Source organism: Chelon labrosus, assembly GCF_963514085.1.
Source record: "Chelon labrosus genome assembly, chromosome: 10".
NCBI classification, from domain to species: Eukaryota; Metazoa; Chordata; class Actinopteri; order Mugiliformes; family Mugilidae; genus Chelon; species Chelon labrosus.
In genome coordinates, this window is record NC_140360.1 from 25,890,780 (window position 1) to 25,960,479 (window position 69,700).

The following is a 69,700-nucleotide window of genomic DNA, read 5'->3' on the forward strand; positions in this document are numbered from 1 at the left end:
AACCACCACCGGGGATGTCTATCCCACCAATGCACCAGCTCCTGTCCTGGAAAAGAAAAAAACAAAATTACAATACTGCTTGTGGAGGGACACTCAGGCTGATAGGTTGTACATTTAAGAAATGTCCAGCTGGCGGCACACGTCACCGGGCTGCGCAGTAAAACCTCACACAGAGCGCAGGAGGAGGAGAAAGGACACGAGCTGTTGCATCAACAGCTACAGCAGGCTACACATAAGGCTAATGAATCTAGCAGAAGTTAATAATAAAAGAGCAAGCCTACCCGAGCGAAGAGAGCTCAACACACAGCCCAAAACAGTCACCGTCTCACGGTGAGGGCAGAGATCAGACGCCACTCCTCAAAATCTCCACAAAGCTGCACACAAACAGCACAGCCAACCCCGCTTACAGGTCACAGTACAATCGGAGAATGTCGGACAGAGCCCTCGCCAGGTGAACGCCAGGCAAAAGTGTGCACACCAGTGAAAGTATGACCAGTTAAGCAGGTGGCACCACTGAGCTATCAGGCCCAGGTGATACTAATGGAGGGTGGAGGTGGATCAGCACTCAACCTGCCACATTCGTTTTTCTCCATTTCACAACAAACTTACTACTACACAGTCCAACAGGAGACAGAGGCAGCAGCTTCATTTATAATTCACCATAATTCACCATTAGCTGACAATATTTTACATCAACTTTTTTTTTTACACATGATTGACGCAATAAACTATTTTTATAACTGCATTGATTCAATTCTTGAAGCACGAGTGAAATTATCTGATTTCTGCTTTGCAGCTGTGAATATCTGACAGTTTCCTTTGTCACATACACCGATCATCCACAACATTATGACCACTGACAGGAGAAAGAAATAACATTGATCATCTTGTGACAATTCAATGTTCTGCTGGGAAGCTTTTGGACCTGGCATTCATGTAGATGTTACTTAGACATGTACCAGCCACCTAGACCATTATAAATAAATTATAACACAGAGGTCTGTGAGATTTGACTTGAACATTTGAGAAATTGTTTTTGGCACTTCTGCATTGTTGCTGCTTGGTCTAAAATAGCCAACACAGCTAAACCTCCCACCAACAAAAACACATACTTTATTAGACCATCTCGACAGGAACATACAGACTGGCGTGGTGTGAAAAGTGACACATTTGAACACTCATTGTTTTTTATGAAAGTCAACATCTTAAGGAGTTAACACTTGTCTGTTGCTGCAGAAGCTCATTAGGTTTGAAAAGGGAGATAAATACCCTGCAGTATTAATATTTACAGCTAATAAAGAAGGTTTTCTGGTATAAACCTAAGAGCTATTATTTCAAGCTGCTTCTTCAGCTACAGCATGTTAGTTTCGAATGAACCCTTACATAGTGAGCAGGCCCTGTTCCACAGAGTCTGTCATGTTGCTCCGTCAGTAGCTCAGAGGAGATAACTCAAACATCGAGAGATGGTTTCATGTTTTTATGCTGGAGGGTCAAGTGCTGCAGGTCCTCCCATAGGCTTGGAAAGAGAGGCTGAGGTATTCACTTGGTTCTGATTGCATCAGTCTTAGGTATTTGTCAATCCTACACACTGAACCTTTTTTTGTGGCTCCATCAGACTCGTCTTCTTTCCAGCATAGACTGTGACAGCATGTTCTCAAACGCAAGCTCTGGCTACCAGTGCTACGTGTCAATCCAGGTTGAACTAAGTGGTCAGCCTCCTCTTCTCACACTCTGCTGCCTCCATCCTCTGAGGCTTTTCAAATTCAAGTATGTAGTTACCTTCATAAACACGCCCCACTTCCCATATTCAGATGATGCTTTCGAACATATTGCCCATACTGACTCAGACTTTTACTGCAAGATAGCAGTGATGCTGCAATGAACTACCCACAGGGACTGAACACACAATTTCCTAAAGCAAATAAAGTGAGTTTATTATTAAGTTAAGGAGTGTACAGTGTTGTTGTTTACTGACACTGGGTCCGTCATGTTCCTTTATTTATTTATTTTTTAAGTGCAATATGCTCATTTAGTAAGTGGAACACTGTTTCTTAAGTGAGTAGTTTAAGGTAAAGTACAGAAACAGGACAGATGCTTGTAGAAACACACAGATATAGAATATATTTCTCATATGTCACATGCAAATGTTTCTGTTTTCGATGTCAGCATGTGAGAGTGGTCAAAGACGAACCGAGCTCTTTCAGTGTCTCACTTTAACTTTCTGGTTGAACTGTATAATTGAATTACAAGTGGACAATGCACTTCATCATATATTGCTGCTTTTGTTAATGATTTGACATCATTTCCAGATATATTTCTTACTGAATAAAATGATCTTCAACATATTGTGGTTTTAGCTGGGCAGCACACATTCACACAGTATTTAGAGAAAGGGGAAGATAAGAAGGTTGAAGCAGGAAATGTTAAACTGAAACAACACCCTCTCTATCTGACCAGAACCAGTGAAGCGGACAGTTGATTGACTCTCCATCTGGATCAAATACAGAATGAATATCCACCATGTTCTGCTCTTCTGCTTGCTATCAGGTGAGGATATTTCCTGACTGTTTAATCCTGCAGCTCATATTGCTTTCAGAGTTCCACTGTGTGTATTTACTGATATGTTTGAGATCTCAGTTGATCACTTACAGTCAAGTCTATATCATCTTGGACAATTGTACGCTAGCAAATGAGGAGCTGGAGTGGTTCACTTAATTTGTGGCTTGCCACAAAACAGCATTTATCACTGTTTATCTCTTCAGCAGCACCCTGGGATGGAGACACCTGGCTCGTCAGTGCAAACATAAACATGTTTTCTTGGGCTGAAGGAAAAACTGCTTCAGTTATATGCTACATGTCCCCCTCTGGAAACAGGAAATTCTTCTGTAGGAATGAATGTAAAGAAGGAGACATTCTGATTGAAACAAATGAGAACAGCAGTGTGAGCGACAGATCCAGCCTCAAATATGAACATGGAACATCAGGAAGGGTGTTTCTGACTGTGAGCATCACACACCTGACCAAGTCTGACTCAGGGCGGTACAGGTGTGGTTTGGGCAGTCCTTTGAGTCCAGCTACATATGTGGACTTTGATGTCAGAGTCACTGATGGTGAGTTTATTCATAAAAGCTGATATATATGTCTATTGGAATGTATTTTCATTGTGCTCTTTCTGTGGTACAAAACCATGGTCCCACCCAAAACATTAAAAAAAAATTTAATCATAGGAGCCATTACTACTGACTTTTGACTTTTTGCATTTCTATGAAGAATAATTCTTGACTTGACTGAAAATGTTTCTTATTAATTTCAACAGCACTACAGAATGAAAACTCTGGCCATGTCAATGAAGAAATTCACATCCACAGAGGAGCTGAAGGAAAAGATCTGATAGTGTTTTGTCACTTTAGTATGTCTAAAAGTACAAAGTTCTTCTGTAAGAGAAAGTGTGAAGAAGGAAACCTTCTCATTGAGACAACCGATGTCAGAGCTCAGAACGGGAGATATATCAGTGAATATGAAAAAGGATCTGCGCAAGATTCCACAGCTCTGTTTGTGACCATCACACAGCTGACCAAGTCCGACGCAGGAAGGTATAGGTGTGGTTTAGGCACACCTTTGTCTCCAGATTCCTTCCAGGATTTTGAGGTCAGCGTCATAGATGGTGAGTGTCACAAGTCGAGACATCCATCTGTGTGTGTATGCATCTGTGTGCAAGAGACATACTTAAAGGGGAACTACTGTTCTACTACTACTGTTAACCACTCGGGACTCAACGGGGAATAGCACTAGCGTACGATAACAAAATATTGGTGAAATGAACGCGGCAGATAATGCGTTATTTAGAGGCTGTGTTTCGGTGCCCCAGTCACTCCGACTATATGGATATACGCTGATCTAATTACCTCCCGAACGACTGCAAATTACACAAAAGTTAGTGGCCCTGCTGTAGTGTTCATCTTGCATGGAATAAAGATCTCTCTGCTAACCTCACCCTTAAGAAAATGAGTTGAAGGTTTAGGACTAATAAATAAAACAGAGTAGAAGTTGCTACCACTCCTCTTTGGCCTGCACTTCAAGTATGACTGAATAGTGTTGACTTATTTGAACAGACATATTCATCATCAGCCATGTTTAGGTAAAAAAAACTAGATGAATCTGAAGATCAGTTATCAATCCATTTATTAAAAGAAATTCAAACGAGAGAGATCTAATATTTAATAATCCACATTTAATATTTATTTTCTTTAACTCTCCTAAGAAATTTGAATTGATTTGTATTAGGTTCTTATGAACAATTTGTTTGTTGTTTTTTCATGTATAGAATATGGGAGCAGACAGAGCCTTTATAGATCAGTTTACGGACTACGCACAGTCACAGTACTTAGCTGGAGGCAAAAACCACAGCGGCTACCGTTGTCAAAATGCTGTTTTGCAGGGTGCCAGAATCTGAGGAGCAGATAACAAGCTTAATTTACTTCATAGCCTGGGTAACAGCTGGGATAGGCTCCCATTAATTCTTTGTAGGTTAAGTCTTGTTCATGACCACTCAGGTCATTATATTATAGGCATGTAAGGATTTATATATCCTCCTTTTCTCTTTAGTCTACACGTTTGGTTTCTCTATCAAGTGTCTGACCATTGCACAGAAGGTGATCCTGTCAGGTCCTCCGTCCATTGTGTTATTGCGTACGGGTCGGTCAATCTCGCCCCTTCCATGTCAGTGTTAACTTTGTCAAATAACACTCTCAGTCCTCGGGACTGAATGACATATTCAGCTAAAGAACTCCCGTTTTCTTGCACCACTGTCAAAAACAAGCCAGCAGAAGTTGCTAGTCAGTGTTACCTAACGTATTCCTGTGAGTTGTTTTGCCTCCAGCTAAGCCCCTTAGACAAACAAAATGGGGTTCAAGCCTTCAAAAATGTTCACATTCAGTACAATATGTATATTAAAAATGTAAATAAATAAAATGAGTTATATAAATTCCATGGATGTCATGACTTTATAAACTGTCATAAAATGTATTTTGTAATTTTCTGGTAATAATGTGTTGGGATATCTACTGCAGAAGCTCATTTCTCTCATCAGCTTTCCAAATTTCAGTATGGAATTAATGTGTTTTCACAGTTTCCACCACTTCCAAACCAAGCTGGACCCACCAACCTTTTACAACATCACCCACAGTTTTCCTTAAAACCACGGACCAGCTTTCAGGTACAGGTCCTGATGTAGTGTTTGTCTTGCAGCTCATCAACATCTTTCTGCTTTAACAAAAACAAATGTTCTTAATTGTGTTTTCCAGTGTGGACATGAGAAACTAAGAGCAAGGCTCTTGAATGAGTTAAAGCTTTGTTTAGGTTTAGGATTAATAAATAAATCAGAATGGAAGATTACTACCACCCCTCTTCATCTACTGTTCTTTTAGGAATGTGATAGTTAGCATGACTGAATGGCACTGACTCATTTGAACTGACATATTCATGCTGCAGCCACGTTTAAGTCAAAGAAAATAGATTTATCTGATGATCTGTTATCAAACCATTTACTCAAAGACACGTATCCAGTATTTAATAGTCCACATTTAATATTTCTTTGTTTTTCTCAAATGTATTTATTAGTTTTTTGTTTGCAAATTACAGCAAATAAAACAGTAGGTCGCTATTACATGCAACAAAGCAAACTTTTTCTCCCTATTCTCCCTCCCTCCCCCTCTTCCCCACATTTAATATTTCTGTTGTACAAAGGAACTGTGAAGTGATTTGTATTAGGTTCTTATGAACAACTTCTCTTTTGCTGTTTTTTGATTTGTGAAATGTGAGAGAGCCTCTATGGACACCTTCAAAAATGTTCACATCCAATACAATATACATAATACAAAACATGAATGATAAAAATAATATAGAGTATTTCAATTCAATGCATACCATGACTTTTTATACATCTTAAAAAAATGTATTTGTAAAGTCAACAAAAGGGAATTTACTATTTTAATGAATGCTTGGCAGTAAAGAAGAATGCTTGGCAAGTCCTGCTGTAGTTCTTGTCTTGCAGCTAATCAACATCTTTCTGCTCAGCATCATCTTTAACAAAAACAAAGGTTTTTGTGTTTTCCTATTTGATTTAAGAGACTAAAAGTAATGTTCTTAGGACTGTAAAATTACACATAGCAACACAGCCCTAAAAAAAAGAAAAAAGTTCTGTTTCCACTTGAATGAATACAGTTGGAGAGTAATAAATTCAGAATGTATTTTGAGAATATGTTTTGTTTTCCAATGTTTGACAATGTTTCTACTGTGTGTGTACACTTGAATAACCCTCTCTCTCACTTTTTCTTCATTTCCAGCACCCAGTTATGATCTTCACCATCCTGTTTACATCCTGCCTGTGGTTATATGTCTGACTTCTGCCTTCTTGGTGGCTGCTGTTTTTTTGCCTCTCCTTTACATTTGGAAAAGAAGGAGGAACTCTAGTTTGAGCAGTAGAGTAAATCAAGACAACATATGTGTGACGGTGAGTCTCCACACTCGTAGCTTTCAGTGATGGCTGCGTGGTGTCCAAACCTTTACGTTCAGTATTTAGTCTGTGACTCTATGTATGGCAATGTCAGTCTGTCAGTCCACTACTTGGGTCCCTGAGAATATATCTCAATGACTACAGGGTGGATTGAGCTGAGATCATTGACTGTACTCTTTATACAGTCTATGGCTGAGATCCAGTTCAGCCACAGAAACAGTTACAGATAGCAAAATTGTGTATAATGATGTCATTTAAAATAAATTCAAAACACCAAAATAATGCGCAACTATCTGATAGCAGTTTTAATCTTGTCTCCCGATGGTGCAATATGCACATCTGTTGATTTACTGTGAAGAGAATATGTTATGAAGGTGTTATTTTGGAATATCCCGTGTCATTCTGGCTTCTGTTGTAAATAGGCTGTTACTGCAAATAAAATGTGGTTGAAGTTATGCTGCCTTCAACTGGAACTCCCAGACTTGTGGTCACAACATGGGAAATCATGTAGACAAAATGCTCAAGTGGTAACATCAGCTGTAATTTGACATTACTATGTGCTCCTCTGTTGAGTAACTGTGAATTAAATCAGTTGGTCTTCCTCTGGTGTTTATCTTGTGGCATCTCCCTATTTTTTGCAAAGAAGAGATCCTTGATAAAAAATTATCTTCTGAATAAAATGTGTTTCTTTTTCTGAGAATATCTGTTGTGTCACTTTTGCTTCTGTTGTATTCGAGCATTGATATTGTTCATGTCTTATTTTCAGGTATCTGACACTTATGAGACCTTAAACCCAGCCAACAAACAAGAAGACTCCATCTACCAGAGCCTCAATTCAGCCTCTACCAGGGACTAGGACCAAATCTACTCACTGATCATAAAGACAGGAAACTAAAAGTAATACTTAATTGCACATATGTAACGCTTCTCATTTTGCCTTTTACCTGTAGATATCATCTCATAGCCCCAAACAAGATTGTTTCTTATTGCTCATAGCCGAAAACACATACTGCTTTGTGGGTCTTCTTGAGTGTGCAGTAGAAGTGAATGGGCGTCTTTCTTCTGCAACCTGCTGGGTGGTCACTTACCAAACACACAATCATTCATTCACCTTGAACTTGTTATTTTGTATGAAACTGGTATTTTGCTCTTATTTTTCCCTTACAAGTTTGTGCATGTGTGTGCTTGTGTGAGAAACTTCTCTGGAGAGTCCATTAGCAACCATGTGTCACAAGCTGCAAAGAGCGCATAAAGTAGTCCACGAAGCAGATATGAACTGCCTTTGTTCTCGTTCACTTTGATAATAGTTTGTTGTTAGAAATCATTTAGATTTCACGCTGACGTTATCATGTCCATCACCTCATGGTTCTGGGTAATTTGATTCCTGTGTTCATGTTTTGAGTTTTGTTCATGTTTCATGTTTTTCAGTTTCCTGTTTTATTTTGTTAAGTTCCTGATTTCCTGTTATGTGTTAATCCCTTTGTTTTTTTCTTTTGAGTGGGTCATTGGTTTCTCCTTGTGTTATGTCTTGATTTGTTTCACCTGTGTCTCGTCACCCCTCTCTTCCCCCTGTATCAGAGGTTGCGCTAGACTTTTTCGTTGTCGGTCATTTTGACTGACAAGGTCATAAAAATTCCGTCATAATCTATTTTTACCCGTCACTTTAATTTTTAATTTTTAAAAATGATAAGACATATTCAATAGCATTTCCTTTTCATTAAAGTTTCATTAACTTTAAGTACTTTTTTCAGAACAGTATTTACTTTAAATGGTAACCAAAAAAAAAAAAAAAAAGTTTCGGCTGCCCACACGTCTTGTCCGTATGGGACTGCTAGCGTAAACAGCTCTTAGACGGTACCGGGTAGGGTTGAAGTGCTTCGGTGGTATGCAAATTCCATTTTGGTAGCTGTTAGCTGCATAGACATAGACATAGGCTATACTGTACATATATATTGTATATGGTCTATGGCAGCAGTTCCCAAACTTTTTTGGCCACCTCCTTCTATATCCCAACATATCCTAATATACTTACATTTATAAACTTCGGTTGTCGTAGCTGTAGCTGTCACAACGGTCTCAGCCATTTTGTCTGATTTGATTTTCCCGGCGGCTCGTCTTCTTCTACGCTTAGCGGGCTCCCACTGAATTGTGGGATAGCGTAGTGAGCTACCGTTGTATACTGTGGAGGTAGTAGGCCAGCCGGGTATTTTTCGCCTACTAGTCGATGTCTACTAAGAATTCGGACGTACTACTACTGTGACGTACTGCGTCTCGCCTACTGAACAGTACGTTTGCATGGGTATTCGGATGCACCCCTGGTCTATGGTTAGCCGAGCTCTGACGTGTGCATCAGTGTAATCGGTGTACCAAGAAATCGTGCACCGACCAAAGTTCCGCGATGTTTGGAACGCAAACTTCGATGAGAGACAAGAGACAATTAATAAGGCCACTCGCCACCAAGTGGTCAGGGGTGTGAATTGCAATCTGTCAAAATGACGGACAGCCTTCAGATTTTTCCGTCATATTTAAAAAAAAAAAACGGTCAATGACGGAAAATATTCGGTTAACGCGACCCCTGCCCTGTGTGTGTATATATATATATATATATATATATATATATATATAGCCCTGCCTTCCTCTTGGTTTCTTGTTGCGTCATACTGTTTTCCACTGTTTCTCTGTGTTCCCAGTGTTTTCTGTCTCTAGTCCTGTGATGTTACGTTTATGTCTTTTAGAAAGTTTTGATTTTTGTTTTTGGCTCTCCTGCCATCTTAGCAGTGCTTTGTGTTTCCTTTTTGTTTAATTAAATTCAGTTTTTGCCTACTCCTGCCTCTTCGCCTATTGTCCAGCATTTCGGTCCAACCCCACCTTGAAAATCCATGACACATCACCCTATTTGGATCTATGTGAGGCTAAATCAGATCCTATAAATAATGTCCACAACAGGCTGGAACATGGCATGGATACATAGACCAAGAAGAAAGAGAAAACAAAAGACTGAAACATTGTTCACTTTCATCTTTTTATTAAGGTTGTATTATTATAAAAGAAGCTAACTTTTGTTTGTGCAGTCAAAAAACAAAGAAAACATTGTCTTGGGATTTTTTTACAATAAGCATGGTACTATGAAACATGCACTAAATGAAAGTTCTAAATGAATGAACTTACCACCTGTATCAAAGGTTTATGATAGAAAGTACACTTAGCAGACATATATATATAGCAGACATTTTTCTTTTCTTTTTTTTTTAAATATATATATATATATTTTATTCTTCTGCTGTTTCTTCTTTATGAATGTATGTACGGTGTATGAATGTATGGATGGATAGTCTTACCCGAACCCAAATTCAACGCCATGGCACTCAGATGACATGTACAACTATGCCACTGCTACTTTTCTGCTCATTACCACATAAAGCCCACCAAAGCGGTTTGACTGCCCCAGGAGATCTTTGCAGAATCATAATCAGTTCCCAACAGAGGGGTTCCAGACCAACTTTCCGCCATGAAATAAATCATGGGTAGGGAAGCTGTTCTGGCTTCCAGGCTAAGTTTTCACATTATTTCTTTATATCCCATGAATTTCTTGAATCAAAGACAGTTATCATGAAGAAAATAAAGATATTTGGATGATGTACAAAAGTGCTCCAGAGCAGAAGATTTTATAAAATGGTTTTAGTGCTTCCCATGATTGGCGATATGATAGCAAATGGTTATAGTGTTGAGACAGATTAAGACGTGTGCACCTACAGTACATCTCTCATGACATTCTTTCATACAGCTGTTGGGCCTGGGTACTAAGGCACTCAGTATTGGGGTTTGGCTATCATGAATAATTAATAATTATCAAAAATAATTATTTATTATTAAATAATTGGATCTGAATTACTAGATCACCTCGGGGCACCACCCTTCTAGGAAGGGAAAAGATAGCCAATTAATCAAAACAGTCTCATAAATTATACTAAATTGTCAATTTGGAGTTCGGATTAATAATTAACTTAATAACTATAACCAAAATTACCATGTTAACAACTAGTTAAGGTTGAAGGAATTTGGAGTATGTGTTGCATAATCTAAACTAACATCAAGTCACTATTATAGACCCACCTCCTTCTGGGGTGTCAAAGACGTGATGCGCGGAGGGAGGGCTCTCCCCCTTGCTGTTGAAGGCAGTCATCACCACGTCATATTTAGAAAAGAGGCGCAGACCAGTCAATTCCTCTGAGGTCTTGGAGCCATCAACCTCCACCACCCAGTTGTCCTTGTACTCCTTTGTCCCTCTGCGGCCTCTCTCCTCCTCGTCGTGCTGTGATCTGAGTGACCTCTGGCTCCGTCTTTCCTGAAGACCCAGCCACCTGATGTAGATCTGTTGAAGGCAAAGAAACAAGTAATGAGCTTTTATCTTCTTGTTCCAGTTTCCTAAATGGGATTTTTGTTGTTTTAACCATTTGTTATTACAGAATGACAAAATACAGATTTTGGAGGACACCCAAATCTCCTCCAGATATTTCTAGCTTTGCACCAGAATGAACTGGGAAAAATGGATATCATTTTAAATATTTTTCTTCCAGAACTTTCCCTGATAGATTGTCTTGAAGTGAGAAATGCAAATGAATTTTGCATCCAGGCCTCATTGTTGAAAAGCAAGAGTAAAATGCCCTAAAAGCAGCCTTGTGGTGGCGCTATCTACAGTTGTAGTTGAACTCCCCACCAAATGAATAATAACTGGTACCCTGTATCCTAGCAGCAGACCTCGGACCTTCTGGGCTTCGTTCCACCTCACTATGACTGTGCTGTTCATCACAGTGGTTGAAACTCCAGTGGGACCCTCCTCTGGTGCTGAGAGAAGAAACACAGAGAGGATTACTCTGGATGGAGATGGAGAAGCAAGCAACACATCATCAAGGCTGCAGTAATAATAACAATAAGCAAGGATTTAACATAACAGCATTTGTATTTGCCCTTGTTGCCTTCTAAGCTGTATTTCTATGAATGTGTTTGTGTCTACATATAGAAGCGTACACACAGACAGGCTTGTCCTTCCAATATATGGACAGTGAAGTGTTTGGCCCTAAGACAAGTTAGTTAGCTTCATTACTATATTTTTTCTCCTATGAGTTTGACTTTTTTCCCCCACATAATTCAGATACTGAGAGCAGTTATCTCACTAAGTAACTGTACAGTCTGCTCTCAGCCACAAACCAAATCACAACACAACAAAGCAGACGTACTGTCTTCTCCGGAGTGTCCAGTCGTGACGTCTGGTTCCGGTCCAGCTCCGATTCCATTGGCAGCCTGGACTCTGATCTCGAATGGTTTGTACGTTCCTGTGTCGTTCACAATGAACGGTGGAGACTGTGCGTTGCCAGTCAACCACTGTAGACTGGCTCCATCGGCCTCCCGATACAACACCTTGTAATAGAAGCCCTCGCCATTGTGGAAACGCTTGTCCATCTCCTGCAGAGGCAACAAAAAAATTCGTTTGGATCAGACTTGAGCACATTTTAGAGGATGCTCACATACACATGCATGCAGACTGAAGTACTCACATCCCATGTAATGATCAGTGTCCCTGGGTCTGAGGTGATGCTGCGAACACCAGTGGGGCTGAGGTCGGGAGCTGGAGAAAGATGAAGTGGGAGAAAGACATAAAACGCTTAAATGTGTTTTTTGATTGCCCATCACTATGAAATTACAACCAACAGCTGGTTAACTTAGTTTAGCATGTAGACGAGAAGCGTGGAGTAGAGATGTCCAAAGCTAACAAAATCATTATAACAACACCTCAACTTTTGTTTAATCGATAAACAACACATTGTTCACCAGCTCAGGTTTTTGCAGGAATTCACTTTGCAAATGAATTTCCCCAAACACAGAAATAGTTATCTTAGTGCGGACCAGAATGCCTCAATGTGAAGCAAATCTAAATATTTATGCAACTGCAGCGCCACCATGGTTGGATTTTGTTGTTTGCCTTCACCTACAATGTGTTTTGCATTAAGGTCTAACATGCTTACTCATCCACAGGAACATTTGACTGTATACGACACATCTTCCATACGTCCCCCATAAGTATCTCGAAGATCATTTTAAAGCTCATTGTGGTGGCTCTGTCGGTCTCCATCCTGACCGTGTCTTACCCCACCTAACTCCTGCTTTCAAAACTGGTCAACGAAAAGAAGCATGAGTTGAGCTGAAGTGGAGAGGTGACTCAGAGGCAGATAACTCAAAGCCGTCACACCCTAATTCTGCATAAATTCAAGCTTTGATAAACTTTAAACCTGTGAGTTATGTTATAATGTTCCCCGTAAGGTTGTCACGAGTGGTGGCATGAGGTATGTTTTTTTTTTTTCTACCCAGCGAGGAACATGTGTATTTATGTTGGACGTTTTAACTTGGAGGTCTATGGAGATTGACTGGCTTTTGGAGACAGCCTCAAGTGGTCATTTGGGGAATAGCAGTTTTTGACACATCTGCGTTGGGTTCATAATAATAAATAATGATAATTTGAACAGTACTGATCCCACATGGGGAAATTCTTTCTTTACTTTTAACCCATCCATTTCTTCACTCAGTAGTATGTACACTCTGATCAGTGGGCGGCCATCTGTGTAGCGCCGGGGAAGCAGTTTGGGAGTTAGGTGCTTGCTCAAGGAACCAGTGCCATGGATGTGGGGGGATGCAAACCTGTGACCCTTTGGCTCCAAAGCTGCTTCTCTAACCACAGCTCTCCAAAAGCTGGTAACATAGCATAACCTTTGACCTCTGGGTTATGGGCCCAGCACACTTCCACTGCGCTACTCTGCTACATTCCCTAGGTGGAACTTGAACCCACTCTGCCTGCACAACCATAAATTCACTGCATTGCTTTGGATATTTTTCTTTTATTTACAGTGCAACTTACCAGCTTGTGGTGTTCTGTGTCTTTCTGAGTGATTGCTGGGGTTGCTCTGGCCAAGCTTGTTGACAGCGATGACACGGAAATGGTAGATGGAGAAGGGGCGAAGGGTCAGCTGCGCATGGTTGAAGTCCCCGGGCACTCTCTTCAATTCCTCCCACCTTGATTTCCCTGACTCCGTGTGCTGCTGCTCCTCCCGGGCCTCCACGATGAACTCTGGAAGGACATTAGTTATGTATAGTTTCTGAACAAACCAGAATAACTTGTTATGTTTGTGCATTAAATTGAATAAATATGACAAACAAGGCTATTATCCTAAGAGGGAATCCTCTGTATTTCCTCAGAGTGCAGAGTTAGCTATTTAAATATGCAGGTTGATAGTTTTGAATGGAAACTAGTCAGGAAGAAACACCACTGCCCTGAGATGAGACTCACAGAACACTCTCGTATATCTCTGCGCTCATCCAGCCGCTTCCATCAGCGCGGTGGAGTCGTCAATAAGTGCCAGGGCATTTAGTTCCATTAGCATGCCCAAACCACACCACAAGCTCCACCATGCTTACCAGCCGAAGTGGTGCCTTTGGCTCAAGAGTTGCATTTTTATTCTCCACTCTTCCCGTTGATAGCTTTTGACTGCTGGTTCTTCAGCTTGTTTGGTTGTGTTTGTGAACTGCAGCCTGGTCTCTGAGTTTCTGAGGTTTAGCAGGAGTTTGCACATTGAGCTGAATCTACTGACCTTCTGATCATAAACATTTCTTCCTCCCCCCTGGAGAAGATTTTATTTTCTTTCAGCTTGTTAGCGTTTTTTCTTCTTTATGAATTTTGTTATGAATGATGTAGTGGAAAAATACTGATTGCTGACTGGTATGTGTGTAGGGGGGAAGGTGTCTGCGACTGTGACAGTTTAGGGAGTAAGATTTAGGGATGCAGAGATGGCTCGGACCTCTCTGTGTGTTTGTTTCTGCTTTTGCTCTCACGCGAGCATCCCAGATGACAATTGATATACGACAACCTTCTCAGGGTTACACTGTTGCTGGGCAGACTAACAGAAATTATAATATTATATGAGAGAACAAGAACCAGCCTGTGTTGTTCTGTGCATAATTCTCTTCCCCTTCGCGAATGGTATACCTTTGTTTGATGCAATAAAACTCACAAAGACATAACCTTTGATTTGAGATCTTTCTATTAGAAGTTGCGAAAAATCCGTGACAATGAATAAAACAGCTTTGTCAACTTAGCTATCTGTCATATCTTCCTAACTGATCTTAACTCTGTCCTGCCTAACTGCTCCTCTTCATCTGTTTTAAAAGGCAATTCTCCGTCAGCTCTGAACCATGTGTCAGCTCTTTTGTGCATGAACCCAGCTGTCCAAGAAATGTCTATAATACTTTTATCTGACAGCTTTTCTCCCACAGAGTTTATGTTTTGTGCCAGTGTAAACCTTCTCAGCTGAAGACATTCCCAAATTAGTTCTGAAGTAGTTCCTTGTTAATGCAGGGGATTTCAAACCAGCAATTTCAAAAGCGGACATTTAGACATACAAATTCAAAGCATGGCCACACAGTGTGTTTTGTGTTTCTGTACGTGTGTATGTGCAGTTAGTACCTGTGATGGGGCTGTTGTGTGAGGATCCTGGGGCCCAGCTGAGAGTCAGACTGTGGTCCTCAACATTAGACAGAGATAAATGGCTGGGAGGATCCGGTGGTGCTGGGGGTCCAACAGAAAACTATTATTGCTAAACACAAACACACACACACACACACACACCCCCACAAACACACACACAGTGACATACCTTCCACAGTGATGGAGCCAACGGCATTCACATGGTCCAGTTCAGTGATGACCTCGCAGGAGTACCGTGCGGTGTCGTCCAACTGGATGTTTGTCACTTTCAACGTGCTATTCTCCAACATAGTGTACCTACACACACACAGAAGTTTAAGGAGAATCAATAGCAAACCTAGTGTATCTTGTGTTACTTGAACAGTGTGTGTGATTTATATTTGATGCACCCAATACCCCATTAAAAGCTTTTAGGGAAAACAAAAGGACAGAGGTGGTGATGTTGTTCTATATAAATGTGCTTTAGCTCTGGGGTGGAGTGAAACGTCACAGTGTGAGTTTACTTGTCATCTGATGACGACTCCAGCAGTTTGTGTCCGTCTTTCTTCCACACAACCTGGTAGTTCTGCAGCCGAGGATCTCGGTAGAAGTGGCAGTCCAGCAGAGCGCTGGTTCCTCTGACAACACGAATGTCCTGAGGATCCGTCACTATAACAGTCCGATCTGATGGAACAGGAGAATACAGTCCAGGCATATTGGAAAGCACCTCACACCTGAATAAACTTTTGATGTTTTGTATTCTATTCACAGATTTTTCCTGGTGATTGCTTGGCACAAAGCTACATGTGTGACTCACTGAAGACTTCCAGGTTGGCAGTGATAGAGATGTTGGAGTTTCTGATAGAGCAGGTGTACTCTCCGCTGTCAGCGTAGCTGACGTTGGACAGCACAACTGTCCCGTTGGTCAGCAGGGAGACACGAGGGTCCGACAGCAGAGGAACCATGTCCACATTCTCCCTGCAGACAACACACACACACGAAGACGGTAAACATATAGATCCTTACATACATTAATCAGTATCGACGCACCTCTGGCTCTCCTGAGTCTCTCAGGGTTCATTGCAACGTCAGACACACAGAAATGAATACCACAACAAAAGCAGAACAACTCGATCAATGCAAGAGTGTTTCCTGGCCGATTAGTGAATGGATGATAGACTGAAGGAGATCAATAAATGATGAGACAGGAGGGAAAAAGGCAATATCAATTTGGAGTAATGGATAAGACTGTAAAACTTACACTCTCTCACTCTCTCACAATCTATATAGTGAACAGTGTAAAGAAAGCTCCAGACTCAAATTTATATCCTTAAGTATTAAAAATGAATGTCACAAAATTTCAAAATAAACCTTAAGAGCAGAACACTTTGACTTTGGGTACATTTTACCTCTGTGCATTTGCTTCAGTAAGATTTCGAATGCAGGACAGTAGTAAACGAGAATTAGCCGCTTTCATTTAGTAAAAGACCATCACACTTTTTTCACAACTGCCCCAAAGATTTGCCGATGTGAAAGAAGCCATATCTGTGCTGTTAGTGGTGGCTGCACACAGGAATGATTTTGTATCTTTTATGTCTGAGGAGTTTGTCATCAAAGCGAACCTAAAGGTTTTGTTTTGTTACCCCTTTGCTTTCACACATCTCCTGGAGGGAAAGTGTATACATTTATGCATAAAAACACACATGGAGGTGCTTTACGGCTGACTTCAGCCATCTGATGTCCTGCTTGCTGCTCTGTGAGGCCAGATTTGGGTGTGGTCAGGTCCTGCATGGGACACTGCAAGAGCTACACAGTGTTTTCTGTCAATGCAACCACACGGGGGCGCTGCTTCATCCAAAGTAGGGATCAAGGTCGAGAAACGAGTTACCGTTGTTCAGTACAGGATCATTCCAGACACATCTCATGTGCAAAACTAAACTGACTGTGCAAACAAACCTTAAATTTGAAGTTTCAAATCCTGATATTATCCTCTGCTACAAAGTTTTCAAAACACTAGTAGGACAATGAAGTGAAAGCCCCTTTTCTGTGGAGAAATGTCCTTTCACATTTTTAGATTATTACTAGATTATTATTAGTGAACAAATATCACAAATATTTTGGTACTTCAGTCCTGTGGTTCCCAACCTACACATTATATGATTCATAGGAGAGAAAGGTGACATTTATTTCAGTGAATGTACTTTCCATCGTGACAGTGTTTTCAGACATTCATACTGTGTGTGTCTCACCATGTAATGTGTGGTCGCGGCGAACCGAAAGATTCACAGTGCAGCTGGATGTCTCCGCCCTCAATGACATTGTACACCACCGCGTCAGAGGACAGGATCTGAGGAGGGAGCTCTGACAGGCACAGACACCGCTGATCACTAATCAGTCACACGTTAGAAGTAGAAGCAGTCTGGGGCAGACAGAGAGGACGGCAAGACACCGGACGGCGTACGTACCGACGACGTGGAGGAAGGTGTTGAGGAGGATGGAGCCGTGCACGTTGCTGGCTTCGCACTGATACACGGCGTTGTCCGCCAGTTCGACGTCCCTCATTATCAACACGCCGCCTGATATGCTCCGACGAGGCTCGTCGTCAACGTCTGCATCGAGGGTGAGAAAGAAGAGGGGGAGGCGGGGAGGAGGTGAAGAGGGTCACAAAAGGAGTTTGGAGCTGAACAGTCGGACAATACTGTGAGTTTGTCAAACAGAAACAAACTGAGACAAATGTTTAACCAAGAAACAGCAGCTGGTCCACACACTGACCTCTGTCCACTTCCTGTTTCAGACTAGATCTGGAACTCGAAGGAGGCAACGATGAACTTTTCAGCGTCTTTTTCAGCCTCTTTCTTTCTTTCTTTAACTTTCCTTCCTATTTCCTTCATTACTGCTACCTTCCTTCCTCTGCTTAATCCTTTCTCCCTTCTTAAACGTCTTTGTTCACTCTCTCTTTCCCTTTCCCTGGGAGTCAATCAAGTATCTGAGTCCATCTGAACAAAAGTTTCCTCCTTAATTCATCTGAGCTAAGAGGCTCTCTGCTATAGTGGACAGATGGACTACCCGGAGCCAGGAAATGGTCACTCTCTTCTTCCCTGAAATCTATCTGTGGCTATCAAGCTTTAATATAATGATCCAATAAAGCTACGAGTGAATTAAAGGGAAGGGTGGATGGAGTTGAGTGGCCCAACTATTTAAGTTATTTAAAGATACAAAATGTGAAAAGCAGTAACATCCTCAGCGTTCAACAGAGATCACAGTTCACTGAGGAACTTGGCATACCTGAGAGCAGCTGGCCGTTGATACTCCAGGTGATGGTGGGGGTCGGGATGCCTTCAGCCTGACAGTCCAGTCGAACTGTTTCCCCAAGGGCATACTGCAGGTTCTGGGGCTCCTTCACCCAATAAGGAGCCGCTACAAAAACAAACACAAAAAGAATTTCACATAATCATAAAGTTTAATTATATTATAATTATATTTTATTATTTTTTAAAATAAAATCAGCAATGAAAACAACAAAACTCAAGCAAAGGCATGAACTTAAAGCAGTCAGCTGCATCAGTAATACATCTTTCACCGATGTTGGAGCATCAGCGCAGATATGTAGCTGTAAACGTAGGATGTTTTAAGTATATCATCATGACTAGGCCTTTTCCTGGCAGACAATTTGACTTGTCATACAGCTGAAAATAATTAGTCTAACAATAATTCGATTGAGTGTTCCACTAAGCCTTTTTTCTAGCTATGTCATGCCAGATGTGTCTGCCAGAAAAAAATGCAAGGAGTTTCACTGGTTAGTGGTAGAACTGCCTTATGTTCAATGCCTGCAGTGAGTTCTGAGGGGAGCTCAGTTAGAAATTAACCCTGATGGTGTTTGAAAATATGAACAAAGCAAGAATCCATGTGGACAGCAATGCTGAACATAGGTCCATCTCAGTCATCTTCCTCTACTGAATGATTTCCGTGTTTCTTGGCAGATTTGATGCTCCAAAGTGGACAGAAAAGCTTCTTCTGATAGATGTTTCCTGGCATGTAAACACACATCTTATCGTATCATTTCATTTAGTTTTCAGTCAGGTTGAAGAACTATGGTCCATGTAAACGTAACCACTGACATAAATCTGAATGGTGATTGAAGCTGCTGATTCCATCTTAAGTTTTCTCTACGTCTTTAGCTCTTTAGCACCACTGGCAGCTCACGTGACAGTTTCTCGTCAAAATGCACATTTTGTAATTGAGGAATTCATAAACACCAGATTCTGTAAAGCATAGAGCATAAGTGAAAATGTGATTTTGACTCCCAGTTCACAACTGTATTAAAAATGCTATGAAGTTACATTATGGGAATTGAAGGATGCAATATCGGTTTTGACAAATTTTTATTAAAACCTTTTGGAAGTCTCTCAACTTAATAAATAGCCCATTTAATTGGTGGATTGCCATTTTCCAGCAGTGAAAACTTCCTGGCCTTAATTTTAGTCTGAACATGTTCAAAGTTCACTGTTTTATGGCCTCTCGCAGCAACAGTGTCCTCTTTCTATTTTCTGCCATTGAACATCCAAAACTCAGATGATCACTCAGAACAGAGGAGCATGTCTCTTTATGCTGAGCAGCCTACCTTCCACGGTGACCGTGAAGGAGTGTGTGATGCTGCCGTATATGTTGCTGGCTTCACATCCGTACTCCCCGTCGTCATCCTGGGTGATGTGGTCAAAGCGAAGCCAGTGGTTGTGGTTATCCATCTTGCCGCTTGTCTCTTCCAGACTACCATTCTTCTTTCTCCATTCCACCTTGGGCGTTGGTCTGCAGAGATGGAAAAGAAAAGCAGAGAAACAGGCAGAGAGAGGATTGATCAGGCAATAAGTGATTGAGGCGCTACGGAGGAAATTAGAGTTGAATGATTGCAGACGATATTGCTAACGATGTGAAATCTTGTTTCAGAGCTAAGAGAAAATTATAAGGAGAGTCCATTTGTTGTCATGGAGAAGGACTCTCAGGGGAAGAGGAAACACTAAGGAGCAATGCAACACAGGAGAGAGAAAATGTTTTCATGAAAAGGATTAGCAGCTGCTCACTTGCCATTCGACCTCTTGGTTTACGGATTTCTATAAGTTCTTCACGTACACCAACAACGTGCAGGAAAGTGCATGACTCAAAATGTATAAAAGGTGGAGGAGCGCACATACAATCATGAACAGCGTGTGCTGCACACACTTGTAAACAAAGACACACTGAGATCCTTACAGGCCTTTGGGGATGCATTCAAGGATGACGCTGTGACCCCTGAGGGCCAACAGCGAGGTGTGGGACGGGTTGACAGGACGCATAAAGTGGGGTTTTCTGCCGTGACTGACATCCCTATCTGGTTAGGAGAAAAGAGAGAGAGAGAGAGAGAGAGAGAGAGACATAGAGAGAGAGAGAGCGCTTATGAAATCAATACCTGCTGAACTGTAATGTACGGCGCACATAAAACTGATACATGTTTAACTTTTATTAACATTCTATAAATTGAGCATTGACGGTTTTAAAACAGACTTCACTATTAACCGGAGATGTGAGGTTTGACAGAAGTGGGTGTGCAGGAAGCAGGAAAGGTCTAATTAATTAAAGTAAGTTGCATCATGGGAAATGTAGGAGCCTGTGTATTGAGTATGCAGTTGTACCTGTTAGTAAGGATATACAGTAGCTGCCTTTGAAGCTTCAACTTTCTATCTTTTGTCTCTTTCTCTTTAAGTAATAACATGTTTAAGAAGAAGTGTTTGTTCTGTCTTTAGTTCTTTACATTTGCAAAAGCAATGACAAAGAGAACCGAAGCTCTTCTCATTTGTATCTACTAGTGTTAAAACAGTTTAATTAAAGTAGGACAGCAGCTCAGTTAGAGAGCTGAATCATTCACTATCCAGGCGGCAACTACTACTGTTTTTTAACAGTAAGGAAGAAACATTGCATCCAATGCATGTTGACTTTCATCCAGTTCAATGAATGTTCTTCCGAGAGTCCTGTTAGTTATATAAATCTGTGTTCATGAGTTTGCCGTCCCGTGTGTGCACTCACTGGACATCACAGTGAGTTTAACGGCAGTCGCAGGGAGAATAGTCATGGCCGCTGTGTACTGGGCATGGCAGATGTAGTCGTCTCTGCTGTCAGTCTTCAGGAGATTGGCAAAGTACAAGTTCCCATCGAGGCCGACCGTCACTCTGTCGCTCTGCGTAACGTGAATCATTTCTGAAAAGAACAACACGGCCAGGAGAATTAGATTATAGCGAAGGCAACAGGGTGAAGACATCATAACAAAGCAGAGAAATTAGAAATGGAAGATGGAATGTTTTTATTTTATTTTTAGTGTAATAGAGAGAATTCCCGCCACACAACAGCAGTTTGAAGTGTGTCATGACTTATAGTATAGTGGCAGTTTAAAAGACAAAAAAAGTCACAGTTTGAAGGAGGATTTAGCTTAGTTTGAAAAGGCTCTTTGAACTATGTCTCATCACATGGATCACGTGGAATTCATGGCACAATTCAAATGGGATCATCGTTTCTCTCATCACTGACTACTGTACATGTGTTTTTTGTTTCTTTTTCTGAAATAACATCCCATACTGTCCACGCTAATCGGTGCAACCTGTTTCTATGTTAAATTGATGAATCTGGTGCAAATATCCATAAGATAGATGTTCTGAGCAGGCCTGTAGAGGAAAGGAAAAGGAAAACAGCAAAATAAGCTCAGAGTGAGCTTCCTCAGCTCTCCATGCGTGTCTTTAATGGTTAGCATTAAGATAGTCAAGCTCATGCTCCACCCAAAGACACTTGCCCCGCCATGCCAAAGCCGGTGACTGTGCAACTCTCTTTAGTGGACTGCAGAATTGAGTTTTAAGTTTGTGACTTAAACTAATCTGACAACTTAAAAGGTTCTACTTCATCAGGATGAGACAGACAGTGAGAAAGAGATGGGAGGACAAGGAATGGAAAAAAAAAAATATATAAAGAGTCCAGAAACATCAGCTGACAGTGCTGCATTCATTAGTTTGAGTGGAAATCGTCTGCAGTGCAGTGCTGTGATGCAAATCCATCCACCGGCACTCTGAGCTTTACACAATTCTTTAAAGCGACTGCAATTCTAGTGACTTACAGAGGCAGCTTGCTGAGAGACATGCCGACCGGACAACTAAGAGGTACAAAGTGTCTGTCTGTCACACAGACAGAAAACGTCAAGCCACAATGACAGGCAGACTCACTCTTGTCCAGCCAGTGGATTATCGGAGGAGTCGAGCTTTCAGGAGGGTTGCAGGACAGGATGATGCCGTCTCCCTCGTGAGCACTCTTATGTGCTTTCTGTTGCTTTTGAAGAACTGGTTGAGCTGAAACACAAACCAACAGAATATGAGTTAAGAGGAACTTCACATGCTTCAACACAACATCTCGACATCTTTCACACTGAACTGGTTTAAGATTAATCGCCTCAAGCTTCAGTTGGATTCTGTGAAGATACGAACGCTGTGTTGCATTTACTGTGCTGCAGAACAATTTTGCTCAGGAAGCGGCAGATGATGCAGCAAAACTCTGCAGGGAGTCTGCAATGAGTCAGAACTCCTTCATAAGCAAGGCCAGTTTATTTTTATAGCAACACAACACAAGGTGATTCACATAAAACAGGAAAGGCCTGAGGAAAAGAGACACAAGACAATATGAGGAGACATGCATGTGGTTTAAAGAGTAAAATAAGGTAAAACTGAAGATTGCTTTGCAGTTTTCCTTTTTAAACTTGTTTCTCTGTGGATTCAGATTGCTTCACACTGTACATGGTATTTGGTATTTCTTTAACGCATGCATTATGAGATCCATTACAGGTAGAAATGAAACAAAAAATAGCTACAGTTTCTTCCCCATTTTACATCCTGCATGTTAAATCATATAAACTGATTGGCTATTCACAAATCTAACATTATCACAAGCTTCAGCTTCCATCCAGTCCAACATCCCCCACTCTTTTAGCTCTGATTTTGGTCTCTATCAACTCCTGAGGGACATATGTGGCTATTTATCAGCACTATGTTCACCAGCTGGTTGCTGGTTGCTGACTGTGCCCGTAGGTCTGCTGTGTGTTCACAGAGCTGACGGAAGCTGCAGAGTCAGTAATATTTCTCAGTGGGTTTGTGCGATCCCTTATATGTACAGAAATATTGATCAGACAAGCTTTAAGCAATGTATCCAACTAATTATAAATAGTAAACCATTTGCCATCGCGCATTCTGTATTAGTCATCGGGCTTTCCCCAGTTCCCTTTTTTAAAGATCTGTTACCCTAAAATGCAATATTATTGATCAATTTTATATTCACACTCAAAAGACGAATGCTGGTTGAGGTTAGTCGTGCACCCTGAGTAGTGCCTATAGTTTTAGTCTCAACGTCTCTTGTTCTGTCCTTGAGTGACTATTTGTTGTCTTTATGTATCTGTAATCACTTGCCAGTGCATATGTACATATAGCTTTGTTATTTCTGTGTCTACTTGGTTACCAGTTTTTGTGTTCTCCGTAGACACTTAGTTTTGTTCATTTGCTGTACCAAGACACTTGTTAAACTTGCCGGAGACTGAACCATGTTTAATGAATGTTAAAACTTGCATATGTTTCATCAGCTATCAGTTATTAGAGTAAGGGTGCTGGCTGCCACTGTTTTAGCATTTTGTTCAACAGAAGCATTCTGGGTTATACTGGATTTAATTTAGGTTTATTTGTTTTATTTATTTACCACCTCTTGCTCGTTTTTACTCGTATTCTGTATAGTTTTGTCTCATTTGTTGTTTTGTTGATTTGCTAACAAACAAGAACATAATCTGTTCCACAGCCTCAATTGAGCAGAGTCACCAACGCAAGCTGAAACTGTAACAGAGACAAACAATCTCCTCCTCTATCAGTGACCAGTGTGTGTTTACTGGAGGCTGAACACGGTCAGGTGAAACACTGACTTCCCAGCACTGCCTCACGCTTGGCAACCTCTATGCAGCTTCCCGACCAAGTGATGTCACGGCTCTGTTTCCAGGAAATGGTTACCAAGGTAACAAGAGATGAGCGAGCAGAACAGATGGCCCCAGTCAACCTCACTGACTCAGTGAAATGTGCCTGTGTGTCTTACTGTATATCCCTCATAACATTTCATTTACGTTATATCCATGAATCAGCATGGGTGAAGACCACCGTACTGAGTGCATTTGTATTTACAGTGCACAGTATATGTGTGACTGCGTGTGACTCACACTCAACGATGACTTTTACTGTTTGCGTCATGGCGGTCCCCAGGGTGTTGGAGGCGTAGCACCGGTAGTACCCTTCGTACCAGTCCAGGGTCTTATTCAGATCTAGGTCTTTCAGCGTCCCGGATCCTGTGCGTTCCGGCTCAAAACTCTCCCCGTCCTTCACCCAGCGGAAACTAGACAGAGGAGAGAACAGCTGTCAGCACATCAACACTTTAAACACAATTTAACAGCAACAAATACTTTAAATGGCACGGAGAACGTAACAAGAGTGGCCACAGACATAACAAGTCAATCAGAAAGTATTGAGATGCAGTAAAGACTAGATTTGTTGATATAACCAGTTTTATCCTGAAAACTGTGGAGATGTGGGTGCTAAAAGAAATTCATACAAAACAAATATACACAATATCTGAATTTTTTGTTCTTGAATCTGTGCATAAATATTTGATAAACACTTGCATCCCCACAGACTAACTCCTGATTGTAAAAATGACATCTCCGGTATAGTCAGGGTACAGAAACATGCTTCAATCTCTAATCTGTGGGAGTTCAAAATCCCATGAAGCTGAACTGCTGCTGCAACAAAGTGGCTTTCCAGAGGAAAATAGTTTAAAGAGCAGCACTCAACCTTGATTCAAACTATGCATTTGTGGCTGATTCATAAAGAAGCACTCACTGCTACGAGCGCCCTTTATGCACAAAAAAAATTGCAAAGTTGACAGCAATCATCTACTAACTTGCTAAATAACTAGCCACACTTAGCGACTGATAGGCCGATGGCTCATCAGATCACATGCAGAGTATTTAGTGTTCTTTTCCAGTTTCCAAAAACAACTTTTCAAATAGTTTTTTGCAGCGGTTCTGTCAGTTTAACGCAGACGATCGTTGTAAAACTGGGATGAAAACAGTTTGACAGTTTGGCATTTCATCTGCCTGGACTTTGAAATGCAGCTACATCCTAATTGGGTCTCATTTTTTAAAATGCTGGTCGTTAAGGTGGTCTGGGAACACAAAAAATTTGCATCCTCAAAATGGGAGTACACTTGTAAAAAAACTAGGGCCGGGACTCGATTAAAAAATTTAATCTAATTAATTAGAGGCTTTGTAATTAATTAATCGAAATTAATCGCATTTTAATCGCATATAAATATTTGACCTGAGAACAGTGAGAAGTAATTTTTTTCATATGGATTTTTAGTATACCATTGAATAATGACTAAATTTCACATCCACGGGGCCAACCAAAGCGGTCTCATCAGCTTCTTCTTTCATGTTCACTGTGGTTTGTTGTTGTCTGAAGTAATGAACAGTGTTGCCAACTCCTCAGGAAAGGAAAGTAGCTATTGGCTGTCCTAAAAGTCGCTAGAAGTCGCTAAATGACGTCATCGGCTAATTTGCATAATTTACCTTTTGGATGTAATTGTGATGGACGCTGTATTATTAACGCGCCTCCTTTATCCGGGCTTGGTATTGGCAAAATGACTCTAAAGAGACACCCTGGCACAGTAACTTAAGTTTTTTTTTTGTTTTTTAGTTTTCTTAAGTTTGGTTTAGTTTCTAGCCTACAAGTCACAGGCACAGAAGAACATGAGCATTTTTTGCCATAACTAGAATATTTTTAACATTTTTTGTACAAACGGTTTTTACTTGACAAAATTAACAATCTAAATGGATTATTATTTTATTATTTATTTTAGTGTGACAGTGAAGAAACATTTACATCCCGCTCTGTAAACCAGGGCGCGATCAGCGGCAGCTTTGCGCATGCGTCATTCGTTTGCAGTCTGGACGCGGTGGCGTGGTTCTCCCTCTCTGCTCTGACCGCTGCTGCGCGGGGCTACTGAGAGACTGACCGCCTGTGAGTGCTTTGGGACGGGAGAGGGGCTCACGGCAGCACCCGCTGCTTGTTGAGGACACTGGTAATGATCGCTAGTTGGTGCTCCAGTATAATCGGTCCGCCGAAACTCATCCAGTGAGAAACGTTCCGCGGTGCAAAAATAAGTGTGATTAAAATGCGTTAAAAAAATTAACGCGTTATTTTTGTGTAATTAATTAATCTTAATTAACGCGTTAAAGTCCCGGCCCTAAAAAAAACATAAAAGACTGATCTAAAATACTAAAATCCAATCTTGAATTCGAGAAAGAAAGACTCAGGTAGTCAGGTGGAGGGAGAGAGACGAGGGGGACTGAGGAGAAGCAGGAAGGAGTGGGAGGTATGGAAAAGATAAAGAGAAGCGGAAAAGCAGAGATAATTCTGTTTTCGCTGTAATTTCATTAGAAGAACATTTATCGCCATGCCAACAAAAGGCCAGACGGAGGGAGAGGACAAGCATCAAATTTGTCCTCTGTGTTGCATATCGCACTGACACACACACACATGCACACACACACACTGGCTTAACGACGCACGGGTCTGGCTGGAGTACGTACATGGGTGTCGGGTTTCCAGACGCCTCACAGGGCAGATAGATGTCCTCTCGAGAAAAGGCTGTGTACGATGTTGGCATCTCTGTCAGCAACGGAGGCTGTGACACTAAACACAGACATACACACAATAATGAAATCCTCCTGGGCGTACGAGTGATTGCACAGTAATTACAAATGAGCTCAGGGAGACAAACCAACAAGTAGAAATAGTGGCGGCCAAAAATCTCATACACCCAGTGTCATGCACCGTATGAATCAGCAAATGTAAACCATTATGTTTGCAGTGATTATCATGATAATCAATTATCAGATCATGCCCCTAAACAGAAACATTTTTCTTCATCAAGAGGCCAGACTAATCTACTCGGACTAATAGATGAAGTATTATGTTGGCTGAATAAGTAGCTTGACTATTTTTTCTAATCAGCAATGTGCATTTAAGTGAACTGTTTCCTTTTTGCCAGTTCAGCCTATTATGCAACAGAGTGAGTTAGCACTTACTGGAAATAATTTGCCTTATGTTTGCAAAATAAAATATGACACCAGTAAAGCTTCTATGATAAAAAAACAAAAAACAAACAAACTTAAACACTTCAGTATCTAATTCAGAGTAAATTTCAGCGTTGTGCCAGGATCGAATGCAGATCTGAAAAACTGTGGTGGGTGTGATAAAATTGCACAGTGATGCTTCACATATATTGAAAAAAGAGCGCTGGGATTTCAGCTATGATAACCACTACACATGGTTTATATTTAGCATTAGTTATGTTTTTAGTCACCCATACAGATGTATTGGCTCTCGTATCCAAGGCTATGGTCAGCCACTGAGCCTGCATTTGTACAGGGCACTGAGTTTTTTGTGCTGAATGACATCTCACTGACACCCACTACCTGTCGGACACATGACAGGTAGTGGGATGTTACTGACATCAACAACAAAAATATTTATCCATAAAAATGTTTCTTGAATTGACTACTTAAAATATCAGAAATGTGGTAAATTGTCAGTCAGGAAGCAGAAAATATTTAACAGATTGTTTAAATTGTTATCCATTACTTTTACGGTTTGTTAGAAGATTTAGATGAAAGGTAATAATTGCTAGCAAATGTGTGATTTCGAGATTAGATTTAATGATTCCAGTTATATGCAGTGAAAGATAAAGTCATGAAATGATCCAGAAGAGTACAAAAGTGCTGCTATTTTCAGTAGTGACTCTTATTATGTTATATATATTAGTATAGGCAGTCGCTGAGGCAAAAACTCGGGCATGGGAGGAGTTCGGTGAGGCTATGGAAGAAGACTATCGATCGGCTCCAAAGAGGTTCTGGCAAACCGTCCGGCGCCTCAGGGGTGGTAGGCGGCAACACGCCCACACTGTTTTCAGTGTGGGTGGTGAGCTGCTGACATCAACTGGGGATATTGTCCGGCGGTGGAAGGAATACTTTGAGGAGCTCCTCAATCCCACCAACACGTATTCCATAGAGGAAACAGAGCCGGAGGGCCTGGGGTTGGGTGGTCCAATTTCTGGGGCAGAAGTCGCCGAGGTAGTGAAACAACTCCGCGGCGGTGGAGCTCCGGGAGAGGATGAGATCCGCCCTGGGTACCTCAAGGCTCTGGATGTTGTAGGGCTGTCTTGGCTGACACGTCTCTGCAACATTGCGTGGACATCGGGGGCAGTACCCCTGGAGTGGCAGGCCGGGGTGGTGGTCCCCATTTTTAAAAAGGGGGACCAGAGGATGTGTTCCAACTATAGGGGGATCACACTCCTCAGCCTCCCCGGCAAAGTCTACGCCAGGGTGCTGGAAAAGAGGGTCCGGTCGATTGTTGAACCTCAGATCGAGGAGGAACAATGCGGTTTTCGTCCCGGACGTGGAACCATGGACCAGCTCTTCACCCTCACTAGGGTGCTGGAGGGGAGATGGGAGTTTGCCCAACCAGTCCACATGTGTTTTGTGGATCTGGAGAAGGCTTACGACCGTGTCCCCAGGAGCATCCTGTGGGGGGTGCTCCGGGAGTATGGGGTGGATGGCTCCTTACTAAGGGCCATTCAGTCCCTGTACCAAAGGAGTGTGAGTTTGGTCCGTGTAGCCGGTAGTAAGTCGGACCTGTTCCCAGTGAGGGTTGGACTCCGCCAGGGCTGCCCTTTGTCACCGGTTCTGTTCATAGTTTTTATGGACAGAATTTCTAGGCGTAGCCGGGTGGGGGAGGGTATCGGGTTCGGTGGGCGGAGAATCTCGTCTCTGCTGTTTGCAGATGACGTGGTCCTCTTAGCTTCATCGAACAGCGACCTTCAGCTCTTGCTGGGGCAGTTCGCAGCCGAGTGTGAAGCGGCTGGGATGAAGATCAGCACCTCCAAGTCTGAGGCCATGGTCCTCAGTCGGAAAAGGGTGGACTGCCTACTCCGGGTCGGGGAGGAGGTCCTGCCTCAAGTGGAGGAGTTCAAGTATCTCGGGGTCTTGTTCACGAGTGAGGGTAGGAGGGAGCGGGAGATTGACAGGCGGATCGGGGCGGCATCTGCAGTGATGCGGATGCTTAACCGGTCTGTCGTGGTGAAGAGAGAGCTAAGCCGAAAGGCGAAGCTCTCAATTTACCGGTCGATCTACGTCCCAATCCTCACCTATGGTCATGAACTTTGGGTAATGACCGAAAGAATAAGATCGCGAATACAAGCGGCCGAAATGAGTTTCCTTCGCAGGGTGGCCGGGCTCAGCCTTAGAGATAGGGTAAGGAGCTCGGACATACGGGAGGGGCTCAGAGTAGAGCCGCTGCTCCTCCACGTCGAGAGGAGCCAGTTGAGATGGCTAGGGCATCTGGTAAGGATGCCTCCCGGACGCCTCCCTGGAGAGGTGTTTCGGGCATGTCCCACCGGAAGGAGACCTCGGGGCCGACCTAGGACACGATGGAGGGATTATATCTCTCGTCTGGCCTGGGAACGCCTGGGGGTTCCTCCGGAGGAGCTGGCTGAAGTGGCTGGGGAGAGGGCTGTCTGGGTTTCCCTGCTGAAGCTGCTGCCCCCGCGACCCGGACCCGGATAAGCGGGAGAAGACGAGATATTAGTATAGGAATATTCTGACATTTTGTTAAATACACTTTGTTAAAGTTAGATGAGGACATTAATAAAAGGATTCATCGATGGATTCATTCGACCTTAGCACAAACCAGGCAGTTTCCTCATTTTCACTTTGAATGATAAACCTGTAGGCTCCTGTCTGATGCTTTCTATTTGTGAACATACCGTATATAGTAATACTTAGTCCCATCTAGCACCTAGCAAAAAATACTGACTATTACTTGAATTTTGCTTTAATATAGAAGGATGTCAGTGAAATGCATAATTCATGTGGTTCTGGAGAAGCACACAAGTTGGAGAAGCATCGTTATTTCTTCCTGACGGCGATATTATATTTTTAACTTTCCTGTCAGTGTGGGAAAAAACAGCCCGGGCAAGAGAATGTTCTGCTGTGACTGTTTTCAACCTAACTAGTCTGTGTCTATGAGGCCGATATAATCAGGCGTTGGTGAGCAGGTCGTCACATTCTGCAACGGGTGACCGCAGAGACAGAGGACGGTAAAACAGATTGGACTGATGGACTGCATCTATCACAGACGACAGGTTTGTGGGAATGCACTGATGTAAGTGGTCCAGAGCCAACACACACACGTTCATTACGGCAGGAAGGAGAGTCACTTACTGTTATGCATTTTATCTGTTTGTCCACACGAAAGCAGTGACAGGAGAGCAGAAAGGAAACAGACAAGGTTAGACATACACAAACTCTGGAGGTGTAATCAGTTGCTGAAGACGTGTTCATTGGTGATGCTGTCTTCAGAGCGGGAGCATTTATTTGATTAGAATTACCATGGCACTGTAATGACTCGTCTAAAGGATTTGCCTTCCTCTTGGTTTTCTGACTCAGACTCATTGGCGTCCCGGATCAGTTTACATCTTTCCTCTCTCCTTATTTCCCCCTTCTGCGTCTCCATATTTCACCCACTATCTCTGTTTCTTTCATCCTCTTCTCTCTCTTTTCTCTGCTCATCTCTTCACCTTCCAAGTCCTTCAGCATCAATCCAATTCTACATCTTCTTTCTATCCCCCTCTTCTTCTTCTTCTCCACTCTATCTCTTCCTCTCTCGCTCTTTCTGCCACACCCAATAGAGAAGGTCGTTTACTGAAGGTCAAGCTGAACCTGATTCCTCCTCTCTTCCTCTCCTCCTCTGGGACCTTCATGGCTGAGCCCGCTGACCTCTGAACCCAACCCCTGGGAACGCAGGTCATTCTAACCCGATTGTGTGGATTAGTGTGTTTATGGTTGTGCTTATGTGGATGTGTTTAAATTGCCCCCTTTGTCAAGGCCTTATTTACTTATTTTCCAGGAAACAAAGAACAGAACAAATGAAAGGACATGCGAGAAGAAGAAAAGAAGTCATTAATTTCAGATTGATGTGAAAATAAACAGTTGTCACGAACAGCAGCTTGCTTTGTTTTTGGATCCATGAATTATTGAGGAAGTAAAAAAGTACTAAAGTAAACAGTGTATGTGTGTGTGTGTGGTAGACGAAGAAATAGCCTGATTTGTTTACCCACAGTGACTCAGCAGGGCGTGGGGCTTGATAATTATTATATATCTAACATCTATCTACTGAGGTACAGTTTCTCTTTCCATCCTTTTCTCTTTGCTGTAGGTCATGTGTCACAGACTAATATGAATTTAATGAAGAATCTGAGTCCGGTCTCTTTATGGCTGTAATGTGTGAATGCATGTGGAGGTGATAAATGGGATGAGCTATTTCGAGCACCTTTGGTTTCAGGAGTAAAAATCCTGTTCCGTCGCTCATACACAGAATTAGCTCAATGAGATTTGGGGCACTGGTGAAGGAACTCTTGTAGAGAACGCTTGAACAGGAATGAAACTCTGGGGGTTGAATGAAATAATGAACAACTCCTTCTCTTTGATGAGAAATAGGACAAGCCATAATAACTGAAGCGGAGAAGTCAGTTGTGACTCCCAAAGAGTATTTTGGCAAGAAGTATTTGATCAAAGAGTTACAGAGCCAAATTTAAAGTATTCTGACTCTGACACACCTCTTATTTTTGCATCTCCATAGCATCAGTGTCCAAAATGTGAACAAATTAAGACATAAACCTATGTTATTGTTGCCTTGTCTGGGAGCATCTTGTGTTAAGCGAGTCATGAAGTGGGAGGAGCAATTTCAGCACCAGCAGCTCTGGGCAGTAACAACCATATTCTGTCTGGTTATAGAAAGGTGGGCTCAAGCTTGGGTACATACAATTTTCTGGGGAGGCCTTAACTCCCAAATTGCATTTCAGCTGGAACAATCCAGTAAGTCAGATTGAAATGCAGTCATGTGAGCATGACCAATGGCTGAGAGGTAGTAAACACTGCGGTGTTCAGAAAACACAATCTGCAGCCTAATTTGGCTCACGTTTAAATTCACAGCTGTGACCCGCTTCCTCACCATAGCAACAGCAGCCAAGGCCCGTGGGTATTGTAGTATTTAGACCTGTCCCCAATGTCAAAATGCCAGACAAAATATGGCTTAATCTGGGAGAGTGTGTTTCTGTGTTCTGTAACTATATGGATCATGTTTAAAGGAAAACCTGAAGCAGCGGTCCCCTCTCGCTTCTATTGACAACTCCAGGACAACTAGACTGGAACGTGTTCAAATACTGAAAGGAGACAACTACATCTGGAACAAGCATCTCCATCAACTTATATATCTGATGATGTGTGTGGTACTCACATGCTTTGGGGATGTGGATAGCTCCCAGAGCAAACAGAGGCAGGAGGAGGATCAGGGGGAGGGCGGAGCACCACAGTCCCCTATAGCCCATCCACCAACGCTGTGACACACACATCTTTCAATGTCCCATCAAAAGTGATGCAAGACACCCACACACTCATCAACACATAAAAAAAGCACACACACACTCTCCGACCTTTCGCACCAAACCAGACACACACTCCTGGGACCTCCCAGACCCTCTGGAGAGTGGAGAGGAGTAAACAACAGTGCGCTTTAAGTTGGTGGGTGTGTGTTTCTTTCACAATCCAAAGTGAGAGGCCGAGTGAAGCTCCCGTCTCGCTCTGTCAGATCCACAATCCCTTCTTCAGCGGCCGACTGTGGAGGGGAGAAAAAAAAAAGGAGGAGAAGGGGGGAGGATTGACCCCAAGAACAAAAGAGGGATCAGGGGGGAGGAAGGGAGGGCACATGGGATAGGAAGAGAGGAAAAAAGAAAGCAAAGAGATCATTAATTTCACCAAAGATAAGTCAACAGTACAAGAACAAATATTCATATATTCCAAAGTGGAAATCTGACTTAATGTTGACCTACAAATAAACGAAATCAAAATTAACCCCACTGCAGGTATGTGGGTGAAAATTATAATTAAATCTAAATGCAATTTGAATATTTTTTAAATAAACAAACATTTCAGTCAACTGACATCTCTCTCTCTTTCTCTGTCTCTCTCCATCTCTTTGCCTTATTAAAGACAAGTGGGTAAGGTCATCCTGATAAAGTCCAGATCAGATCAAAGCAGCAGGAAACATCTCCTCTACTAATGACATTACAAAGAGAGAGTGTGTGTGTGAGTGTGTGTTTCTGCCACACTGACTGCATTTCCATTCATCTTAACATCTTCTCTTTTGTCCCAGCCTGGTGACTGAACACTGACCCGTGACAGCAGGGGTGTTGGGGGGGTTGAAAACAGACACAGGTGGATCAAGCCTGTTCCCTTTTGTTCCCTCGTATTGCTGCATCATCACACGGGCCAAAGCCTCACAAGTCCAAGTTTGGTCTTCTTCTTGTTTTTGCTAGAAGGGGAGGATTACACTCTCCTCCACGGGTTGATCTATGAGCTTATAAAATTCTTTCAAAATCTGCTCGGCACTTTAAAAACTCACCGTCGGTCTAAAAATAACCAACCGTGCCAGTTCAGATCCCTTGAAAAGAGGCTTTGGCTCCATTTATGGGCACACTATCATAAAACAAAGCCTGAAAAAAATTAATTCAAGGAGATCCCTCAGATAGACCAAAGACCAACACAGACCGTGCATTTCAAAGGTGACAAACAGTCTTCTCTTTCCTTTTTTGGAGTTTCCTAAATAACTTCTGACTACACAGCATCACTGTGCAGTTAATTACTGTGAATTTGCATGACCGGTTACGTCTTGCAGGTTGGTGAAGTAAACTACTGTTAGGGCAAGTTTAGAAAAGGATTGCGCCCTTAATTAAATACTTTAAAAAAATCAGTGGTGACCATTAACCATAACAAGTAGGACATATTTCCTTTATTCGGTTGAAGTAAGACCATATAATTGATGTAATTCATTAGTATTTCACAACTTAGCATTCTAACAGCTCCATGAGGCTAACTTACTGATGGTTAGCTGGTATCATAGATATACCATGTCATATCTTAGATTAGCGTGCTAGCATGCTAACATTTGTGGACAAATGTTGACAACTTTCCTTTTTTGGAGTTTCCTAAATAACTTCTGACTACACAGCATCACTGTGCAGTTAATTACTGTGAATTTGCATGACCGGTTACGTCTTGCAGGTTGGTGAAGTAAACTACTGTTAGGGCAAGTTTAGAAAAGGATTGCGCCCTTAATTAAATACTTTAAAAAATCAGTGGTGACCATTAACCATAACAAGTAGGACATATTTCCTTTATTCGGTTGAAGTAAGACCATATAATTGATGTAATTCATTAGTATTTCACAACTTAGCATTCTAACAGCTCCATGAGGCTAACTTACTGATGGTTAGCTGGTATCATAGATATACCATGTCATATCTTAGATTAGCGTGCTAGCATGCTAACATTTGTGGACAAATGTTGACAAATTAAAATGTTGATCTGGTGATGGCACTAAAATAAAAGTTTATGGATCACCACAGTCATTCAGAAATACTGAAATATTGTATCCTCAGGGAGACATTAATTTGTACGTAAAGACCCTCTGTAACGTCACTTATAGAATGTCTAAAAAGTCATTGTGAATCTCAGTCGTATTTCTGGCCGTCGCCATCTTGGCAGTGTCTAAGCTAATTCAAAAACGGTCAAAGAGGTGGAATGTGAATGCATCTAAGACAGGCAACCTCTGTGAGTCACATAAAGTTTTTGGCACCAGGCTGTAAACATGTTTATTTCTGTCGTATAGTTGGATATTTTAACATAGAGGTCTATGGGTATTGACTCACTTTTAGAGCCAACCTCAAGTGGACATTAGAGGAACTTCAGTTGTTCTCACGTCCAGTTTTGCTAACTTTTCATTCCCATAGTCTGCCACTTGCAGAGAAGGCCCTTCATTTAAAACCACAACCTAATATCAGGAGATCACCAAATTCTTTAGGATACAGTATGTGCTAACTAGGAATCTCAAATTTTATCCAGTCTGTTTAATAATATTTCACCATATAAATGGATCCCACATGTATTATCATGCATCCTCTGTGCATCATGAACATTTTTTTGCTGATATCAGCTGACCAACAGAGCCATGCCTCAAGCATTATAAAAACAGGCTGCATATGGAGATTTGATGTGACGACAAAGCAGGTTGAAACTGGTCAGACTGTACCGACACCACGCTGATACACTGGAGTCCTTAAAATAAGAACAGACAACAAGGGCAGAGGAGGTGACAGGAAGTGTCATAACTTATCAGTCTCCGAGTGCAACCACCAGAAGTCCTCAGCCGAGGCTCGTCTGGGAGGCTGCTCTTAACATGGGGTGAGGGGCCACGAGTGACAGCTGGCTAATGTAGACCCCCTCCAACATCTAATAATTACACAACCTGTCCCCGGCACACATCCCTCTCACACACGCATTTGTATATCTGTGCTTGGGAGGAGTCTTATTGACGCGATGAATTCCCTTGCCTCTTGCAGAAGTGTTAACTCTGAGCCAGACCTTTAAAATGTAATCATTTTCCACAAATGCTCTCACTGCAGAGGTCTGCAACTGAAATAGGTCCTAACAAAGACCTCAGCTCTCATTGTTGTCAGATCCTCACGCATCATGTCTGCTGTTGTTGTCATTTAAGAGCATTGACTCACACACACACACACACACACACACACACACACACACACACACACACACACACACACACACCTGCCCTGCTTCATGGACACTTGCACACACACGCATGCATGCACACACACACACACACACAAAAGGAAACACACACCTGCCCCCAGCCTCTGGGGCGGCTGTTACCTGCCGTGCTTATTTACAAAATAAATGACCCAAACAGAGCAGAGCGACAGAAGGTGCGTGAGGGTGTGTGTTGGGCATTAATGGGGGAAAGATAACGACCGGCGGTAGGGGTTCCCCAGATGTAATGAGGGCAGACAGAAAATGTAACAGACATAATAAATGACGTGTGAGGAAAATATCCCAGCATGCTCCAGTCCTAGTGATAATATCCTCCTCGCACTTGACGACTGGATATTATCTGAATAAAGAGGATATTTATGCAGACTTTTTAAAAATTTAAATATTCATGGACCTCCTATTGGGGCGCTGAGTTAAGGATGGGGGAGGGCCGGTGCTCATTAATGAATTAAGTCTTAATCCAAAGGAGCACGATGGCAGATTGCTTCTTTTTCAAGCTTGGAGTGTTCTTGTGTGTCTTTATTGAGGTTGCAGCTTAAAGATACTTGACCTTTCCTCTTTCAGCTGCAATCCGCTGTTTCCGTTGACATTAAATGCTCAGTATTGTTCTCTTTTCATTGCCCTTTTGTCATTCTGGAGATTGGACACCTTGTGTCCACTTGAATTGGAGAGAAGACGGTTTAAAATCATGTTAGTCTATAGTAGAATCTGACTTACAACAAAGCAATATGAACATGTCTTTCTCTATTTGGTCAAAAACACTAATATACGGTGTACTATAGTGTCTTAGTCAATTAACCCACAGAGAGAACTAAAGGCTGATTTACATTTTTTTATGAGTTCAAGGAACACAAACGGAAGTCCAAACTACAAAAATACATCTATACCATGGCTTAGCTCTTCTAAACCTCTCAGCAAATAGAAGCTCTTCTGGTTTGCTGGTATTTCCAGGCGCAGAACGTATTTGCCAGCTGGCAGTTGGCTGTAGTCCTAGCGACGAGTTCATGTTCAAACTTTTTGGTTGAGACAAAAGCGACGTGAGGTGTTCTACAGTAGTTCTTTGAAGCCAGCTTGTTGAGTCTCTTAATTTTGGTAGCTTCTAGACGTCAACAGTTGCCTAGCAGCAGATTTCTAACAATTTACAGCTGATGTTACCACGTGAACACCAACAATTTGAAAAAGTCAGATCGCTGATTTTGCTGGGAGTATAAAACCCTCTTGACTCTGTTGGGATCTGAACCTGGTGGTGAGCTATGGAAGCTCACCATGTATAATCAAGTTAACCACATGGCTGTCTTTGTCTTGGAGACAAAGGGAAGCCCTGGAAACCCCAAGTCCCACAATCCTCCAGGTGTGAAAACTGACCAAGCAGTTCACTGGCTGACAGTGGCATGTGACCTCTGAGGTCATCAGGTCATATAAAATGCACCGTTTGGCCTTTGTTCTCTCTCTTATTCTCGTATCCTCTTACCCTCTACAACTCCACACCTCCATGTGGAGACCCCCCAGCTGCTCGGCTGCAGCTGGGTGCCAGGCCTGTTCTCCTTACAGCAGCGAAGCGAGATCCTGCTGAGGAATCTACACCAGGTCTTTTAGCCAACAAACAGAAGGTTTGCAGGCTAAACTCCCAAACAACAGGAGCCACACGGCTAGTTAGCACCGAGCTGCTAACAAGCCACTTCAAGGAGCGGCCAGTTTCCCTCCAACGTCTGCCATCAGGAACACACAGCAAGGACTACAACTTTTCCCAGTTTGGCCTTCCATCAGGAACTGCCAGCTAAAGGAGCAACACACCAGAAATTGACTTTCCACCAAATCTGGTAGTATGACCTGGGCCTAGTCAAGCTAAGATAAGCTAGAGTTAGAAATGTTGATTTGATGTGATATTTGTTTATATTGAGTTGTTTATAGTATAGTGGTTTGATGTTAGTTAGATTATGCAACACATAGACTCAGGGTCTTGCATGCTAAACTAACCACTCTTCCTCTAACCTGGCACCTCATAAAACGCTTATCACATTCCACACATCTGCTGGCCAGCACATGGTCTGAGTGTACCCACTCAGCAGCCATTGTTTCCTTTGTGTTCAAGACCTCAAGGCCCCAGCGGCCATCTTGGCACGCCCACAACCGGCGGCCATCTTGACACGCCCACAACCGGCGGCCATCTTGGAACGCCCACAACCAGCGGCTATTTTGACACACACACACACACACACACATACACACACACACACACACGTAGTATAGAGTACACTGTTGTTAGATTGTATGTTTACTTTTATTCTTGTTAATAAATGTCTTTTAAACATACCTGTCTGCTTAATATTGCACAAGAGTGAATATTGCCAACCTCTACACTGCCAAGAACTCCAAATTCCTTCAACTTTAACTAGTTGTTAACGTGGTAATTTTGGTTATAGTTATTAAGTTAATTATTAATCCGAACTCCAAATTGACAATTTAGTATAATTTATGAGACTGTTTTGATTAATTGGCTATCTTTTCCCTTCCTAGAAGGGTGGTGCCCCGAGGTGATCTAGTAATTCAGATCCAATTATTTAATAATAAATAATTATTTTTGATAATTATTAATTATTCATGATAGCCAAACCCCAATACTGAGTGCCTTAGTACCCAGGCCCAACAAATGGTGCCCCGTGTGAGGCAGAGTACTGTTGGCAATTATTCATAATTGTGCAATATTAATTTCAGCATAATTTTGGCCAAAGCCAAAAATATTTGTGAACAACTTTTAGACTTGCCAGAAGTCTTAACGTTCAATCCCACTAGTCTACCACAGGAGTAGATGTTCAGTTGTACTTACAAACAGGTGCAGTGTGGTGATAATTTATGAAATTCATAAATTGATAAATTATTAATAATTCGTTATTAATAACTACCGTCTTAGGTCCCCATTGTGCTACAATAAGAGTTGCGTTTGCTGCTAGCTAATACAAGTTGTATCTACTTTTCGTAGTAAGAATTTCTGCATTTGAATACCACGTATTCAATGCAATCCAGTCAAGCTGTTTCCTGTTAATTTAAGTGCTCCCCTGTTGAATTAAACCACAGCGTGCTATCGGCCCTGTGTGAAAGAACTTGTGCCGGCTGTTACTGCCATGCATTTCAGCCTAAGTAAGATAAGGAGTCTGAGACAGAGCCACAGTGTGCTCCCAGCCCTGTGAAACAAAGTTATATATTTAGCTGTTACTGCCATGCATTCCAGTCTAAGTTAACTTTAAGAATCACGTCTCTAACTGTTACTGCCCTGCATTTCAGTTATTGTATGTTGAGTTTTGGTGAGTAAATTTGCATTTACTGTGTTACCAAATTTGTTGTGCCCACTAGAGCCACTAGATGGTGCCATAGCTACCTTTTTAGCCTTAGAAGCTACATAGCTACTTAGCATAGCATTGCTAACCCCATTGCTTTGTTGTTGTTGCTTTTGACACCTCTATCCCACATAACAATGGAGAACCCCTGTGTAGAGCAATTCATTTCTTCCCTTGCACAGAGCCTAATCCCAGGCTACCCTGAATTCATTAACAAGTTGAATTTCAGTGAGTGCAGGGAAGAGATAGATTCTCTACTGAAGGACAGGTGTGATGCACAGACTGCATCCAAAGGCCCATTGTTAAGATGTTTGCTTCTGAACTTCCACAGGCAATCCAGCCTTGCCTCTCAGAGCAAAGCAGCCTTAGAAAAAGAGGCAGAGTCCCTTAAAGTGCAAACTGCTTGTCTCCTCCATGAGGTACAAATGGCCAATAAGAAAGCTATGCGCTACGTATCAGACCTGCACTCAGCAGAGTCCGATCTTTGTGCACACAAAGAGGAATTGTTAAGGCTTAAATCAGGTTGTCTCTCCCCATCACAGTCATTAAGCCAATGTGATTCTGGTTATTCCGATTCACACTCCTCCTCTAGTGAAAGGTTAACGCCCTCTCCAGTTAGAAGATGTGAACAATTTCCAGTCGACCCTAAGTTCCTGGAAGTGGAGTCAGCTCCTCAACCCACTCTGAGAGACAGAGGTAACAATTACCTGATGTCCCATCTCACTGACTTAGACCGTGAAGAGATATGTAGTTTATCCTCCAGAAGATATTCTGCTCAATCTTCTTTTCAGCCTATGATGTATGACACTCCCATCCGTGCCCATCTCTCCGAAGGGGGGACTACAACACCACAGGTTTGCCCAGCCCCCACCTTTTCACCAGAGATAACTGCTGCACGTGATGCACCTGCCTGGACACCACAGTGTCCCCGCTTTAAAGTGCTTGAGTTCCTTGCTCAGGATATTGAACATTTTGATCCAGACAGCTGTGATCATAACGTTGACAATTACGTTAGGGATTTAGACCACGCCCTAATTGATTTGCCCCATGCAACCCAAAGGGAGAAGGTTAAACTTGTATGGAAAACAAGCTCTAAAGCTGTCCATAAGTTTATCCAGTCACAACCTCCCGCAGTCAGAGATGACTACTCAGAACTCCGTCAAGCACTACTAGAAGAATTCTCTTCTACTGCTGATGAGATTGACTCAATGGTTGCAGCCCTCCAAATTAAACATACCCGTCATGAGCATCCTAGAGATTATTACAACGTTTGAGACATGTGTACTTTCAGGGCAAGAATGCACCAGGCTTAGAAGAGAACTCCACCTTCAAGTCCTTATTCTTGCAGAACCTTCACCCATGTGTACGGACTCACATTGTACTCATGACACGCCAAGGTGACCCCTGGATGCAGGACATCAGGAAGATGACACAGGTGGCTTGGGAAACTGTTGTCACTTCCAAAACAAGAGGGAAGACAGTTGAGCCCTCCAGCTCAACCACCAAGGCATCATCCCAATCTACCACCTTAAAACATCACCCTCACGACCAGTGTTGGGAACGTTACTTTAAAAAAGTAATTAGTTATAGTTACTCACTACTTGTTCCAAAAAGTAACTGAGTTAGTAACTGAATTACTCTATAATCAAAGTAACTCGTTACCAGGGAAAGTAACTATTTGCGTTACTGTTAAAAAAAAAAAGTTGCTATATGTCAAAGAATTTGGATTTTTTTGAGCAGTTTTCACAAGTCAGTTGAAATGAGTAGAACAGACAGGTGTTTGTACATAACTTTCGATATATATATATATATATTATAATTATATTTATATTATATTTATATATATAATGTTTATATTTCGATAGGGTTTAGACGGCGAGCTATCATCTGTGGTGGAGGTATCGGTGTTTTTAGCCACTAGCTTTGTAGATGCGTGTGTCGTTGTGAGATGCTTCATTAAATTAGAGTTGCTTACAACGGATGTCGACAAAGTCTTCGCTCCTGGACATAATGTACACATTACATGCACGTTCCTCCCTTTGACCACAATGAATTTTTTTATTTATTGAAGTAGTGCTTATATCTCCACCTTGAAAATGCCAACTTTTCATCGGATTGCTCCTGACTCGCCATCTCTGCTGCTTCATCAAATCTCCGTTTAGCTGTTGTGTGTGTGTGGCGCGTGTGCTGGCATGTGTGTAAAACCACTGGCTCTGATTGGCTACCATGAAACATGACTCTGCCTTAGCCAATCATAATCGCTTACCTCGTTATTAACCCACCTCCTCACTAGCGGTGGGCCAGGGGTGCGTTCGGATTACACAGTTTATTCAATCAATAGTAACGCACCGCATTTAACGTCCAGTAACGTTAACGGCGTTGTAACGACGGGAAAAGTAATTAGTTAGATTACCCCGTTACTGAAAAAATAACGTCGTTACCTAACGCCGTTCTTTTAAACGGCGTTATTCCAAACACTGCTCACAACAGACCAAAGGGGGGTGACAAAGGGCCACACAGGGACACTGAGCGTAGCCGCCATGTCCGCCAGCTTCCCCGAGATAGGCATTCACACAGTCGAAGCTGTAGAAAGCCTTACTCCGAAATTATGGCCCAGCAGTATGATCAGCCAATAGACTGCTCAGATGATGATCGCAGCATCTCTGAGTGCAGTTTAGATGATCATAATTCAGCAGACAGTGACAACGCCTCTGAATACCTCTTTGCCTCTGGCTACACGGAGCGTTACAGCCCTGAGCCACTAGTTCATAAAAACTTAAGGCAACACAAATTCAGAGTTCCTTCCTCAAGGAAATAATAACACAGTCCATCCCTGTACTGCCAGTATGTAGGAAGTACTTTACTTTCTTTGCAGTTAAGTAGGCAAACTTGTTGATTTGTTAGCAACAGCAGCAAACTCCATAGTTTTAACTCACTAATAGTCACACCTGCCACTATTAGCTGAGAAAAGCCTAAATTCTGATTGGACCAGACCCACTGTCTAACTTTGCAAATACACCTGAACCAACTCCTTGGTAGTATTTTGCAATTTATACATGTCCTTATTCAACACAAATTTTAGGACACATTCAGACAATGATACAGCCATTGACAACCAAGATTTTAAAATGTGATGACATCCTTCCGCAGCAACATCTGCATGAAGGACAAAATTGTTATTTCTGTTAAGATCAGACCGAGTAGTGCATTGAATAATAATTATTCTAATAGGATCCAATGAGTAAACCACAAAACTCTTGGACGTTTGGAAATGGTTTTATCATTGCAGGTGCCACTCTCTTTCTGTATCTTACCCTAACAATTTACATCACTGACATTTTTCTCTTAATCCAAAGGAGCACGATGGCAGATTGCTTCTTTTTCAAGCTTGGAGTGTTCTTGTGTGTCTTTATTGAGGTTGCAGCTTAAAGATACTTGACCTTTCCTCTTTCAGCTGCAATCCGCTGTTTACGTTGACATTAAATGCTCAGTATTGTTCTCTTTTCATTGCCCTTTTGTCATTCTGGAGATTGGACACATTGTGTCCACTTGAATTGGAGAGAAGACGGTTTAAAATCGTGTTAGTCTATAGTAGAATCTGCCTTACAACAAAGCAATATGAACATGTCTTTCTCTATTTGGTCAAAAACACTAATATACGGTGTACTATAGTGTCTTAGTCAATTAACCCACAGAGAGAACTAAAGGCTGATTTACATTTTTTTATGAGTTCAAGAAACGCAAACGGAAGTCCAAACTACAAAAATACATCTATACCATGGCTTAGCTCTTCTAAACCTCTCAGCAAATAGAAGCTCTTCTGGTTTCCTGGTATTTCCAGGCGCAGAACGTATTTGCCAGCTGGCAGTTGGCTGTAGTCCTAGCGACGAGTTCATGTTCAAACTTTTTGGTCGAGACAAAAGCGACGTGAGGTTTTCTACAGTAGTTCTTTGAAGCCAGCTTGTTGAGTCTCTTAATTTTGGTAGCTTCTAGACGGCAACAGTTGCCTAGCAGCAGATTTCTAACAATTTACAGCTGATGTTACCACGTGAACACCAACAATTTGAAAAAGTCAGATCGCTGATTTTGCTGGGAGTATAAAACCCCCTTGACTCTGACAAGCAAATAGCTGTAAAAGTACAAGAAGAGAAACCCAAATACAGCTAGGATTAGGAGGAGTCGTGTCAGACTTACAGTTTGCATCTATGAGACTTCAAATAGAAGTAATGTTTCAGTTTCTAGTGGAATTTCTGAATATCCTTTGACAATATTTATAAGCAAATTCTCGGAAATTTAGGAAAAGTCAGGAAATATCAAACTGAGATGTCATAAGCTAAACATTAGCTTTAAAAGTGGTGCGCTCAATTGAAGTAGATTTTCTGACTGTAACAAAATCATTTTAACACCTGCCGTAAATCCCACATGCAGCGTTACAGAGTGATTTCAGACCCTGAGGGCAGCCATAATTCTGTTCTGTCCTGGTTAACATTAAACATACTGTACCAATTTCCTCTCTGTGCCCCCCTCGCCTCCTTCAGGGTCCTGAGCTGTACCACAGAACCTGAGGGGCTTGAGAGGGCAAAGCAGGCGGACCAGCCAGTCCACTGGGAGGCCTGAGGGAGGCATGGGAGGAGAGAGGCAGGGCGAGTGCAGGTGGGACGGTCTACTGGGGAGCGGAGGCGGGAGGGGATCGGAGAGTGAAGGGAGGGGATGCAGGTGGACGGATAGAACGCGACAGAGCGAGAAATTAATTCATTGATAGATTCCGATCTGCGGAAGAGAATGGGGAAGTGTGGATGGAGAGATTAGGCGAAGGCGAGGAGGAGAAGGAGGGGAGACACGGAGGAGGATGCTTCCCCTTCACACACACAAAGACGTACAAACGTGGAAAGAAAGAGCTATTCTCAGTCTGTCCCTCCCTGTTGGCCGCATGACCTAAATTCACCTAAATTCATTATTCATTACATACCTCACATTTACTGCTCCACACACACACACACACACACACACACACATAAATGCTGACCATGGCGCCTGGAGCAAAGAGGAGGGGTGAGCAACCTATAGGTGATTTCATCTAAATGTGTGTGCGTGTAGGCAGACTGTGTGTCAGTCTGGAGATCATTCCTCTGATGTCCTTCACATCAGACCTCATGAATATGTAATAGAAGTGTCATTTTAATAAAGCACCACTGAGTTAAAGATGTCTCTGTCTGCTGGCGAAGAGGATGGAAATAATATGTGCGCAACCTGGGCCCATGGAAATTACATTTATATAGTATTCGTCTGCAAAAGCAAATGAGTTTTTAATGAAACAATAATCTGCCTGGATTACATTAGATGTGGGAATGTGTTTAATGAACATATCTGACAAGGTACAAACGTCCATACACAACTAATAACATGCTGTACTTCATTTGTCTTTGTGACAATATCTGCCTGACAGCAATTAAAACATTATTAATAGTTAGGATTAAGCACTCCGAACATTTGGTTAGAAATTGATAAAATTCACGAAACGTGTACCCCCATGTGAATATGTCTATAATTTTAAACAAAGAGCTTGTCTTTAGATCTACAGACCTGAACCAAAACAGCACCCAAAAACTACCAACAATGAAGGCCGACTGTGGCGGCGTCTCGCATCGTCTGCATCTGGGCCAAAAACTACAGTTGAACACACCACAAAGACAACAGTCAACTGCTAACTGTTCATACTAGCAAGTGGCAGTAGTCTCTATTCAAAACTCAGAATGGGAAACCAGAAGAGCTAGGACCAGTTTACTTTTGCATCTTCCATTTCTCCTCTCATGCACCGGTCCGCTAAGCTAAACAGCCAATCAGAGTGATCTCCCTGACTGAGGCGTCGCAGACTCAACATGCTGAGTCGTCTGAAAAGCCACTGACAGGTCTCTGACTAGCTGCAACAATAAGTGACACGATGCAAAAAATGGGTCCACAGATGCTCACTGATACCGATGCGCTGCCTGATACCAATCACGCAACCAACAACCATTGGCTTTGCGTGTCAAGGAGTCCTGAACTTTTCTAGCCAATCCTCCAAATCAACTACCTCTGTGTAACAAATATGGGCAATGTTGCACGTCCAGCACTCATACAACCACTGCATCTACACACAATAAAAGCTAGGATCACAGGTTCCTCCTTTCTGCGAATATTTGCTTGAAACTACAGTGAACAGTTTTTTTTTCTTTCTTTCGCAGTAAAAGTACATATTTGTGAGAGATAAAACTCTTGGTTGGTTTTGTTTTCATGCGATTCATTGAAAATAAAGTACATTGCTGGCATAATCCTTTAAAATTTAGTATTTTTGCTGTTGGTTTGTTTTGACAAACTGGTAATGGCCTGGCCTTTTGCAGAAGGAACATTTTGTTTTTGATGAAACAGAAACAACTTTGGTGTAATAGCAGTCCATTTGTTGTGATTTCAACAGATTCACTTTCACCTCCCTTTCTTCTAACTGACACACTGAGTGCTTTATGTCCTTTATGACGCTGTGACACTGAACAAGTCATCTCCTTGACGTCATCATCTGCTCCCTTATTTTAGGTTGATGACCTAAACTCCAGGGAATCACGGACGGACACACACACACATGTGGACACACACACGTGTCTGTGTTAAGCTGCCATTGTGCCCGTGCCTAACTAGACTGTGATTTCCCTGTGGAAGAGATGAATAACTCAATAAACACGAGGAGGTTTCTGACCCTGTAAGAAAGCATATCCACTGACAGGCCTCCAACCACCCGCCGTCTTCTTCTCCTTCCCTTTCTTTGTTTGCTCCTTGTTTGTGCCTGTTCCTCCGTCATTACCCACTGTTCTGCCATTCTGTTCGTCTGTGCAGCTTCTGGTTTTCACTCCGCACCAGTGATACGTCTCTTAAATTGCTCGAGGGGAGGCTTTGCCATGAAAATTCTCCTGTCTTATCAGCAACAACCATAAAAGAGATGCAGTGGTAACGACTGGAGTGTCCAGTCCCTGTTAATGGAGACACTGTATTTTCAGCCATGTTATTGCCAAGTCTGAAATGTCTCTGCAGCTATGAGCTAGTGCCAGAACCAATTATTTTTTTGTGTACTGTATAACCCTGGTGTAGTCTCACTGGTTCATTGCCTTGGTCTAAGGCTAAGCATTTGAAACTTGGAATACAAAATAAAGAAAAATGTAAGATGGTTGGTTTCATGAGCAGCAAAGATCTGAAACATAAAACATGAGTTATTATACTCAAATACATTTTAGCCAACCTTTCTGAATTGTGTGCATCTATTTAGTTAGTGACCAGTGCTGTTTTCTTAAATAACGGATAAAACTGTTCGTTAGTCTTTAAAACTAAAACAATACATATACTATCACATGCAAAAAAGCAACTCGTCATGAAAATATAAATTTTCTTTCAGTCAACTAATTGATTAATTGATTAATCATTTCAAATCCAGTGTCTATAGATATGTATGCCCTTGTGCCATTGTGTCATTTTCTGTCTATTTGCTTTCAGATGGGCTGGAGGAGACATTTGCCCGCTGCTCCCAGAGCACAACCAGTCATTAGTGATGGTATGGTCCTGGATAAACAACAGCTCCCACGCCGGGTGGCTCCCAGCCCGACTGGGGTCTATTAGATTTAGCTGAGGGGCGAGTGGCACCAGCTGTGAGAGGCCACAGTGTAACGGAGCGCTCAGGGCGGTATATACAACACCCTCAGCCACACATCTATCACTGCCTTCACACAGATTAAACACTATGGAGAGAGCTGACAGAGGAGGGAACATAAAGTAAAACAGGGTCATATAGTAAATCAAATATTAACATATTTAAGAGAGAATAAAAAAGATATAAAGGTCACATTATAGCCCCTTAGCATTAAATTATTAATCTGATGTGATGCTATTAATACAGCCTGGATTCAGACATGGAATCATGTCAGCATTGTCACTGATGAAACCCTTAACAATACTGTGAAGGCTGCAGCCTTCACTAACAGGGTAAAGTGTCCCAGTAATGACATGGTTCTCTGCATTGCAATGTCAATCAATACGTGGCATGATCATGTATCACACGCGTGTGACGGGCGCACTTAACTGGCACCATTAAAACACTGCTGACCGGCAAGATCAGTGGCTCAGATTCTTCTCTCCTTTCATTTCAGAAAGAGATAATAGCCAGCATGGTTGAAAGAGGAAATCACACACAGGGTGATCATCACCTTCTCCTGCTGATTTTAGACTCTTTCTTCCATGAGCATGAATCACACCACACTTTCTGTAGTCTATACACCTGATTATGTGATTTTGCACAAAATGTAATAGGAATAATAAATGAGAAATAAAAAGCATGACCTTTTCCTTCAGGGCCAGTCATCAGACAATTAATCTGTGAATAAAAATTATTAGAATTACTGCTGACTAGGGGTGTAACGGTACACACAAGTCACGGTCCAGTACGTACATCGGTGTGGGGGTCACGGTTCGGTACAGTTTGGTACAACGGGAAAAAAGCAACAAAAACTTACACATATATAAGACTAGCTTTTGTCATTTATTTTTAACAGATACCAACTGACTGAAAAAAAACTAAAAACCACCTCCTGTTAAAAAATATACATATTGGGTGATGCCATCTTATGGTTTCCAGCTACGTACCGCACCTCTGTGAAACATCGTCGGTAGACAGTCTTTGTCCAATCCACCACTCGCGTGCCATCACTGTTATGTTGCAAACCAAAGTGTTCCCACACTGGTGATTTAAATGAAGCTAAGTACATCCATGCTCCACACTCTCCATTACTTTTCTCCTTTGTTTGTTTTTCTTCTTCTGTAGGCTAATAACATTTGCTGGCACCTTTTAGGCTCATTACCGCCACCTGGATTGAAGTGAGGACTCGACTTTTTCTTTTTTTTAATAGGCTACTCACTCAGACGTATTCGCCATATGACTGCGTGCACCGAACCGTGACGACCGTACCGTGACACCGTGGGACGAATACAAATGCCGTTACACCCCTACTGCTGACCACAAATATTTGCATTATGATGTGAAAACACAATGTTTAAGCTTAATGTGGCTTGTTAAAGAGGCGGCTGAGGTAACAATCAAAGCTTTAAGAAACCAAAGTTGACAGAAAATAAAGACGCATGTCATATTCTCAAATGTCTCCCATAAGTTTAGTTTATAAGTGTGCACCGAGCCTATGTCATGGGGAGGTGCTCGTCAGGCTGAGGCGTGGACCTGACACATAAATCTTGACTTTGCGGCTCTAAAATATCGTTCCTCCTTTACTCGTGATGACGTTTGAGGTAAAAGTGCTTGGTTGCTGACGATTACTTCCAAGCGGTAGAAAAAAGCTAGTTAATGTGACACTGAAATATCATTGTCTTTTGACCCAAAGTTCATCCTCAGTTTTTGGTCCCCATCAGCCCACGTGAGAACTATTTGACTCTATAGCTGCTATATGTTCAACTTTAGTTGAGTCCGTCTGTTGTCGGGTGCTGAGCAGATAGTGTATTGTGGGTCGTCAAGCAGTTTTTTTTTCTGTGAAAACCTCTGTCTACCATCAAAAACTAGGCAGATGCAACTTAACTAAAACAGTAAAGCCATAAAACCAAACTGGTTAGCTGAGAGACGCTAAAACACTTGGTAAAACATACATTAGAGGTAAGCTTGATCTAAACTGTTAAGTGGATTTTTTACATAAAAATTATTAAATTATTAATTTTGCTGGCACCTTTTTGCCCGATTATTCTCGCCCCGTTGGAAGGATCGCTTAGAAAAGTCATAGCACACCATTCCCGATTAAGACGCACGTCTGGATATACAATTTGTTAATTTTTTTTCAGAACTCTGGGAGGAGTAGCGAACCGAAAAAAGTACCAGAAGAAGGCGGAAGAATAACTAGAAAATTCCTGCGGAAATTTTGACTGTGCCGATGATGCTGACGTCCAGTTTCAAGTGTGCGTGGTCTAAAGGCCTGGCTGAGAGAAAGAGAGAGAGACACTGAGAAGGGCCGTCCTTTATGCCCTTCTAAAAACCCTGGCCCTGCAGCTAGATCCGCGGGTTAGCTTCGTGGTTTAGTCCGTCGAAATAGCTGCGGGTTAGCTCGCGGTTAGCCGCCGTGGCTAGGCCCGCTAGCTCGCTAACATATATGAGCTATGCTGGAAGGCTAGCCTAAGGCTAATTCATTGGTCGGCTAATAGTTAACTTCTATTACCTGTTCAGCTATGTTGGGCATAAACACTTAACATATAAATAATTCTAGAAATTCAATTACCTAATAAAGTGAAGGAAATATGTCAGAGATGTTCTGTCAGGAGTTACAGCAAAGATATCATTTGTATTTAAAATGGAGGAAATCTGAAAAATGGCTGACAAGTTGTCATTCACTCAATGAGAGGAGCTATGGCTAGCAGGCCTAGCAGCTGTGTGTTAGCACCAACAGAGGGAGGGAGGGAGAGGGAGAGAGGGAGAGGTAGAGGGAAGGAGGGAGAGAGGGAGGGAAGCAGGGAGAGAGGAAGGGAAGCAGGGAGAGAGGAAGGGAGAGAGTGAAGGACAGAGAGAGAGGGAGAGAGAGAGGGAAGGAGGGAGGGAGAGAGGGAGGGAGAGAGAGAGAGGAAAGGAGGAAGAGAGGGAAGGAGGGAGAGAGGAAAGGAGGGAGAGAGGGAGGGGAAGAGAGGGAAGGAGGGAGAGAGGAAAGGAGAGAGGGAGGGAAGCAGGGAGAGAGGAAGGGAGAGAGTGAAGGAGGGAGTGATGGAGGGAGAGAGGGAGAGAGAGAGAGGGAGGGAGAGAGAGAGAGGGAAGGAGGGAGAGAGGGAGAGAGAGAGGGAGGGAGAGAGCGAGAGGGAAGGAGGGAGAGAGGAAAGGAGGAAGAGAGGGAAGGAGGGAGAGAGGAAAGGAGGAAGAGAGGGAAGGAGGAAGAGAGGGAGGGGAAGAGAGGGAAGGAGGGAGAGATGAAAGGAGGAAGAGAGGGAAGGGAAGAGAGAGGAAAGGAGGAAGAGAGGGAATGAGGGAGAGAGGGAAGGAGGGAGAGAGGGAAGGAGGGAGAGAGGGAGGGAAGGGGGGGGGGGTTCATGGAGTGTTCTGTCTCCCCATTGTAACAGTCTGAGAGTCCCTAATGTTTTGTCAGTCTGTGTCTGTAATGCTATAGTGGGAGGGGAGGTGGGGGGGGGGTTGGAGTGGGGGGGTCATAGTGTCAGGTTCTGGGTCCCTACTATAGTCCTGTAATGGGTTTAGGGGGTCATAATGTTTTGGCAGTCTATTACTGTAATGCTAAAATGGAGTGGGGGGGGGGGGGGTCATAGTGTCAGATTCTGCCACCCTACTATAGTCCAGTAATGGGTTGAGGGGTCATAATGTTATGGCAGTCTGTGTCTGTAATGCTATAGTGGGAGGTGGGGGGTTGGAGTGGGGGGGTCATAGTGTCAGGTTCTGGCCCCCTACAGTACTGCAGTAATGGTTTGAGGGTTTTTAATGTTTTGGCAGATCCTGTTATCCACTCAGAACCCTTTTCCCTCCACTTTCTGTGTGCACCTGTGCTGAGTCTGCTCGTCAGGATTGGTCATAATGTTTTGGCACTCTGTGTCTGTGTGAATGTGCTCCTCTTCTGCTGCGTGTGTCAGCTCGTTAGGGTCCGGTTGTCATGGCTACCAGGGCCACCTGCTGTTTGAAGTCTCCTTCTGCCTCTCACCTCTGACTGAGTGACAAGGAGGTCCAAAAAAACTGGACCCTAGGATTTGCCCTCCGAACAAATGCTCATAAATCAAAAACTACAAGTCCTATCGAGAAAACGAACACATTTTGAGCGTCAACCGAGGGTTTTCTACAATTTAGTGTTGTTCCCACGCGCGTACTGCGAAAATTGTGGCCGTAGTCGTTTTAGAAAAAAAATATGCGACTCGAAAAATCGTCGAAAAATCGCTCTCGCTTTCCACATACACACACATGGGGAAAAATTTGAAAACTGATCGGCGCACTCCTCGCTCGGAGGAGCCTGCAGCCCAAACCGTACGTCCCACACAAATAAAACCCACACCATCTGAAAGCCAACAAAAATCCCTACGTTTTTATATAGTTTTTATCGGTGTACCTCAAAAACTGTGGCCACCCCGTCAGATTGAACCTTTTTTTTTTCAGAATTTCGACGAAACTCTGAAGTTAGAGTGAGCGCCAGAGTGTGGCCATAGAGATCCATTATAAACGATGATTTTTTCAGATTTTTTCAAAATTTCACCAAAACGTAAACTGCGACCCTGACCAAACCGTAAAAGCTATCGAAACGCCGTTTTCAGGAAAAGAAAGCCCCACTTCCCGTGCCTCGTACAAACTTCCAAGCATTTTTGTACTCCGAAGCACGGCCGAGTAATCGCTGGACAAAGGGAAGCAGGACATTTTGGAATGTTGTCGATTTTTTCGGGCTTTTCCATTCATGTCAATGGGCCGAAACGCCCGCTTTTGGCCCGATTATTCTCGCCCCGTTGGAAGGATCGCTTAGAAAAGTCATAGCACACTTGTCCCGATTAAGGCGCACGTCTGGATATACAATTTGTTTATTTTTTTTAAGAACTCTGGGAGGAGTAGCGAACCGAAAAACTACGGAAGAAGGCGGAAGAAAATTAAGCTCGAGCAATAGTAATATATGTGCCATGCACAGGCAGGCGCTAGCTCCCATTGCCTGCAATGGGAGCTAGTGCATCGGCACAGATAACTAGAAAATTCCTGCGGAAATTTTGACTGTGCCGATGATGCTGACGTCCAGTTTCAAGTGTGCGTGGTCTAAAGGCCTGGCTGCTAGGCTCAAAGTGACTGGATGGGTGTGAGTTTGATGTCATGCAGGGTACAACAAACCAAACAGGATGACGAGGATGCAGTAGGCCTGGCTGAGAGAGAGAGACACTGAGAAGGGTCGTCCTTTATGCCCTTCTACAAACTGAAGGGCAGGTACAGGCAGCAGACCCCTCCCAGCTCCACCTGAAAGCCAGCATCAAATAAGGAAGAGAGTGGGAGGGATCGTCACACCCCCATATATTAAATTACTCCAATTATATATATATATATACTGTCATTAATGTTGTTACAAGCCATATACGTTTCCTACTTTATGTGGTGGAATAATATATTTTTCAGTTTGACACAGTTTAATTTAAAAATATCTTCCCTTTAAATTGTAAAACTTCAACATTATGTTTTAACTTCAGTGCCGGTTTGATGACTGTGATAAGCTCCCGCTAGCAACGCGGCGAATTAGCCGGCGGCTAACACCACTAGCCTCCGCGTTAGCTCGCGGCTAACTCCCGCGGCTAACTCGCGGTTAAGTCCCGCGGGTCCGCGGTTAAATCCCGGTTAGCTCGCGGTTAAATCCCGGTTAGCTCGCGGTTAAATCCCGGTTAGCTCGCGGTTAACTCGAGGCTAGCTCGCGGTTAGCTCGAGGCTAGCTCGCGGTTAGCTCGAGGCTAACTCCGCGGTTGAGTCCGCCGCGGTTAGCTAGCGGCTAGCTCCGCTAGCTCGCTAACATACATGAGCTATGCTGGAAGGCTAGCCTAAGGCTAAAACATTGGTCGGCTAGTAGTTAACTTCTATTAACAGTTCAGCTATGTTGGGCACAAACACTTAACATATAAATAATTCTAGAAATTCACTTACCTAATAAAGTGATAGCACAAACAGAGGAGGGAGGGAGAGAGAGAGAAAAGGAGGAGGGGGGGGGGGGGTTAAGGGGTGTTCTGCCTCCCTACTGTAGTGAATGTAATGTAATGGCTACCAGGCCTAGCAGCTGTGTGAAAGCACCAACAGAGGAGGGAGGGAGGAAGAGAGGGAGGGAGAGGGAAGGAGGGAGAGAGAGAGAGGGAAGGAGGGAGAGAGGGAGGGAGAGAGAGGGGGGGGGGGGTCATGGAGTGTTCTGCCTCCCCATTGTAATGGTCTGAGAGTCCCTAATGTTTTGTCAGTCTGTGTCTGTAATGCTATAGTGGGAGGGGAGGTGGGGGGGTTGGAGTGGGGGGGGTCATAGTGTCAGGTTCTGGCCCCCTACAGTAGTGGAAGGGGTAGTTTTAATGTATTGGCAGATCCTGTTATCCACTGAGAACCCTTTTCCCTCCACTTTCTGTGTGCACCTGTGCTGGGTCTGCTCGTCAGGGGCCGTTGCCACGCCGACGACAACGCGCACATGATATTCTATATGTTATACTCCCTTCTCTCCTGCACCCTAGGATTTGCCCTCCAAACAAATGCTCATAAATCAAAAACTACAAGTCCTATCGAGAAAACGAGCACACTGTGAGCGTCAGCCGAGGGTTTTCTACAATTTAGTGTTGTTCCCACGCGCCTACTGCGAAAATTGTGGCCGTAGTCGTTTTAGAAAAAAAAGTATGCGACGAGAAAAAACGTCGAAAAATCCCTCTCGCTTTTCACATACACACACATGGAGAAAAATTCGAAAACTGATCGGCGCACTCCTCGCTCGGAGGAGCCTGCAGCCCAAACCGTACGTCCCACACAAATAAAACCCACACCATCTGAAAGCCAACAAAAATCCCTACGTTTTTATGTATTTTTTATCTCTCTACCTCAAAAACTGTGGCCACCCCGTAAGATTGAACCTTTTTTTTTTCAGAATTTCTACAAAACTCTGAAGTTAGAGTGAGAGCTAGAGTGTGCTCATAGACATCCATTATAAACGATGATTTTTTAATTTTTTTCCAAAATTTCACCAAAACGTAAACTGCGACCCTGACCAAACCGTAAAAGGTATCGAAACGCCGTTTTCAGAATAAAAAAGCTACAATTCCCATGCCTCGTACAAACTTCCAAGCATTTTTCTACTCCGAAGCACGGCTGAGTAATCGCTCGACAAAGCGAAGCAGGAGATTTTGGAATGTTGGCGTTTTTTTCGGGCTTCTCCATTCATTTCAAAGGGCCAAAACGCCCGTTTTTTGCCCGATTATTCTCGCCCCGTTGGAAGAATCGCTTAGAAAAGTCATAGCACACTTGTCCCGATTAAGGCGCACGTCTGGATATACAATTTGTCTATTTTTTTTAGGAACTCTGGGAGGAGTAGCGAACCGAAAAATTACGGAAGAAGGCGGAAGAAAATTAAACGCAAAGCAATAGTAATATATGTATATATGCACTAGCTCCCATCGGCACAGATAACTATAAAATTCCTGCGGAAATTTTGACTGTGCCGATGATGCTGACGTCCAGTTTCAAGTGTGCGTGGTGATGACTGTGACAAGCTCCAGCGAGGGTTAGCTGCAGCGAAGGTTAGCTGCAGCGAAGGTTAGCTGCAGCGAAGGTTAGCTGCCCGAGGCTAGCCCTGCGAGTTAGCTCGCGGCTAGCCCCGCTAGCTCGCTAACATACATGAGCTATGCTGGAAGGCTAGCTGCCAGCTAAGTCATTGGTCGGCTAATAGTTAACATATATTAGCAGTGCAGCTATGTTGGGCACAAACACTTAACATATAGATAATTCTAGAAATTCCAACTGAGGGGGGAGAGAGAGGGGTGGGGGAGGTCATGGAGTCGTGTTCTGCCACCCTACTATAGTCCTGTAATGGGTTTAGGGGGTCATAATGTTTTGGCAGTCTATTACTGTAATGCTAAAATGGAGTCGGGGGGGGGGTCATAATGTCAGATTCTGCCACCCTACTATAGTCCTGTAATGGGTTGAGGGGGTCATAATGTTTTGGCAGATCGTCTCCCTCTGTCTCACTCAGCCAGTTGAAAAGTGTGCGTGGTAAATCATCATATTATATCACATCACTCAGCAACAAAGTGACTGGATGGGTGTGAGTTTGATGTCATGCATGTTGGGGGGGGGGAGAGGAGGAAGGGAGGGAGAGAGAGGGAGGGGGGGAGAGGAGGGAGGGGAGGGAGGGAGAAAGGGGGGGGAGGGAGAGGAGGGAGGGAGAAAGAGGGGGGAGGGAGAGAGAGGAGGGAGAGGAGGGAGGGAGAAAGAGGGGGGGAGGGAGAGAGAGGAGGGAAAGAGGGAGGGAGGGAGGGAGAGGGGGAGAGGAGGGAGGGAGAGAGGGGGGAGGGAGAGGAGGGAGGGAGGGATAGAGAGGAGGGAGGGAGAGAGGAGGTGGGGAGGGGGGGAGGGAGAGAGAGGAGGGAGGGAGGGAGAGAGGAGGGAGGGAGAGAGGAGGGGGGGGGAGAGAGAGGAGGGGGGGAGAGGGAGAGAGAGGAGTGGGGGGGGTCATGGAGTGTTCTGCCTCCCCATTGTAACAGTCTGAGTGTCCCTAATGTTTTGTCAGTCTGTGTCTGTAATGCTATAGTGGGAGGGGAGGTGGGGGGGTTGGAGTGGGGGGGTCATAGTGTCAGGTTCTGGCTCCCTTACAGCACTGGAAGGGGTAGTTTTAATGTTTTGGCAGATCCTGTTATCCACTCAGAACTCTTTTCCCTCCACTTTCTGTGTGCACCTGTGCTGGGTCTGCTCGTCAGGATTGGTCATAATGTTTTGGCACTCTGTGTCTGTGTGAATGTGCTCCTCTTCTGCTGCGTGTGTGAGCGTGTGCAAGCTCGTTAGGGTCCGGTTGTCATGGCTACCAGGGCCACCTGCTGCTGAAGTCTCCTTCTGCCTCTCACCTCTGCCTGAGTGAGAAGGAGGTCCGAAAAAACTGGACCCTAGGATTTGCCCTCCGAACAAATGCTCATAAATCAAAAACTACAAGTCCTATCGGGAAAACGAACACATTGTGAGCGTTCAGCCGAGGGTTTTCTACAATTTAGTGTTGTTCCCACGCGCGTACTGCGACAATTGTGGCCGTAGTCGTTTTAGAAAAAAAATATGCGACACGAAAAATCGTCGAAAAATCCCTCTCGCTTTTCACATACACACACATGGGGAAAAATTCGAAAACTGATCGGCGCACTCCTCTCTCGGAGGAACCTCCAGCCCAAACCGTACGTCCCACACACACCATCTGAAAGCCAACAAAAATCCCTACGTTTTTACGTATTTTTTATCTCTGTACCTCAAAAACTGTGGCCACAGGATCAGAGAGAAACTTTTTTTTTTAGAATTTCGAAGAAAATCTGAAGTTAGAGTGACGGTTAGAGTGGGCCATAGAGATCCATTATAAACGATAATTTCTGACGTTTTTTCCAAAATTTCTCCAAAACGTAAACTGCGACCCTGACCAAACGGTAAAAGGTATCGAAACGCCGTTTTCAGGAAAAGAAAGCCCCACTTCCCGTGCCTCGTATAAACTTCCAAGCATTTTTCTACTCCGAAGCATGGCCGAGTAATCGCTCGGCAAAGCGAAGCTTGACATTTTGGAATGTTGCCGCTTTTTTCGGGCTTCTCCATTCATTTCAATGGGCCAAAACGCCCGCTTTTTGCCCGATTATTCTCGCCCCGTTGGAAGAATCGCTTAGAAAAGTCATAGCACACTTGTCCCGATCAAGGCGCACGTCTGGATATGCAATTTGTCTATTTTTCTTAAGAACTCTGGGAGGAGTAGCGAACCGAAAAATTACGGAAGATAAATAAGAATAATAAACGCCTGCCTGTGCATGCACTAGCTCCCATTGCCTGCAATGGGAGCTAGTGCATCGGCACAGATAATAAGCCTGAGCAATAGTAATATATGTGCCATGCACAGGCAGGCTGCGCCTGCAATGGGAGCTAGTGCATCGGCACAGATAATTACCCCACATTATGTAAATTAGTTCCAGTTAAATGTTGTCACCACTGGCACCATCTTAGCACACATGTTATCCTCCGTACGCCAACACACATCCTCTCTTGTGTTCAACACATCCACCCACGCACACCCCAACTCAGAGGCTGCTCTGACTCGCCTCCTCACACTCTTTCCTCACAGCACCTGACAGTCCACTGAGACTCACATCCCCGCTGGCAGGTAGAAGACGTAACCCTGCACTTTGATTTTGGGCTCCTCGCATAATAACCTCATCCTCTTGATCTTCGAGTTGTGAGGTCGAAGCCGGCAGCTGCTGTAAAGCTCACTGGGATCGGCTGGGAAAACGTGACTTTCTTTTGAATGCGGAGAAGAGCCACAAATCACAGGAAGTAGCGTTAATGAAATGAGAAAATACATTTTTTGGTTTGTTTTAACATTTTACATTGATTGAATGATTCAAGTAGCCTCAGCCTTTAGCTGCTTAGCAAGTATCTTAAGTGAAAGTGAAAGTATTTCCTATCTGATTTCTGTTGAGTCTACAACCTTCTATATTTGTTATATTTTATGTTTTTGCTGCAGGTATCTGTATTTGTTTGTATTTTCAAGCATTTTTTTAATCCTGCTCATGTTATTTTTTATTTTTTTTTATTTTCTTGAATTTTTGTCTATTGTGTTTTCTAAAGCCTTCCAGAGAGGCAGAAAATAACAGCTTCAACATCTGTTATCAAACCTCTTCACCCTTTCTCCAGAAACCACAACTCTGTCTCCCAAGTTACACCGCTCCCAGGCGGGAGATCGCATTTCTCCATCCCTACTCTACTCTGAGAGCCTCTCTCTTCATCTCCTGCTCTCCTTCATCCCTCCGTCTGTCCTCCCCTCACCCCACCCTGAGAGAACAGGAGGGAAGGTTTAAATTAAAAGGAGATTTGCTGCTTATCGTTTTATTTAATCAGTCGGCAAAAATGTCAATTTACATTTTGTGTGTGTGCGTGTGTTTCCAGTCTCTCCCATCCCTTTCTGTCGTTCCCCCATCACCATGGTAACCCTCTGACTCCAGCAGCAGCAGCACAGCAATATTTCCTATCCTCCATCCCCCACGCTGCCCCTCCTTCTTCTCTCCCATTACCCACTCCGTCCCTCCACACCTCTCCTCGCTTTCTCTTGGGTGCCACTCCCTTCATCTCCTCGACTCACCTCTCCCTGCCTCTCTCTCTTTCCGTCTCGCACACACAAACACACGCATACAGCAAAAATGCCCACATGCACGTCTTCTATTCCTATTGTCTCAGTGGCCACCTGCCTCTCCTCCTCGGTTCGACTCGACAGGAGTGTGTTAAAGCAGACGGCTTGTTTCATCACTTTCCCTCGTTTTGCATAGCTTCTTTAAGCGTGGCAACGCACACATGCACACAAACTTCTGCGAATATCCCACACAAAGAAATGTGACACATGGTCACTAGAACTTTTGGCATCAGTGAAAAACATCTTGCGGCAGGCATGAAGAGAGAAAAGAGATGAAGAAGGAGGAGAACGATAGGTAACGTGGCAACTTGTGCAGCAAGTTTTAAAAATGTCATCAATTCAATTTGAATCTTGGCAGAATTGTAAGATGATTACACATGAAAAAAAAAGGTGAAATATGCAAAGATCTTTGTGGAGGAAATGAGAAAATCCTTCCTCTGAGGAATGACGCAAAGACAGCTGGCAGCTTAATTCAATTATATCAGACAAATGTAAGGCTGCAAACCAAGATTAACTTAATTACAGATTCATCTGTAATTTATCTCCTCAATCAATCAGTTGTTTCTTTATAAAATATCAAGTTAATTGAAAAATGACGGACATAAATTCTCAAAGGTTACTTTCTTTTTTCTTCTTTTGTCTGACCAGCAGTTGCAAAGATATCCAGTCTACTATCACAGAGGCCAAAGGAAACCAATCAATGTATAAACTTGAGCCTGTTCAAATACAGTACAGCTGCAAGTCATTATTATTATGACGTATATTTAATCCATCTGCAGATTATTTTTTAATTGTTTGATCAACAAACGATCAGAAAAGAATGAAAATGGTTTCCAGAACCCAGGACGATGCTTTCAAATCTTGAGGCGCCCATCAGGGTAAGACGCAGAAATGCACGCTTCATTTAAGAAAGAAAAGCTGCACATTCTGCCATTTAATCTCCAAAAATACGCATTAGACATTTTATGTAGACTGGCTGTGCCCTGTTGTTTTATTTTTATTTTTGTAGATAGTCCAGCTATAAGATATAATGATGAGATGAGACACGTCTGGGGTATTTCACCAAAAAAATCTAAAATGAACTGAAAAGTTCCAATTGTTCACATCACTCTGTTTGTGAGTCAGATTTCTGTCATATATTACTCAGCTGCTGGTCTTTATGTTATGGACAGATCTACTGGACACCACGTGGCTGTTAGTCATTTGACTGATGATACTGTTTGTCAGATATTTGGCTGATAATGTGTCCTCTGTGTTTGTGGTCACCCTATGAATGGACTCTTGTCATGGTTTAACCACACTCTCCACAAAAGCAGACAGAAGTCACATACTTCCTACAGGATGTGTGTGTTTCTGCGTGTGTGTGCCATGTTCACACATATGTGCTCACTGTATGTGTTAGAGCCACTGAAGTTATATTAGCTGTTTCTGTGGAGATTAAAGCCTCAAACGCAGAGGGGCTGTTAAAACCCGCCTATAGTCTCTAATCCAGGCTAATGGATGCACCCCCAACCCAACCCATCCCAGCACTCACACACACACACACACACCACCACATGTCTCACACACACACATACACACATACACACAGGAAGAGAAGGGCTGAACGAGGGAGAAGAAGGAGAAGAAGAAAGGAGGGAGATAGTGTAAAGAACATTCCTAAATGTTTCTCCACACAAAGGGTTCATTCTGTAGGAGGAAAAAAATGGAAGAGGAAGAAGGAGAGAAAGGCCAAATGAGGGGAAGGATGGATTGGAGGGGAGGCAGAGGGGGAGTGAGAGAGATGGATGAAGATGGATGAGAAATAGCACAATATGAAATAAAGAGAAAACCAGCAGTAGTCAGACAGACAGACAGACAGACAGACAGAGGAATTGAAAAAGAGCAAAAGTCAGGCTAATCTCATTTTCTCAACCCAGACATTCATCTGACCCGTGGTCCTGCAGCTCAGACCTCTTAGTCTGGCTCCAAACTGTATCGTCAACTGTTCTCCTGAGACTGTTATTGACTGTATAGACCTGCCAGGATGAGAGAAATTCATGGTGGCCTTTAAATCCGCACAACATGACACAAACCTAGCTGCCGTCAGGAGGCCAGACAGCCAGTCTGACTGGGTTCCTTGTCCAGTTTGATGAACAGTCAGACAGAAACTGACTCTCAGACTATGAATCAGAGTTAAATATCTGAATCAAGACCAAAAGGGAAAATGTCAAGGCCAAAAAACAAAAAACCTTTAGTGTGAGTTTTCACATTTAGGAGCCATTTTAAACAAATGTCAACTCAACAGTCATCTCTTACATGCCAACAACCTATCAGAAAAATTGACCTTATTTATTTATTTACTTTAATTTAAGAATCAAATTTTAGTAACTTCAGTCTAAAAGATTTCATTACAAATAATAATAATAAATACTACAGTTGATTTAAATGTCTGCAGTGCGGTAAGTCATTTCCTTTCTCATAATAGTTAGACTGAAGATGCTTTACCTATAAAACTACTCAAAAATGGACATCTTGTGAAGACACAACTGTCACTGCTCACAACCCCTTACAAGTGCCTTGTACTTCTACGTTTAGCTTACACACAAGAATTGCAGCCTGATAAATCCGAGCTCATTGCTGTACCACAATACAGAAACAGACTTTCCATCACTCAACTAAACATCTGGGTTCCAGTTCGGCTCCAGTTCCTCTTTAATAATGTCTAATAATGTATAATTGTTATTCTGATTTCTCAACATGTAGAAACGAATGTAATATAGATATTCAGCATTTATGTCTAAGCAGGGCTCCTTAAGTTTCTTGTAAATCACTTCTTAAAACCCATATGTACCGACTTGCTTTTAAGGGACATCATCTTTTAGCTGGTTTTATAGTCTACTTATTGTTCTCTTTATAATTTGGGCCTTTTTATTACCTTCATTCTTTTTCTCATATACATACTTTTTATTTGATTGGCTTTTTTTAATGTCCTCTAGATCACTGTTCTGTCTTTCTGCTGTGTTTTTGTATTCATTTGTCTTCTTCTTTTAACATTTCTTAACGTTACTCTGATCTCAGACTAACCTTTGCGTGGCTACAGGTGATATTAGCGGATGGGTGGCACTGTGACGTTTAGGCTAATGTTAGCGACTGTGCTTTGCAAAGACACATGCTATATAAGCTCACTGATTTGTCGTCATCCTCTGTGTTTTTTGCAAACATTTGAAGACAAATATGCTGTTTAAAAACCTAAAACGTTAAAAAAAAAGATCCAGCTCATTTTTTAGCTAATTTTTTACTAAACCAATGCATCCATACAGAGTAATAATAAAAAACTGATGACTTTTGGATATGTCTTCCAGAGCAATATAAATACATGTAAAACCATTTAGTACAGGTATATTTTCAGCCAATCCACTTCAGTTTAGTTAACTGTTTCTCAAACAGTGATTTTGATGAGTCATTATCGTTATAAGCTGCGATGTGTCTTTGTGTCTGTCAGTCTGGAGGGAGGAGAAGTCCTAATATTAAATTCCAGCAGATGGTCTCAGTCAACTTGATTACTGCCAAGCATGCAAGGAGGGGGCAAATAAAAAAAAATAAAAGACTAAAATCCTCCTATGCCAATGAACTTTCCCTCCTCCTGATCCACATCCTCCCCTGCCTCATCCTCTCTCATCATATTCCCAGTTCAGACTTCCTTTCCATGTCTCTCTCTTCTTCCCCATCCTACCTTTTCTTCTGCTTTCTCTACTCTTTTTGGATTCGTTCTCTTCTGGGCTTAATCTTTCAACTCCCATTCCCATCCCTCTCTTCCCGGCTTATCAACTTTCCCTCCTCCAGCCTCCTCCCTCTGCTTCTCCTCTGCCTTATTTCCTTCTCCTTCTCCCCCTGCTCTCAGGTTCTGACCTAATTTGAGGTGATCCACTGCCAAAGCAACCACGGTGAGAAAACCCCACAATGCAAGTGACAGGAAGACAGAGAGGCCTAAATGATGTTGCTATGAGGAAAAAGAGGAATTCCAGAGTAAACAGGGAAACAGAAACCTGGTGAAAAGTATGAAAAGGACAGGCCCATCAAAGACTAAGAGAGACAAAGCGTAAGGTTTTTCTGCATTTAAAGGAACCACTTTGTAGTTAAATTAGAGTTGCAAGGATAGACTGACTTAAAGAAAATTAATCAGCACATACTTTCAGAAGACAGTTTATTGGTTCCAACTTAAAAGCAAGATTTCATGGTTGTAGTTAACTTACCATCTCTGTGTTTTGGACTGCATTTCAGACCAAATAAGACATTTCACAGTTTTATACCCAAAAAACAATCATGCATTGATTAACTGAGAGACTCCTCTGCAGGTTAATCTTTGATGCCTCTCTACATCAAAGGTGGAGTGATGTGTGAGGAGAGCTGTGCCACTCCAGTTACTCAACACAGAAAACACCACTTACACTCCAAACAATCTACTGTCCCATCTTCAGCAGGAGACGTATTTTAGACAGCATGAGTCAAGAAAACTGGGTGGACGTGAAGCGGCAATTTCTACCACCTAATACGAAGGCGAAACCGATCTAAATCATTCGTGGCAGCAGAGTTTTAACATGAAAGGGTTGAAAGGAAGCAAGCTACAAAACAGCTGTGAATAATTTAACACTGTAATGTTTTATAGTGCAGCATTTCATTCAATATTCATAAAAAACGTCTGCTGCAGATGACATATCGGATATTAGAAAGCTGAATCAAGTCAATCAGGCACTCCCTGAAGGCTGGGTTACTCACACACTGCCTGTTTGTCTGCACATGGAAAAATCATGAATGACATTTGGTGTAGTTCTCAGTTCTCAAAAGGTGCAGACAGTGAAAGCAGACATATGCACATACACCCATGCATGTATGCTCATACAGTGACACACACACTCATATCTGAATCAACACCCAGCACAGTTCCTCATAAGTGCCATCGTACTATGTAAGAGATCATTACACCCTCTGGGCCACATCTAGTAAAACCCACTGACACACACACTCATGCATGGACACCGCCGACACCGGCAGCGTGGAGGGATGCTATTGTTTTCTTACCTCTGCAGGTGTTGCTTCTCTCCCACTGCCTCCTCTTTTCTTTAATCCCTTTCTCTACTTTTCTGCTCCCCACACTCTTGTCTTCATCTCTCTTCTTGTCTGTATTTTTTTCAGTCCTGTCCACTGACTCGTGTCGTTTCTCTAGTTCTTTTTTGCACTGATGCTGCAGTGGTACATAAAACACACCCTTCTGAGCTCTGCCTCTCCTCCCTCCCTCCCTTGCCTCACTGCTGCTCTCTGATTGGCTGCTTTGGAGAGATGACATCAGCCTCTTTCATTCCAACCTCTTTCTCCCTCTTTCTCTCTCTGTATTACCCTGGTACCTCCTGCCCCTCCCTTCTTCTTTACCTCCATACCACCCCCCTATTTTTACATCTCTTCATCCTTCTGTGTTTCCCATGTTCTGGTTTTCTTGTCTGACTGGTGGCTGGCTGGTTGGATTGTCGGCACGTCAGTGAAAAGAGCCTGAATAAAGTGAAAGTATTTAAATAAGTAATTAAGCCACAGCTTAAAAATGTATTCTTTTAAATGGTGTGTGCAGTTATTTATTATATTTACTTATTTTTTTATCTACTTTGTCAACCTGGATAAACCATTCATTTATTTATTTGATTAAAATCAATCAATCCTTTTTATTAATGCTGTTATTGGCTAATTGACAACATTAATGTATAAGCTTTATCATCAGTGTAATAAAAGCTGGTTTGCAGGTTCAGTCACAGCCAGAGAAAACCTACTGGGCAGGTTTGTGTTTTAGTTTTAAATTTTTTATGATTATAATTTTCTTTGGACAGCTGGGATAGGCTCCAGCCCTCCCGCGACCCTTTACAACGGTTACAGAAGAAGATCATTTTCTTTGTGTGGATGGCATTTTTAGGTTTTGTAAATGTCATTGTGATCTTGTACACTTTAGAATGTTTTGATATGTGGTTTTCTTGATAAAGCAACTGGACAAAATGAATTGTTCAATAAACCATCTGGACTACATTGACGTATAACCTTATTATCTTGTGGTGACACCACAAGTCTGTGATATACTGTTTTAGAACAGTGAACAACTGGTTCTTGTAGACTGGAAAAATGGCAACTATGGAGAAGTTCTATCGGCTTACACAACTGAAATGTCTTGGTGCCTAAAACCTCAGGGATCCTTCAGGGGCAGAATCCACCTCTGATCTGTTTTGATGGCATAAAAAAGACCAACACCTTAAGGCGGACACAATGTTTTGGCTCATTGGAGAGGCTGTTCAAATCCAAACATTTCCTGAGACACTAAATAAATGCCCCACACCGCCCCCACCGTCACCTATGTTAGTGGTTGACCTGAGTGAGAATAAAGAGAAACCAGAGAAGAATGGAGGAGATGAGGCCTTCCTTTCTGTCTTGTATCTGAGCAACACTCCTGTGTACTCAGGCAGCAATGCGTTCAAAGACCTTTTGGTTCCTAATGAACTCTCGCTTGTTATCACCATAACAATAACTGCACATTAGATGCAATGTGATCACGGTAGCAGTTCATTTCTCATTGTTTATAAGAAGCAAATAAAATGTGTGTTCAACATCTCAATGCAAAAACGTAAGATACATGAAACTATTTAACTTTAATTAAGACATGAAACAAAAGCTGTGAAGTACACCAGTTGATGAGTAATTTGAGCGGGTTTTCAATCAGAAAATGACACTTGGCTTTCTCTGCAAGTCATACCAAGTGCCAACAGTACTTTTGCTGCAGAGTTTAGTGATGAAATTTAAAAAGTTTTTTGAAGACGTTTCGCCAATCATCTAAGTAGTTTCTGTTCTGTTAACAGCCAGACCCTTGTTGCGCAAGTTTCTGATGGGAAACACGCACAGATGTTTCAATATAAACCCCAACTAGCCTCTTGGATAAAGTCCACTTGCCCTCGTTCCAGCTTGTTTTTGGATATACTATGACCTGCATGACTGAGAACCTCAAAAAACTAATACATCAAACTACTGGCTAGAAAAGCCAGCATGCTGTGATCTTCCTATGTAGCGTTGCAGAGTGTGGCCTACACATGTGAAAGTGTGAAAAGTGATTATATTTGAAGAAAATGAATCTTGAATGGACAATACTTTTTAATAAATTATAAATGTATTGGTCACACAAAGTATTAGCACATTGTTCTATGTCACCGAATAAGGAATTTTTGAGTGGTCCGTGTTTCTCAAAAATGAACAACAAGTTCAGTTATTCAAGGTTTATGCCTGAATTTAGCAAATTGATTGATTGCTGAATTAAAATGAAGTGCACCAAGCTAACAAGCCCAGGTTAACTTCATTTGAGCTACCTAAAATGCATGTAAAGCAACTTAAAATTAGTGCAGTCCCTGAACTCACCATTAGCAGGATGTACATGTTTTGGTACTTAAGATACAGACACAGAAAGCTGTCATCAACTAAGTACCAGCAACAAAGGCTGACTGTGATGTTGTCTGTATCTGGACCAAAAAGTTGTACTTGAACCCACCACAAAGACTACAGCCAATGGCCAGCTGGTACTGCATACATTAATTCAGTGCCTGAGTACTATTGTGCACAATTAGGTAGAGGTTAGAAAGCTAGAGAGAGCTAAAAACTGTGGTACAGACTCTGCTAAATCCTGTTGATCAGTTGTTCTACACCGTATTCATCATAGAAGATCACGTTTTTTGTGAAAATACTTTTTTGTGTGTGAAAGTTGCAGTGAAATAAGAAAAGCCATCTCAAAGTCTTTAGTCATTTTGTTCGCTTTCATCACTTCCATTCTTTTCTTGCGCAATGGTTCGCAGTATTTCCAGATGTTTTCCCGCTCAGCTCCTCAGCTCCTTCCCATCAGCAAAACAAAAATTCTCCTCTCTGGTTGTCTAACTGAGGCCAGTGACACCCATGTGGCATTTTGTTATCTGCCAAACTGAGCCGGCAGCCAAAACACCCCCGCTCTTCCTTTTGTGTGCGTGTGTGGGAGAGAGAGAGACATACACAAAGAGGGATGTGAGAGAAGACAGATGGACAAGAAGGCTGTCTGTTTTTTAAGGGCTTTTATTTGGCAGGAGAGTGCATAAGGCTGGAGCAGTGTAAGAGTGACCAGTTTGTGTGCATGTTATTCTTACGCTTATTTATTCATATAACACACAAACCAGCAGTCAGACTGTTGTAAATCTTCACTGTGGCTGCGAGACAAATATTTGAAGCTGAAGTCTTTGGATCTGGTTTGAAACAGATCTTTGGAAAAGCTACAAAAAACAAAAACAAACAAACAAACAAAAAAAAACTCAATGTGTAACAATTTATTTTCACACACCTGCTTTGAATAAACCTGAGGATAATTAAAGGAGGCACCATTCATTAACAGGCTGACCAAAGGAGCAGCAACACCGCCAGCACTAGCAAGAAAACATCCAGCAGCCAAGTGGGTGAAAGGTAGAAGCCAGGAATTTTAAAAACAAATCTAGTATCTGTAATCTGATCCTAAATAACCAGATGATTTCTTTAAATATTTCCAACTGCAGCAATGACTTGAATCCACTCAGACACTGAACATATTAACACATAAACCCGAGACCCTTCAAAACCCAATTAGACTGAGCATGATGTGGAACCAGTGGTATGATACTGATCTTGGAAGGCCTCTACTTATACTTATGTGTAACTATTGACTGAGTCTTGGCCTCATAATTCATTGCTTGAATGTGTCTGCAAACTGACGAAAATGAATCTCAACAGTAAAAAAGTGGTCCAATCCAACAAGTAGGTGATGACTCTTTCAGAGGACGGGTAAAAGCTCTGACCACCTGGAGGCTCTACAATAAAAAAATCACCAAAGCATTTAAAAGCAGCATGGGAGGCAGAGCCTTCAGCTATTCAGCTCCTCTCCTGTGGAACCAGCTCCCAGTTTGTGTTCGGGAGGCAGACACCCTTTCTACTTTTAAGGTTAGGCTTAAGAGTTTCCTTTTCGATAACGCTTATAGTTAGGGCTGGGGGAGGGATGATGCACTGAGCACCTGTCGTCTATGCTCTCTTCTCTCTCTTCTCTGTGAGAATCTCTGGCCTGGAGTTGTGCGTTTCTGACGTGTGGAGCTCTGTACTACATCTCTTGCCGTGGTCTCATCAACCTGTCCAGTCTGCATGGCCTGCAGTGATCCACTCCATTCTCCAACCTGCCTATGACACCTCTTATGTTCAATCATTACAGCAGCTAACTCACCTGTGATAGAACAAACTGCTGTCACAAACAGCTTTATTTATATTCATTATCAAACTGTCATGTCACATCATCATCACCATCAGATTCTACATGTATGTTTTAGTCAGATGTATGTATCTATGACAGATGTATGATTATCTCGTTCCTCCTGCTGTTCTCTTCTCTCTTTTTCTGTCTCCACCCGGCTGGCCTTAGGCCAGGCATGTCCAAAGTCCGGCCCGGGGGCCAATCACGGCCCGCGGTAAGATTTCATACGGCCCGCAACTTCGGTCTTATAATATATTATTTATGGCCCGCTAGCACTATCTAACAGAATAAATAAATCACAAAACTTTAAAATGTAATTTCTCCTTTCACCACATGGTGGCAGCACCACTAATTAATGCTATCTGGCTCTGCATCCTTGCGGCAAACCCTTCTTCGGTCATTACTGCCATGGCGACTGCAAAGAAAAAGCGGAAAGTTGATAGTGAGGGGCGCCGCTTTCAGGAAAGGTGGGAATTACAGTACTTCTTCACTGAAGATCGAGGCAATTGTGTTTGTCTTATTTGTCAAGAGACTGTTGCCTTGTTAAAAGATTTTAACATAAAGAGACACTACCAAACTAAACATGCTAACACATACGACAAGCTAACAGGGAGTGATCACGCTGAAAAAGTGAAACAACTGCAAGCTGCTCTGGCATCACAACAGCGATTTTTCACGCGGGCCTGTGAGTCAAAGGAAAGTACCACCAAAGCAAGCTACGAAGTGGCCATGTTAATAGCTAAACATGGCAAACCTTTCACTGAAGGTACATTTATCAAAGACTGTGTCCTGAAAATGGTGGAGAACGTTTGCCCCGAAAAGAAGGAAGAATTTATGAATGTTTGCCTGGCACGTAACACCGTGGCACGGAGAGTCGAGGACATATCATCAGATATTCAGAGACAACTGGGGGACAGGGGAGTGGCTTTTGATTATTTCTCATTAGCCTGTGATGAAAGCACCGATTTATCTGACACTGCACAGCTCTTGATTTTTTTAAGAGGAGTTGATGACAACATGAACGTAACAGAGGAGCTGCTTGACCTCCAAAGCCTCAAAGGCCAAACCAGAGGAACAGATTTCTTCGTTTCTGTTTGTGAAGCTGTTGATGATCTGAAACTACTGTACTGACTAAGTCCTAAACGAAGTCTAGTACTGGTTGCTAATATGGCGGATTAATTTTAGACGTGCGCCCAGTACGCTCGAACATAGCAAACGGAGAGTTCCTTGTTAAATTTATCTCGCCCGGTTTATTTACCTCCATATACAGCGGCAATAACTTTAACTTTTAATACATGTAACCAAAATAACAAACCGGATTGCTCACTACAAAGGCAAAACACGTAGGTACATAGGCACAATCGAAAACTGTTTGCTTCCCAAATCAGCAACACCTGTGTCTGGGTTTCTTCTATGTTAAATGGCCTACCTGGCTGACCGCAGGTCAGCTGAGCCACAAAGCACATACAGCCCCCTAGTGGCACAGGGCAAAATTACATGAAATAATACAAAATGAATATGGCTCATACACTCCAGCCCCTAATTGCGTCTGCCAGAGCAATTACACCAAATTCAAAAGAGCCATAAATACAAAAAAAAAGAACAAAAAAAAACCCAGCCCATTTTTAAATGGGAACCAATTACTCTTTAGCTTCATTAAGCAAGCATATTTTAGTTATGGGTCGTTCAATGATGTTTGTCTTGGTCTTCAAACGAACCACACGTACCAGACCTCTCTTATCAGGAATGGTTTCCAGGACTCTGCCTAGCATCCATGACCCACGTGGTGCTGTGGAATCCGCAACCATGACCAGGTCTCCAGGAACGAAACTCCTCTTCTCCTGGTTCCATTTTTGACGCTCCTGTAAAAGCGGTAAGTACTCGCGGATCCACCTCTTCCAAAAGAGATCCGAGATGTACTGGGTTTGTTTCCACCTTCTCCTTGCGTAAACATCCCTTTTGTCGAACAATCCTGGTGGGAGAACTGGTTTTCCTTTAAGGAGTAGCAGATGGTTTGGCGTCAGTGCCTCAAGGTCGTTGGGGTCCTCTGACAGCCTTGTGATGGGGCGATCGTTGAGCATAGCTTCAGCCTCACAGAGCACGGTATGGAACCCTTCGTCATCCAAGGTTTGCTGACGGAGCACAGAGCACAAAATCTTCCTAATCATCCGTATCATGCGCTCCAAGCGCCACCATGATGTGATCCAGCTGGAGGGTTAAAGCTCCACTTGATTCCCTTCTTGGACAAGGCTCTTTCAATGCGGTCATGATTCAAAGAGGCTAAGGCTTCTCGAAGCTCCCTTTCTGCACCCACAAAG

At 42.7% G+C, this 69,700-nt stretch overlaps 1 protein-coding gene across 1 annotated transcript; it reads right to left on the bottom strand.

Annotated features, from left to right (window-relative positions):
* Nucleotides 1-9,595: 9,595 nt before the first annotated feature.
* On the bottom strand, nucleotides 9,596-32,574 carry LOC311494020 (neural cell adhesion molecule L1-like). Its single transcript, XM_084552859.1, has 19 exons — nucleotides 32,477-32,574; nucleotides 26,713-26,815; nucleotides 24,283-24,455; nucleotides 22,265-22,387; nucleotides 21,084-21,254; nucleotides 20,274-20,391; nucleotides 19,648-19,832; nucleotides 18,312-18,443; nucleotides 17,492-17,635; nucleotides 17,276-17,387; nucleotides 15,844-16,004; nucleotides 15,551-15,710; nucleotides 15,217-15,344; nucleotides 15,027-15,128; nucleotides 13,425-13,634; nucleotides 12,070-12,140; nucleotides 11,752-11,977; nucleotides 11,253-11,359; nucleotides 9,596-10,886 (listed from the first exon to the last, which is right to left on the bottom strand). The coding sequence occupies exons 1-19, from the start codon at nucleotides 32,565-32,567 to the stop codon at nucleotides 10,605-10,607; spliced, it is 2,799 nt and encodes a 932-aa protein (XP_084408985.1). The 5' UTR covers nucleotides 32,568-32,574; the 3' UTR covers nucleotides 9,596-10,604.
* Nucleotides 32,575-69,700: the final 37,126 nt, after the last annotated feature.

What these genes read in the sequence shown, in the direction of transcription:
- LOC311494020 (XM_084552859.1), bottom strand. Translation starts at nt 32,567, where the DNA reads ATGGGCTATAGGGGACTGTGGTGCTCCGCCCTCCCCCTGATCCTCCTC. An exon ending in GAATGCATCCCCAAAGGCCT is followed by an intron (nt 19,833 to 20,273) that starts GTAAGGATCTCA and finishes CCATCTCTGCAG; the next exon opens with ACCAACGCCCAAGGTGGAAT. An exon ending in ACACAACAGCCCCATCACAG is followed by an intron (nt 13,635 to 15,026) that starts GTACTAACTGCA and finishes ATGTCCTTCCAG; the next exon opens with AGTTCATCGTGGAGGCCCGG.